We start from the raw sequence: 71,477 nt of genomic DNA on the forward strand, positions 1-71,477 counted from the left end.
GATCTGGATTGACCACCATAGCCTCCGCCACCATAGCCTCCGCCTCCACCACCGTAACTGCCACCACCATAGCCTCCACCTCCGTACCCACCACCTCCACCTCGGGGAGGACCTGGTGTCCTCTCATTTGCAACACTCACACGAATGTTACGCCCATTCAGATCCTGTATATACATCAGTGCACAATGTTAAAAATAATGGTCTCAATGTGAATATTGAATATCCAAAAGAACTTTGTAAGTATGTTGTGTTCACCTGGCCATCCATAGCAGACAATGCACTGTTTGCAGCTTCAGCATCTGCAAAGTTAACAAACCCAAATCCCCTAGACCTTCCGGTGTTTCTATCAGTGATGACCCTAGCTGTAAAATACAAAAAAAATGAATAAATTAAAGACTGCAGACTTTAGGACAGTTATTAAAACTTGCAAACACGGAGTAGTTGTTTCTGAAAAACAGCTTCAACAAGAAATAGCTAATACTCACCATCTACTACTTCACCAAAACTGGAAAATGCATCCTTCAAATTGCCGTCATCAGTTGCAAATGAAAGACCTGAAGTGGACATAGTAGTTTAAGTTAAAAAGTTCCATACTAAAATAGCATAATTTATTACATGCATAAATCAATCAAGTACCTCCAACAAAAAGCTTTGAAGAAGACATGTATCGAATAGCAGTCATCATAGACGAGTTGGAACTTTGTGAGATGCTTTGACCAAGAATGCTGCCAATTCTGTTTAGGAACGCCATTTTCGACAATAATCTACACAGAACAGGGAAAATCAGGAAGGTACTATAACTTAAAATCTCAAAGGAAAAAAACTGCATTTCACAATATCTTATATTCAAATTTCAAAATAAGAACAGGCCAGTTTGTTGAATTTCTAATTTTCATACACTATACTCATATACTTCACGCTAAATCATCACAGGGAAAAGGTATTCTGCAATTTATACGTTAAAGTGTATAACCTCATAGGAAAAGCCCTGAATAAGCTTACAATTCACAAGCTCAAAAACAAATATCAATCTTGCTGTTATAGTAGCTAAGTAGTTGCATCAAGTGCCCACTCCCTATTCCAATATTCAGCAAACGAAAAGCAGTCGAATCAAAAACCTCAAGAACTGTTTGATAGGTGGTAATATAGGGTGGGAATGGGAAAGAACTAAGTATAACTTTGTGAGGTAAGCATAGCATTACCATGAGCATGAGCTCGGGACGTTCTTTACAAATCATTCTAATTACCATTATTTATAACCGACTACAATACGATTCACCAATAGCTCAACTCCGACAGACACAATACATGTCACGGTGTCACCAATAGCTCAACTATGAACAGACCCAATTTAGACTACTATCAGTAAGATTAACCCATGAAACATGTAAAATCAAGGCTTTTTCTATATATTTACAGTAATAAAGCATGCCATTTCTCAAGATGTACAAGAAATAATGAACCTTTTCAGAATATAGAAAATAAAACCTTATTAGTTATTATTTCATACAGAACATCATTATATTATATGATTATCTATAAAATACACAATACATGCAGCTAAGAAATCATAAAACCACCTACTATCATGAATCATTCTTCAATCAAACTAATTCATAAGAGTACAGATTTATTAACCTCAAACTCCAAAATTAATAGAAAAGACCTTATAAATCATATCCCAATTGCACAAAAATTACATCTTGCACACCAAGAATGAACATTTCAAAAACAAAATCAACATTAAAACATATTTAACCTAAAATAACTTCTCATGAATCAATCAACATAAAACTTTCAGCAATAATTAAGCAAAACAGCAAGAAATTGACATGAAACAGAGCAGCATAAACAACGAATAATCAAATGAATTACAAAATACAAGAACAACTGAAAAATAATTGTAGATCGTAAAACGACAAATGGAAAAATGCAAGACAAAAACCCTAAAAAATGAAAAGAGGAATACCTGAAGAGAGAGAAAGAGGAGAGAGAGTGAGGTTTATGAGCGGCTAGGGTTTAAGCTTTTGAGAAGCTTAAAATTAGGTTTGGTATCTGAAATATCTTACGGACCTCTTTTTATAGGGTTACAAAAATATCATCAAGGTTTTGGGGTTTTAGGTTATTTGGAAAAAAAAAAAAAAAAGGAGGATTTTTATACAGTACTCTATTTAATGTAGTATATGCTTGAATGAATACTTGATTAGTGCAAACATATGGTATGAGGGTTGGCTTATACGGGTTTGGTTTTTTAGGTTGCTTTGTTTAATTTCTAATTACCCGATTGAGGGCTTGTTCTGATTCACTGGACTATACTGAACGGATTAAAGCTAAACTAAACTGAAATGAATTATTTATGAGAGAAGGAAATTGGGAATTCAACTGAACAGATTAGAGCTGCACAAAACTAAAATTAAGCTGAAAAGAACAGGTCCTAAATTGGATTGGATTGGATTTGGATCGGATTTTGACGGAAGCCTCTTTTTGGCTGACTGGTGGTTCGGGTCATGAACATTTTTAAGATTGGGCGTCTATTCATTGTTCGGTTGAGATGTGATTCGACCATTTTTCGCTCATAGTCTTTAAAGGGATATAAACAAGATGATAATTCCATCTTTGAAATTTGTAACAATCTTTTAATTGTTATGTGAAATGTAATGCATTAATTAATTTACGTGATACAAAAACAATCTTAAAAATGGGTCAATAATTATATTTTAAAGATATGTATAACCAGAAGTGTGATTGGGTTAATAACAACTACCCGGCGTGTAAATCTTGGTCTAACCAAGTTTAATTTGGGCCGCCAAACCTGACTCAAATGGCTGGGTACACTTTATTACTTGACAATTTTATACTACAAAATGAGATCGTGGTGCGTATCATAATTCCAAATGATCAAATAGTTATAAATATAACCATTTTTGTAGGTACTGAGAAGGTGCCCCAACAAACTAAAGCATATCAAGATCATCTTGGTTTGCATAGACGGGCAAGTCCCATTGGGAATGGGGGGAAGGATAAGAGAATTCCTAACCCCAAGTTGGCCTCTAGTACAGTGAAGCTTGATCTTATAACTTTTCGGTTAAAATACCCTACCCTAACCAAATACTACATAGTTGTTCAACATATTTCATACGGAGTATAATTTAGTGAACACAGCTTATAAATGCAAAGTACTAACTTCTTGGATAGAGGTTGTAGATCCAACCATACTTAAGCATTATGAAATATTCGTATTCTAAATTAGATAAGTTAGAGGTGATTATGGATCGAGTCAGATTTGAGCATAAAAATATATTGACCAAGCCACACTACGGAGTGCAAAAAATAGGCCTACCAAAGAAGTTGATCACTAGGCCCATTACTCGATAAGTCGATAAGCTTAACTAAACATCACTCGAGGGAGTGTGGCCAGCTAACCGATTCCACATTCCCACATGCATTGCACTCCCCATCCCACTTCAAAGCTCTTGTGTATAGGAGATTTGACTTGAAAAATACAGCAACTATTACAAGACTAATGTAAAAATTACATTTTCCTACTAAACTACTTAAGCGTTTACGAGAGGCCTTCCTTCCATCTCTGTGAGAGGGGTTCGATTCTCACCCCAAGCAAATTGGATCCCTTGTTTCCCCCCAACTTGCAAGGGAAATTGTATTCTTTTTGATTTGTTTTTGTTTTTCTTCTTCTTCTTCTCTCTCTTTATTTTTTATTTTTTATTTTTTTATATATAATATATTTCAAATGAAAATAACAAAAAGAATAGATAAAAAAAACAAAACACCACATAAAACAATACCAAGCAACGATTAAGGATAACTGGATAAGTCTATCACACTTTCTAAAATATAATTTAACGTAATAAAATTTGTTTGGGCATTGTACGTACATCAAGCTTGACAATTCTTTCTCAATGCATACTTATATGTTTGTGGGCATGAAGCCGATCAAATTAAACAAATACGGATTGGCAGGAGCGGTCATTCTCGTAGCCATATAGTTGTAAGAGTTCGAAAGAAAATTCAATATTGACAAAGTATACATAAAATTGATTGATAGGGTAAAGTCGCATTTCAACTTATATCACTACCATGATTCGATCAACTATATTATATTGTAATTTTCCCTTTTTACAACACACCTTATCGACTTTGCTCTCAAAGGGAGCCAAAATTAGCCTCTTATCCTCTAACATTTGAACAAAAAACAGTAGAGATGCCATTATTTTACTCATTAAGGTAAAACTTATGTTGGTTTCAGATGATTTAGAGAAGGAATGAAACGGGATATTCTTGAACTACCCACATATTATCTTTCCCACATCATCTGTATTACAATTTTTACAGTTAGTTGTTTAGTACTACGTATTATAAAAACCATGCATTATTAGATAGTAGTGTATACCCTAGCAAATTTATTAAACAAAATTTAAATACAAAACTTAGATGGAATAAATGTATAGCATAGTCAACAATGTATATGAAATAAATTGATCACATTGCATGCAACAACTCTTGAATGTTAATCATTCCAATTTTGTAGATTAGAAGTTCATTTAAAAAAAATGAGAAAAAAGGATAAGAGAATCCCCCTCCTAATCTAAAGTGTCTTTAACGCTACGATATTAAAACTACGAGACGAAGATCTGTTTTAGTATCTTTATTTACCATAATCCGTATTTCAGAATCTTATTACATTACCCGTACTTTTTAAGCTTTTTCCACTTATGATATCTATAAGTGCATATAAAATACGAAGTACACAACTTTGACCATAAATACAGGCGATAACGGCCCTAGAGGTGTTATAGCCCAACCCATAACGAACAAAAGCAAGGCTTCCTCCCCTTCCCAACACAGACAGCACACACAAAAATAATAAGAGAGAGAGAAACACGAAACTCTCTACACACCCCAGAAGAACAACATTCATACCATAAGAAGAGAGAGAAAAACTCGAAGATTTTTTGAAAATATTATTGCGGCTGCTTCAATTTCTACTCTCCAAGATCAATCAATCAATCAATCAACCTTTTATTAATGCTATCAAATGAATTTGCTGCTTAATCATAATTTTCATTTATTTCTAAACTCCTTTTGATTCGATCTTTTTTGAAAAAAATTTAAAGAGAATTGAAAAAATTTCTTTGGGATTGTGCTTTTTTCTCAAAGTGTTGAATAATTCCCACTTTATTCCTCTTTTTTTTTTGATTTTGGAAGAGATTCTTGATTTTCAATTTGGTGTTTTTACTCCTATTTTTGGGAGAATTTTAGAATTAGGGTTTCGTTTTTTTTTTTAAAATTTTAATTTTTTGTTTATTTTGGTGGAAGTAGTAGTACTGCTGCTGTTGGTTTTTAGTTTGTTAAGAAATTTCGGAAGAATCTTAGGTTTCTGTCGGATCGGCAGCTGAAATTACGGAGGTGTGAGAAAATTTGGACTTTGATTTAGGGTTTTGTATTGATCCTAGGAATCACTAGTTGTTGATAACTGAAGATTACCGAGCTTCCAATTGTTGAGCTGCTCAATTTTATTGTCGAATTCGAGTTTCGAGTTTCAGTGGATTTAGTGCTGATTCTGTTGATGAGCATTGTTTAATCTGGGCATGGAAGAGTATTGTAGTTATAAAATCAGGCAATAGAGAGGATCAGTGAGTTTTTTCGATACTTTGATTCAATTGAAGCTTGTTGCAGTAGCTAAAGAGTTGATTGTTAGAAGATCAGTTGGATAAATTTTCAAATTCCATTTGATTTTGGTAGCTTTGACCCTGTTATACCACCCCTTTTGATAGGGGATGATATTGTGTTCTGGGATTTGAGAATAAGGTGGAAGATAGAGAGAATCATAGTATTGCTCTTTAGTTGCCATCGTTTTTTCTGAAGTATCCAATTGGGGCTGTTAACAATCTAACATCAGTTACCTAGTTCCGGGGATAAAATTCATCGGCGATCCTTTGAAAACTCGGTTGCTGAGCTCATTTAGCATTGGCTTTGAGTTTTTTGTGGCAAGTGATTTGTGTGAATTTGAATTTTGAGTTGGTGGGCTGAGAGTCTGAGTTTATGGAAGTATATTGATGCTGGAAATGTATGTGGGGACATGGTGCATGGACAAGAGCTTAGTTGTTGGTTTGGTCCCTGTTTGGAACATTGCTCAAGCAATAGCATACTAGTCAGAGTGTTTGCGCTTGCAAGGGGTGACAGATTGCTGAGGCCCTTGGAAGTTTTGCAATGTCTCGCTGCTATCCTTTCCCTCCTCCAGGATACGAAAGGAAGCCTAAAGCAGACGGCACTAACGTGCACGTGCACACTGATGTGATTAAAAAGGTTAATACCAATGCTCTTTCAATTGGCTGTGATCCATTTTGTTCATGTGAGTCTACACAATATGTTAGACTATGTGCTAATATGTAACTTTTTACCGGCACTTTTTATACCACCCTGTGTGTGTTTGTGTGTGTGTGTGTGTTGTGGGGGGAGGGGGTGAGGAGGGGGTTGGGAGGGGAAGTACAATGCAGCACAAGTGCCACTCTAGGGATTTTTACTCTGTTCACTTTTTAGTGGGATGGAAAATACTGGCATACTGAATACCATGTCTGCGGTTCCCTGTAATGAATTGATATTGTTGATTAGTTGTCATGAAGACTTAGTTAAGAAATTGGAATCACTCTAACCCCGTCAGTTTTGCATATGCCATGTAGGAATTTCGACATATTTGCTAATAATTACTTAGTATATGGTATAGACAATCATGATTAGATATGCAAACTCAACACTCTTAGTTTCGTTGACTTTTGTATAGAGCCTATTTATGTGGAGTACATGTATTTTATCATTTTATTGATTTTCTTTTGCATGATACACGATTTGTTTCTTAAATTTTATTTAAGAAAATGACATCTGCTGCTTCTCATTTGATAGCTTGATTGATGTTGACCTTGACACTTGAGGTTGCTATATGAGATTGTGTCCATCTTCCTTCTGCTCTATCACTGTTTTTTGCCCCTGTGTATTTAATGTCTTGGAAGTAGTGGATGATTCTTGAATGCAGATTTTATATAATTAGACATTGGAAGTGGAGTGATGAATTCTGGTCACATATGTGTAACTAGATACTATGGCAGAGTAATGAAAACATGTCCTAATTGTATGTGTTTTCAAAAGGTTCCCAGCTTTTAGGGATGGAGTAGTCTGAAGTAATATATGACTTAAACTTGAAGACTGGATTCTGAAATCCTAAATTTGAGCTTTAGTGTTCAGCCAAAAGCTAGTTGTGCAGGCTCATGATAAGTAAGATTTTCAATATATTTCTGACATTTATTCCAAGTGTTTCACGGCTAGCAAGGTATTAATTAGTGGAATTCTCTGGACTAAAACCTCAATTTTCGTTTTCAAGTCAAAACCTCTGTACTTGTCAAACTTATTCAATTCTGCTCTACTTAGATAGTCTTAGCATTTACTGGTTAGCAAATTTACCTACCTTTACAAGCTACTATTTGCAACATTTCTGAAGGGAACTTATGAATCAGTGACCTATCCTTATTTGGTGAGCCAACTTGAGTCTACAGTGCTTAAAAGTTTTTTATACTGTGGGCTTCTCCACTTTGCAATCTCCATTTGATCTTGTTTAGTTTTAGTTTGTACTTGTATCTATTTGTAATCCAATTTTGATACATGTATTGCAGATTTATTATTGTTTATGTCAGATATAATTGAAAAGTAGACTTCAAGATCCACCTTACATTGAACACCTTAGAAAAATAAATAGATTATCTCACCCAATGAATTAACTCTAGATTTTTCATTGCAAGTTATCATAGGACTTAATTGATGACTGCATACTCCTTTTAAAGGTGTTCTCAATGATCTCTTACTCAAAGGTTATTGCTTGAACTCAGCCTTGACCAAACCTAAGCCTACTAGCTGCAGTTGCAAATTTTGTATTAAGGCATCATATGTGTTTTACTCTGTGTGTGTTCACAATTGTTGTTAGCTGCATTCAAAAACTTGTCATGAACTTTCTTAGCCGAGCTGGATGGAGATAGGCTTTTGCAAAGTAGTGCTTAGAGATTGTTGTTGCTTATTAAGTGTTTACTAGAAAATTTATTTGACTTTATTGAGGGGCAAACTTTGCTAATGCGTGTTTTTCTGTAGTGGATTTTAAATTTTGCGTTTACCTTGTGAGTAACATTGGTGTAAATTTTGCACATGAAGTATTCACTCTGTATCAACCATTGTTGTAAGAGTCATCGTCCAAATCATAGGATTATGATCCAATTTTAGCCAAAATATCCGAATTGGAAACAAAATCGACATCGCTGCAAGATCAGTTAGGATTGGAAGGTCCTCCCCCCCTCCCCCCCCCCCCCCCCCCCCACAACCCACCCAACCCCCCCACCCCCACCCACTTGGATCGTTGTTGGAGGACAATCCTGCTTGATCTTTCTGTTCTACTTATAAAAATGAGCCCAAAGCAACCAAATTTTTTCTCATTAGCCTAGAAAATGACTACCCAACTACTGTAACTATAGATATTTGCATATTAAATGCTTGAAAGATGTGTATATAGTCATCCAGTTATACTGATCCAAAATTCCCCTCACCAATCCAATGTGGGATCCTGATCCTGACAACCTTGGTATCAATGATGCGTAAATAGTTGTAGTTGAGGAGACCACACTGCTTAAAAGAACTCTATGCTGCATTGTATGCTTAAAAGGACTCTATGCTGCATTGTATGCTTAAAAGGACTCTATGCTGGACTGTGCTCTTTTATGACAGGTCAAGTGTTTAGACAAAATGAAATTCAGTTAAGTGCTTTTTTTCATAACTGCTACTATTCCTGATGATGATGTTGGGTGTTAGGTTTCGTGGCTACAAAAGTACAAATGTCATTTTTAAGTTTACTGTTGACTTGGAATTATTATTATATGATGTTAGTATGATTTCCAATGCAATTATTAGTATTTTGGTGGATATTTTTCATCATGGTGATAACTGATAATGCATTTGTGGATAATGATGATTAGAAATTTATTTGGGTTAATGGCTTTCAGTTTGTTTGTTTTAGAAAGAGGGTGTTTGGGGGGGGGGGGGGGGGAGTGGCTTCTGGTTTAGTTTTGCACTTAGTAGGTGTAAATTCGACCTCATATTCTTGCTTTTTCTGTAATTGCTAAAGCTCATGATTATCATGAAGCCAATTCTGCTTGATATTTAGACTGTTGCACCCTATTCATAGTTGCGGCCTAGATCCTCTTTGGACTCCAAAATATGGTTACGAATATTGTAAAATGATTGCTTAGTGCTGTCGTTTATTTTGATTAAGGCTTTGACTGATTTTATTGGTTACGAATATTATAGCCGACCCCACTTATGGGAATAAGGCTTTGATTGATTGATTGCCTAGTGCTGCTTTATTTTGTTAAGAAATATTTATATATTTAAAACAAAAAAGAAAAGAGAAGAGATTATAAAGTCTTTCACATCTCAATTTGGCGGATTTTTGACCAAGTTGCTGAATAGCTTGAGAGTTGTCGTGCCTCACTATTACCCTTAGGTGCAAGTACATGGCCTTTAGTGCTATTAATTAAGATTTTTATCTTATTTTTTTTTGTCTTATTTCAAAGTCTCATGCGTGGAAGAGAGGAAAAGTGGAATCATGGAGAGGTTAAATGAGGCAGAGAAAGAGTGAAAAGGACTTGGTTGGAAGGAGTTAGGAAGGACATGAAGTATATGGATTTGCATGAGAATGAGGTATTTGATCGTAAGGGATGGAGGAGGAGGATTTTTGTGGATGACTGTACGAAATAATCACTTTTGGTTCATGTAGCCGATGTAATGGACTGAAACTCTGACTTGTATTTCTGATATAATTAGTCTAATACATAAAGATAAAAGCTTGAGATTTTGATTAATAATGGCAGAAATTTGGGTATAAAGCTATAGATCAATAGCTTAAGGCTATTACTCTCTTGATAACTTTAGGCTATCACTCTCCTAGTAACTTGAGGTTACTACTCTCAACATTTTTCCTCACAATTCACATGATATCCTAGTGCTTATACTAATTCCTATTTATACTAAGACCAAGGAGTCAAGGACTACTACCCTAAAAGCATTAGACTTCCCAAAATGCCCTTCCTTATGTTGGTCTATTACAGCCGACCCCACTTATATGGTTAAGGCTTTGCTTGATTGATTGATCTCAAGTCTCATGCGTGGTTGAATGCTAACAATGCTTGGTTATATCATTGCTTGATCATTACGTATGGCCATTCATATATCTGTTTGGCTGATGGCCAATTTAGTTGTATCTTTGGGTTCATGGGGTGAGTAAGGTGACGTAGGTGATGATGGATATACTTAAAAGCTGGGTCCTGGTGAGTGCAATTTAGATGCTATGGGATATCTTCAAATCAATATATGATGCGAGCTCAAATTTTTTGGATGTTATTAGGGAAGGTAAGCTTGTGGTAGTTTTTGACTTTTTGATTAGGCGTATGTTACTTAACATTTATTCTGATAAAAATTGCTGAATGTTATACATCATGTGTAGATTTTTTGCTTCATGGTTTTGTGTGCTGGGTCATCTTAGTTGTTTGAGTTTTGTTGATGATCTCTCCATTGGAAAAAGATAACAATTTGAAGTACTCCTTCAAATTAATGAACTAAATTGTAATAATAGCCCGACAAAACTTTCCTAAAATGATTGGAAGATTTTGTAAAAAGAAAGTGTTGTCCAGTTTGAGAAATACAATGCTGATCCCTGATTGATTATACCTAGGGTTGCTCTTTTTTATTTGCTTAATTGAATACGTAAGGCACGCCATTAGGTGTTTACAGGATTAGTGAGGCTTTGGCTTTAGTCCCATGGCCTGACTATGAGTTTTGGATGGTAAGACTGCAATTAAGATCATTTAAAAAATATAAGCTCATTGCATAAATCAATTAGGCTGCGACATGAGACCTTGATCAATATCATTTAAGGATAGAGTCTGATACCTGAGCATGAATATTTTAATGGTTAGACCACGATCAAGATCAGTTGAAGGATCCGTGCTCTTGAAATAGAGATATCAGGTTTAATCCCTAAAAAAGTAAATAATCTGGTATGAAGAATTGAAGATGTTAAGATGGGCTTTTAGGGGATATTGGCATGAAGATGTGCTATTAACTTTCATCCGATGCTGCTTTAAAGAATTTATGATAGTCAACTTGTGCATTTTAGCCTCCCAGTTATAAATCTTATAATTGTTGAAATTTCAACTTTGCCTCCCAGTTTATTTCCCTTTTTAAGTGGCTGAATGCACAATTTTTTGGTGCATAGACTTTAGGCAAATGTTGCCTTTGGGACAGTGTGATGGTTGGAATTGGATGTTATTCAGGGGATCTACTGAGTGTAAGTGGCTTTTGTTACATTTGGATTCAGTATGTGAGTTGATAATTTTTGTTAAAACAATTGACATTTCTACATGTTAAAGTGCTATAAGTCCCAGCATGGTTTACTGATTGAAGACATTATGTAGTGTTTCTTGTGTTCATTGAGGTTAGTTCATTTTCATACTTGCCAGGAGCATTGGCGTGTTTGAGTAAACTTGGAGAAACGGGTATTTATGACTTCTTTGGTGAATCCATCATTTGTGAAAATAACATTTTTGCACTTTAAATTGCCTAACAATGCACATGTTTGTGTGAATTAGGGCTTGTTCTCATACGTTTATTTTCATTTCAGTTCAGCTCCTAATTTCCTTCTCTTATAAAATATTCATTTTAGTTCAGTTCAGCTAATTTCAGTCTATTAGAACAGGCTCTTAGTTGGTTGATGTTCTTTTATGCTTAATGGTCACTCTAGTGTCGAGCAGGTCTTTCTTTGAGAAATCTTCAAATTGTCAAAGTATATTGATGATATTGTAAATGAAATAGTTCCATCCTTCTTTAATATTTGCACCGTTTGGAATTTTACTTTTGTGATTTATATACAAGGAATAATATAATCCTATGGGATCTTGTTAGATTTGTCTTGATATATGTTTTTAAAATATCATTCCCCCCCCCCCCCCTTTATTTCCTAAAAGATAATTAAAATATTAAATATATTAAAGTGTAAAGCTTCAAATGTTCTAGTAAAAAATAACGAGGGAAGTATATATCTTTGGGAAGACAATTTGGTTTTTGTCATACAAAAAACTGTTTCTTCATTGTGTATACTTATATATGGAGAGCCAAATAGATAAATAGAAGATTGAGAAAGTGAAAGGATGTCTATCTTGTTCATGAAGCACAAAATAACTTTTTTTGGAAATGGATATGGCTTTATCTTCCATATTGTTTGTTTGGTTTCGGTTTTCTAAAAGGGTAACTTGGCAACATGATTTCTATCTCTTGTTGCTTAAGTCTGCTTACAATATATATATATATATATATATATATATATATATATATATATATTTGGACATTTTGGGAGAAACTACCTAATAAAGCCTAAATTTTGTGAGAAACTAGCTAATAAAAAAAATGTTGTAAGAAATTACCTAATAAAAGATAAAATGTTGTAATGTACTACCTTTGACCGAAATTCAACTATTGACTTAATTTTAGGATGTTGATCCACCTTAGATCACCCCCAAAACCACCGTTAGGGTTGGTTTTCAAGGTGGTAAGGTAATTTTCGGGATGGTTGGAGGATATTCCGAGTTGGTGAGGGTAGATTAGTGCTTCGGGATGGTGATTTTTAGGGTTAGAGCCTTAGAGGTGGTGGTTTTGTGGTTGAAAGGTGATTTAGATGTGGTGGAGACGATTTCAAGCAAGTTGTGTTAGTTTTGGGAATGAAAGCGGTGGTTTTGGGAGCGTTTTGAGGTCGATCAACGGTGAAAATTCAGTATAGGTAGTATTTTACATTTTACCTTTTCTCAGACAGTTTTTTACATTATTTTACCTTTATTAGGTAGTTTATTACAACATTTTTTTTATTAGGTAGTTTCTCGCAAAATTTGAGTTTTATTAGGTAGTTTTTACAAAAAGCCCTATTTTTTATATGTTCCGCATACATATACTGTCTTTGGTCTGCTCTTGATTGTAAATTATGAATGCTGTCGTATGTTCTGATTCTTATTCTGGGGTTCACAGTATCATTGGTTATAAATACATTACTTCGGTTGTTTTGCTAATCACGCATTTTCTGTTCTTTTTGGTTCATTGGTATATAAATACTTTACTCACCTCATGGTTTTGACTTCCAAGTTATGTAAATTCAAGTTACTGATGATTTTATGTATATGACCCTACTGGCTAAACACTAAATCAAGTGCAACAGATTAATATTTGTCTAAATGAACATGCAAACACGGTGCAATTTATGCAAGGTGAATCTAACACTGGTTTTGCATTTTATACCCTGATTGCAAAGATGAATTTTATTCCTTCCCTTTGTTTGGGGAAAATGGTAATTTATGTAATTCAATGAACCTAAGGTAGAGCAGTGTGCTGCCAATGGAGAATAAGCTGTTCACCTGAAACCTGAAGATATATTTTTCCAATGTGATCCCATCATTATGTGAACTGTAGTAGCAGGAAGTAGTGATTTTTACTTTTTAGTGTGTTCTGACCTTTAGCTGTTTTAAAATTATCACATTTTTCCTATTTTTCCTATTTTACTCCTGATTACTGAATTTTTTTACTCATGTCTTTTGTGTTCTTTCTCTATATTTCTCTTTTATTATAGTTAGGGGTGTTGTCGACTTGCGTTGGTCTTGTGAAGATCTCTTGATTGATTTGCTGCGAAATATGTTAAATCTATCTATATCATGCTGCAATGATCTTGATTGGAGTTGATTCATTGTTGACTTTTTCAGGAAAAGCACAAAGAAAAGAAGCACAAAAAGGATAAGAAAGACAAGGAGAAGAAAGATGGAAAAGAAAAACGTGACAAAGAAAGAAGTGATGAAAGACATAGAGAAAAGAAAGACAAAAGGGAGAAACGTAGAGACAAAAAGAAAGACAAGGAGAAGGACCGAGATAAAGATAAACATAAAAGCAATCTCCTTCCAGTTGAGAAGAAGATTGTGGGTTCAGCTGACAGCCATATTTATAATCCCTCCGAGAAGAACAAGGAGAGGGAAAGTGACAAAAATGCTATTTTGGCTGAGAAGAAAATTGGTGGGCTGTCTGCAGTTCACAATGGAATCCCAGTTACTAAGAACAATCACCAGGTCTATGAGGCTAAGAGTTTTAATCATGCCTCAGATCTGGGCAGGAAGAGCATGGATGAAGAAAGGAGAGCAATCAATCAATATCCTAATAAGAATATTGGTGCAGAGAGAAGGAAGGATGGAGTTGTCAAGTTGGATTCAAAGAGTGGTGGATCTCTCCTGGATTCAAAGGAAAGGACCAAAGAGAAACCCACTCTTGATGAAAGGATGGATGGACGAGGTGCCATTGGCGATGCCAAATCTGGTGGAAGTGCTTTGGTCCCAAATCCTGTTGGAGTGCTTCAAAACAGAGTGGGAGGAATTGTCAGGCCCGTGGATAAGAAGATTGAGCAGAAAGTGGATGGGAAAGAAAAAAACAGGGAGAAAGAAGGCGGTGATAGAAAAGGAGAAAAAAGAAAGGAAAAAGACAGAGAGAAATCAGTTCTCAAGGAGAAGGACAGGAAAAAGGAGAAGAAGAAAGACGAGATAGCTAAGGCAACAACTGAACAGAAGCAAATTCAAAGAATAAAAGATGGCAGTGATGATCACATGCTGAAGCCAAGCACAAAGGACGCAAACAAGAAGGATGTTTCAGGTGTCCAGAGTGTAGGGTCTCAGAACAATGCAAAGGATAGCAATCATCATGCTACTACTGTGAATAATAATCTCAAGAAACGAAAGGACACTGGTCTCAATGGAATTTATGATGGTGAGCTCTTTCTCAGCATTGTTTTTGACTGCTTGTGGAAATTGCTTCATTAGATAGATTAATTTTCTGTTAGATATAGGTGGTGGTTAAAAATGAAAAGAAAAATAAAGGGATCCAGCTCCTAGGACTATCACAGTCTAGTCCTATTCTTTGGACTGTGAAAGATTGGGAATGGTGCTCAAATGTGAATTGCTACAGTACTAGTTAGATTTATCATGCCAATGATGTATGTACGATCTTGAATTTTCCTGTAGCTTATGTGAATGCTACTTATGTTTGGGTTTATCTCAACAGAGTTTGTCACTCGGCCTGATAAGCTGGCAAGAACAACAGCTTCTCCCCATCCGTTGACGGAAAATGGAAGGAGCTTGGAGCCTTGCCAGAATTCTGCCGCATTTGCTCCTGTTACACAGCGCCCTCCCACAAATAGTATAGTGGAACATAATCTTTCTCATGATGATACACAGAGGCCAGCCATGAAAATTAAAGTGGATGGCAAGGAATGCAAGATAAATGGCACAGTTGCTGAACCCTCTACACAGTCTTCTCGAGAAACAACTGCAAAAGCAGAACGGAAATCTGTTGCTCCTACAAAGCCACCTCATCCAGATGCCAAGTATCTTGACCAGGTGCTTTCAGTACCTAAATTAGATGAATGGTCTGGTTTTGACGACCAAGATTGGCTGTTCGACAGCAATTGCTCCCCATCAAGGAAGCCAGAGGTCAAATCATCTGGGATCAATGAGATGCCGCAGGTATGGGCAAGAGCCTTGTGGTTAGAACCAGTAGATGTTTATGCTTTGCCATATGTTATTCCGCACTGATTGGCTCCATGAATTGTGGTTGTGGTTATTCTTTACCCCTGCTCTCTGAGGAGGAAATCCTAGCCATGCTCGGAAATATTTGCAGCAGAGGCTGTGAGATTGAAATTCCAAAATCTCTGCCTCAAAAGCATGCTCCTTGAAGCTACGAATTTCGTAGATTGGACTGAGCTCTTCCTGCATGTTCTGTACATTAGCATGTAGTGTGGTTATCAACTCTTTTCCAGAGCTTTCTGAAATTGAAGGAAGCTGTCGGTTGTGTCACACCTGCCTCAGCTATGATGCTGCTCGCTCCAAGAGCTAGGGTTTTGATGGCAATTTTAGGGCCTCCTGGCACGAGATATATTGATTCTTTCGTAAGGGGAGTATAATCAGCTTCCCTAAAAGGCTATAGTCGCTACGGTTGGGAAAATTGTTTAGATGGGAGATGTATTAGCTTGTGAAAATATTTTTGTTAGAGCAATGGGAGCCTTTGCTAATCTTTTCAGTGTAAGAGAAACATAGCTGTGGTGCATGCACCCACCGATTTTGATTTGTAACATAATACTCTTAATTTACAGAGAAATGTAACATAGAAGGAAATGGGAAGAGGTAGCTTGATATATACTTCGTATACTTATATACTACGTATATTTTTTCCCCGTATGCTTAGGATTATTTAGATTGATTTGAACTTTTGAAGTGAACCTGATCTCTAGCAAAATATCAATGGTAAAATAGCAAACAGAGTAACGGTATACTCCCTCTGTTTTTGTAAGTGTTCGCTGGGATTTTTTTGCATTATTCACTTGACCCACTTTTACTAAAGCTTGTGAAATATACAATTGTTATAGTAGTATTTTTTTTTTTTTTTTTTAAAAATATTTTTTGGTGTTTAGAGAGACATAAAGGATTGAGGTGAGAATTAATTATAATATATCTTGAAATCGGGAGGGAAGCTCTAAACACTTGGGCTTTCTCTCACTTTCATTTGTTATAATTTTTTTTTTTTTTGAAGGGGGGGGGGGGAGATTTAAATTCATTAATAATAAGTCATACGGCACTTACATAAGAAACCGTAATCGAACAATACAAAGACAAAAGAACCAATTACAAGTTCGAAAAAAAGGAAACTACAATTGCACGCGCAAAATGACTTTCTAAAATACCCTTGGCTCATATAACGCTGTCCTATGCAGCCTCTTGCAAGGGGATCTGACAATATGTTGTAGTTTCTGACGAGAACCTTCATTGGCTCAGAATCCTGTACTCCTCGACCTGAAATCAAAATTGGTGTCGTACACTTCACCATTGATAAGACAATCTCCGATTTAAACACGGATATCGGCATGGAAGCATAACCCCTTAGCCCAAACCAACAGAAGATCAAACCAAAGCCCCATAACAAAAAAACCTGGCTCAAATCCTGTACCAGAAGATCGGTACACCGATCTGCACACCCCATAGCACACCAACACACCACACAAAAGGAAAAAATAACAAACCCAAATAACACACAAAGACGGAAACAGGAAACCCAAACACTACACACACCACTAATAGAAAAAACAGGAAAAAACTTAAAAACAAGAACTACGAACGGAACCCTAACAACCCACCCCGCCGCCACTCCGAGCACAACCACCAAAGCTCTGAGGTTCACCAACCCAACCCACATACCGCCTGACAATAAAACCCGAACCACCAAGACCCGCTCGAGAAGCCCAAACCCCCCACACCCCAGAACCGCGGCAGCGACGGCCCTACGCGAGGGACTGAGAACGGCCCTACGCGAGGGACTCAGAGGGATCTCCCTCCCCGTTCTCGAAAACAGCGACGCAACGACGGACAAAACGGAGGGGCATAGACACGGCGGGGAAGCGGAAACGAAAACCGGCGGCAAGCTGGCAGCAAGGCCGGTGAGGAACTGAAGCGGTCGAAAAGGGGAAGCGGTGCACGATGCAAGGCCGGAAATATAAAACACCAAAACGAAAACGAAAAACGCAAAAGAGAAAGGAAAAAACAACCTAAAGGAGTAGATCGGAGGCTCGCCGACGCTATGGCATGGGCGGTGGGCCGCACGCCGGCCAATGAGCCTCATGGCCGGAGCAGATAAAGGGAAGGAGATAGGGTTTGGGAGAGAGAGAGGGGGCGCTAAATTTGTCGTGCAGCCTACGTATATGTATATTATGTACAACAATATTCATTTGTTATAATTTATATGATTGATAATTAAAGATATTATTGTTTTAATTAAAGTCTGTTTTGTTTACCTTATTTTCACTTACTACCTCCGCTACAGGTTATGTGCAACGATTTGACATAAAGTAGAGAGGAAAAATGTCTAATCGTTGCACATAACCTATAACGGAGGTAGTATTTTAGGTGTAATAAGTTTAGATAAGTTTAATTCAGGTTTAATAAGTTTACCGTAATAAAGGTTACCTACAATTAAAATAAGTTTTAATAAGGTCAAATAAGTTCAGATTAGATCAGGTAAGTTCATATAAGTTCAGCCAAGTTTTAACGGAGCACTTTTTGTTTATTTCTTGAGGAAACGTTAGGTTATGTTCAAGTCAATAATTTGTAGGTTACAATCAGGTCGGGTCATTTCTAAGTCAGGTCATATTCGAGTTCAACTAACTATAAATAATTTTATCAAGCTAATTATATCCTTTGACTATAATATATATGACAATATACTAGGGAACTATAGTATATAATTTAGGAAGATAATTATCTCCTTTGACAACACAACAAATATATACTATATTTAACTCTTAAATTTGAGGATGATGCTCCTTTTTTTTGCTGGCACGGACCGACTTAGTCTCCCTAGAAAAAATGCTTTGATCAACAATAATAAGGTGATCTAAATTGCATTTAAGGTGATTTGAAATTGGGTCAGGAACAATTTGGGTTGAGTTTAGGTCGGGTCACTAACAAGTTGTGTTAATTTCGAGTCGGGTTACTAACAGATTGGGTTGAATTTTTGGGTCGGGTAAGTAATAGGTCTAGTAAAATTTGGGTCGGGTCAATAACAAGTCGGGTTGAATTTCGGTCAAGTAAATAACAAGTCGGGTTGATCTCGAGTCGGGTTTGTAATAACAGGTTGGGTTAAATTCGGGTCGGGTTGAATTCAGGTCAGGTTAGTAACAAGTTGGGTTAAATTCGGGTTTTGACAGGTTAAAATGGGTTAGGGTCAATTTTGGTTTAAGTCGGGTTCGGTGCAAGTTAATTAAATTGACCATTGTAAACCGATAAATCGGTGCAAGTTGTAAACCGGTAAATTGACTGTTTAAAAGCAAATTGAATGGTTCCACACATCCAATTGTACTCCCGGAGGGTATTAGGGACCATGGTAAACATATCGGCAATTTTTTATTTTCGGACAAAAAAAGTCAAAAAATTCTAAAATTGAAGGCTAATATCCACGTGTTTTGAGAAATTTTGGAGGTTTCAAGGTCCGGTGTCGAAAAGGCTTGATATTTTAGGGAATACATCTCGGGGTCATATAATGAAGTTTGGTACCATATATGATCATTATATGTTGTCATAAATGTTTGTGGTATGCTTGAGTTAGTGAAATCGGTGCAAGTTGTAAATCGGTAAATTGGCCGTTTAAAGGCAAATTGGATGGTTCCACCCTCCCAACTGGACTCCCGAAAGGTATTAGTGACCATGATAAACATTTTGGCAATTTTTATTTCTGAGCAAACAAAATCGAAAAATTCCAAAATTGAAGGCTAATATCCTCGCTTTTTGAGAAATTTTGGAGATTTCGAGGTCCGGTGTCGAAAAGTCTCGAAAATTTAAGGGATACATCTCAGGGTCATATAATGCCATTTGGAATCATTTATAATCATTATATGTTGTCATAAATGTTCATGGTAGGCTTGAGTTAATGAAATCAGTGTAAGTTGTATACTGGTAAATTGGTCGTTTAAAGGCAAATTGTATGGTTCCATCCACCCAACTGGACTCCCGAGGGTATTAGGGAAATAGGGACCATGGTAAACAATTCGGCAATTTTTATTTTCGGGCAAAATAAAGTCAAAAAATTCCAAAATTGAAGGCTTAATATCAACATTTTTTGAGAAATTTTGGAGGTTTCGTGGCCCGGTGTCCGAGTCTTGAAATTCTTGGGGATATATCTCGGGGGCCATATAATGCCATTTGGAACAATATATGATCATTATTTGTTGTCATAAATGTTCGTGGTAGGCACTAGTGAATGAAATCGGTGCTAGTTGTTAACCGGTAAATTGGTCGTTTAAAGGCAAATTGGATGATTCCACCCACCCTAACTTGCGGAGGGTATTAGGAACCATGGTAAACATTTCGGCAATTTTTATTTCCGAGCGAATAAAAGTCAAAAAATACCAAAATTAAAGGCTAATATCCTCGCTTTTTGACAATTTTTTAAAGTTTCGGGACCCGATGTTGAAAATGCTTAAGATTTTAGGGGATACATCTCGGGGTCATATAATGCCGTTTAGAACCATATATGATCATTTTATGTATTCATAAATGTTCGTAGTAGGCTTGAGTTAATTAAATCGGTGCAAGTTGTAAACCAGTAAATTGGCCGTTTAAAAGCAAATAGGAAGGTTCCACCCACCCAATTGGAATCCCGGAGGGTATTAGGGACCATGATAAACATTTCGGCAATTTTTATTTCCGGGCGAAAAAAAGTAAAAAAAATTCCAAAATTGAACGCTAATATCCACGTTTTTTGAGAAATTTTGGAAGTTTCCGGGCCCGGTGTCGAAAAGCCTTAAGATTATAGGGGATATATCTCGGAGTCATATAATGTCGTTTGGAACCTTATATGATCATTATATGTTGTCATAAATGTTCGTGGTGGTAGACTTGAGTTAATGAAATCGGGCGCAAGTTGTAAACTTATAAATTGGTCGTTTAAAGGCAAATTGGATGGTTCCACCCACCCCATTGGACTCCCGGAGGGTATTAGGGATCATGGTAAAAATATCGCCAATTTTTATTTCCGAGCGAAAAAAAAGTCAAAAAATTCCAAAATTGAAGGCTAATATCCACGCTTTTTGAGAAAATTTTGAGGTTTTAGGGCCCGGTGTCCAAAAATCTTAAAATTCTTGGGAATACATCTCGGGGTCATATAATGTCATTTGGAACCATATATGATCATTATTTGTTGTAATAAATGTTTTTGGTAGGCTTGAATTAAAGAAATCGATGCAAGTTGTAAACCGGCAAATTGGTCGTTTAAAGGCAAATTGGATGGTTCCACCCACCCAATTGGAATCCCTAAAGGTATAAGGGACCATGGTAAACATTTCGACAATTTTATATCCGGACGAAAAAAAGTAAAAAAATTCCAAAATTGAAGGCTAATATCCACGCTTTTTGAGAAATTTCGAATGTTTCGGGGACCGGTGTCGAAAAGCATTGAGATTTTAGGGGATAAATTTCGGGCTCATATAATGCCGTTTGGAACCATATATGATCATTATATATTGTTAGAAATGTTTGTGGTAGGCTTGAGTTAATAAAATCGTTGCAAGTTGTAAACCGGTAAATTGGTCATTTAAAGGCAAATTGGATGGTTCCACCCAGCCAATTGGACTCCCATGGAGTATTAGGGACCATGGTAAAACTTCGACCATTTTTATTTCCGGTTGAAAAAAAGTCAAAAAATTCCAAAATTGAAGACTAATATCCACGCTTTTTGAGAAATTTTGGAGGTTTCGGGTAGAGTTGTCAATTCGGGTAAACATGTCGGGTTTGGTTCAGTAAGAATGGATTGGGTCAACTCGGATTAATTCCATAACATATGCGGGTCGGGTTTTGGTTGGGTCATGCTTTAGTCGGGTCATTTCGAGTCATACTTCTTATCGGGTTTAGGTCAGGTTAATAACAGGTCGGGTTACATTTGGGTCGGGTGAACAATAAATCGAGTTTAATTCGGGTTTTCACGAGTTAAAACGGGTTAGGGTAATTCTCGAGTTCGGTTCAAGTCAATAATTTGCGGGTTATTATCAGGTCGGGTCATTCTTGGGTTTGAGTCGGGTTCGGTTCAAGTCAATAATTTGCGGGTTATAATTCGGTTGGGTCATTTTCAAGTCGGGTCATTCTCGGGTTCAAGTCGGGTTTGGTTCAAGTCAATAATTTGCGGGTTATAAAATTGTTGAGTCATTTTCAAGTCGGGTCGTTCTCGGATTCAAGTCGGGTTATGTTCAAGTCAATAATTTGCAGGTTGTTATCAGGTTGGGTCATTTCCAAGTGAGGTCATATTCGGGTTCAACTAACTATAAATAGATAATTATCATTTTTATCAAGCTAATTATTTCCTTTGATTATAATATATATGGCAATATACTAGGGAATTATAGACTATAATTTAGGAAGATAATTGTCTCCATTGACCATACAACAAATATATTTTATATTTAACTCTTAAATTTGAGGATGATGCTACTTTCTTTAGCTGGTCTGGACTGACTTGGTCTCCCTAGACAAAATGTTTTGATAAAAAATAATAAGGTGGTCTAAATTGCATCTAAGGTGATTTGAAATCGGGTCAGGAACAATTTGAGTTGAATTTAGGTCGGGTCAATAACAAGTCGTGTTGATTTCGAGTCGGGTTAGTTAGTAACAGATCGGGTTGAATTTTTGGGTCGGGTTAGTAATACGTCTGGTAAAATTTGGGTCGGGTCAATAGCAAGTCGGGTTGAATTTGGTCAGGTCAATAACAAGTCAGGTTGATTTTGGGTCGGGTTTGTAACAGGTTGGGTTAAATTCGGGTCGGGTTAGGAACGGGTCGGGTTAAATTCAGGTCAGGTTAGTAACAAGTCGGGTTAAATTCGGGTTTTGACGGGTTAAAACTAGTTTGGGTCAATTTCGGTTCAAGTCGGGTTCGGTTCAGCTCAATAATTTACGGGTTACATTCGGGTCGGGTCATCTCCAGGTCAGTTCATGTTCGGGTTCGGATCTCACATACTCGGGTCAACTCGAGTCTTGGGTTGGTTTCAGGTCGGGTTTGGGTCACCATTTTTTCTGGTTCAGATGGGTCCGTTAATAATCGGGTTTGAGTCGGTATTTTGGGTCGGTCAACTTTTGACAGCTCTATATTTAAGGTTAAGGTTTGGTCAAATCTGACATTCAGATCAGACCAGATCAGATAAGAAAAAATACGGTGAACCAAACAATCCCTATATGTCTAGTGTAATAATTTTTTACATTACGAGCGTAGCAGTGTTTCCATTACTTGTACTTTTTTTTTTTGAGGCAATACTTTCTCCGTTCCTTTTTGTCCTATACACTAATTGTTAAGATCAATAAGATGTGTTTCCGTTACCTGTACTTTCTCTGTTCCTTTTTTTTCCTACTAGTACTCCTTTAAAATTAAATCTTATTCCTTAGTATTTAAAAGTGATACATACTAACGTTTGCTTAGACATTTATGGATTTTCATGTAAATAAATAAAAAAAAAATGGAAAATTGTAAATGGAAAAAAATGGATTTTCATATGCGGCCAGCCACATTTTTTAATTTTTTTTTATATTTTCTCTCTCCTCTCTTTCTCTCCTCTCTCTCCTCTACCTTCCTCCATTTCTCTTCCTAACTTTCTCCCTCTAACCTTCAATGGCCGAACTAGGTCTTTCGCTGCCGTCAGGTTCGTCGTCTCCGTCCAGATCTCCTCGAAGCTCCAAGCCAGATTGTCGTCACCGTCTTCGTTTCTTCGTTGTCGTGGAAGCTCCTTGAAATACAAACCAACCCAAACATTCGTCGTTGTCTTCATATTTGCCGGCGAAATCAGCCAAAGACCTCCACCTCCGTCGTCGTCCTGTTAATTGATTGCTGGTCGAGCAATTGCAAAATCTCAGTTAATTGCGTTTATCTACTGTAAATTGATTCATTCCACTGTATTTTGTTAATTGATTCATTTTACTGTATTTTGTTAATTGATTTTCACTCAAACCAACGATTGCTTCCTTTATCATCTGCAACATTTCTTATATAAATTTGTTTTATGCAAAATTGATTTAAATTGATACTTAAAAGTTTCGTTATTTTGGTTTGATTTGGATGAATTTGTGGTCCCTGTTTTGTTGTTGTGGATGTTTATTTCAGGGGTTACTAGGTCGGGGTTACTAGGTCGGTTAGGGGTTACTAGGTTAGGGCTTACTAGGTCGGTTAGGGGTTACTTGGGGTTACTAGGTTAGAGGTTACTAAGTCGGTTAGGGGTTACTAGGTTAGGGGTTACTAGGTCGGTTAGGGGTTACTTGGAGTTACTAGGTTAGGGGTTACTATGTTAGGGGTTACTAGGTCAGCCAGGGGTTACTAGGTCGGGGGTTACTAGGGGTTACCAGGTCAGTCGGAGGTTATTTGGTCATGGGTTACTAAGTCAGTCAGGGGTTACTTTGTCTGGGAGTTACTAGAGGGGTTACTTAAATGGGGTTACTTGAGGGGTTCTAGAAGGGTTACTAATATAGCACCTTGCCGCACCGTGCGGCCAGTCGCACCAGAAACGCGCTGAACGGATATATGAAACTTGAAAGAAAAGATTAAGAATTATTTAGCATTGATAATATTGTTAGAAGCGTCAATTTGTCATAAATTTCTATAGTTATACTATGATTAGTATAGGAAATTCATTTAGTGTTAGTATGTCATTAGGTTAAAATCCAATGCACCGTTGTTAAATATTTTTTACAATAATATTACAAAATATAAAGTATATAAAAGATATTCATAAATATTTCATTAGGGCATATATATATGATTGTTAATTTTTTTGAAAGAATATATGATTGTTAATTGAAAAAAAAGATATCATAAGTTATAAATAATTTACTTAAAAATTTTGCAAAAAGGAAAAAGAAAAAAAAGAAGCGAAAAAAAGTGAGAAATTTTTTTTACAAGGTAATGACAAGTGTCCTGAAAGAATTTGCTTATAGTATAGGCTAATAGATAGATATTCGAACCTTTTTTTTTTTTAATGGAAAAGGTTTAGCTTCTTGTTCAAAATTGCGTCCATAAACATGTACTCCGTATGGAATATCAGCATTTAATAATTCATTTATTGAAATATTGCAAAAATATGAAAAGTGTGTTTAGGTATAGGCATTTACTAATCCATTTATTGAAATATTCTACATTCATCTACAAAATATGTGGTAAGACTAATTATTACGAGTATTATTGTTTTGCTAAGTTTATTTCTTGAATATATAGGAAAAGATAAACATCAAAGTTTTAAAATCATCAAAAACCACAAGTAAATTAATTAATGTTATTGTAATATGTGATCAAAAGTCACTCGAATATGAATATTTTACTCACAAAATCGTTCACTTTAAAAAACACATGCATTTGCGATACAAAATTTTTAAAACTATATAAACACCTCATATTGTACTACAATTTTATTTGAAGATAATCAAAATTGATTCAAATTGCTCCATTTTACGGCTTTAAGTTGTAGAATGAAGTTCTCGTACTCCTACACACAAAATTGGAGTATCTTACATCATTACATCATTGAAACCCAATTGGAGTATCAACAGTAGTTGGAATTATTTTCCACCAATTCTTAAAATTAAAATAATAATAATAATAATAATAATAATAATAATAATAATAATAATAATAATAATAATAATAATAATAATAATAATAGCCAAACACTTGGAGAAGATTAGACCTAATGTCCTAATCACCTAAGCTAATTTACCTAAGAGAGATGGGGAATCCCTAATTAGGGATGACAATGGGTCTAGGACCCTCTCTAGACCTTGTCGGACCTTACCTTGAAATACAGGTATTGGTCAAATAATTATTTAGCCCTTGTGGATTCGGGTAGGGTAAGGGTTTGGGTACAATATATACAGACCCACATACCCAGACGCTGCTCATACCCTACCCGTGAACCCGTCAAACCAATATCATACCCAAAGCCGTACTTATAGAAAGTTAGACCTGCCCAATTTATTAATATTTAGGATCTTGATAATGAAATCGAGTATAGTACGAAAGAAGACTACTAACTTTGTAATTGTGCATTTATTTAATGAGAATGAGACTTTAATTGTAAAGCACTAATGGACAAAAGTTTTTTGAGCTTCGTATTAGTTTTTTTTTTTTTTTTTTTTTTTTTTTTTTTTTTTCGTATTTGTACGATTTGTGAAATTAATTATAATGTTCTCATACTTTATAATAATTATTATTTTTTGGCATGCATGATATGGTATATGTAAGTATATATGTAACTGTACATTAAAAAAAGACGATAAAAAATTAGGGGGGGGGGGAACGATAATGGACACTAGACCTTGCCCAGACCCTACTAGACCCATAGGGTACGGTCTAGGTAACCCTAAGGGTCTGGTTAGGGTTCGAATATGGTAAAAAAATTATGGGTACGGGTCTGAGTATTACTAGACCCTACCCTTTGCCATCCTTATCCCGAATCCTTTCATTTCCAAAGTTTATGAACATTAATAATTCAATTTAATTAGAAAGAAATGGAGGTTTTGACAAATAACTAACAGTCACCCTATGTTTCTAAAAGATTATCAAGAATAAATGCTCTATATAATTACATTCAACCACTCTATTATTTTTCCATGTGTACAATTAAGGACTTCTTAATTCAACTTATTTTTATTTATTTCAGAAAAATAAGTCCAGATCAAATCTGATTAAAAAAAATAAGTTTGGATTAGATAAAAAAAAAAAATTCAAATCAGATCATCGTTTTATGTGCAATTATTCATCGCTAAATATCTTTGGTTTTGTGATGAAAAAATTAAGAAATAATAAAATACACATAAATACGAATCTAAGAAGACCCCACTTGGTCAAATCAAACAATCAGATAAAATCAGACTAGTTTAGATAAGCAAATTAAAAAAAATAAAGTAACTAAACAAGCCTTACGTGTGTATATGCCATAAAATGTGAATCAAACCTATTGTTACAACTTATAAAATCTTTTTAAATTAAAAGGTGGATTTTTACCAAAACTTTGTTTTAAAAGGTGATTTCTCACTACATATATTATAATAAAAAAAAGTCCAACGTCCATATATTATGGGATAGAGGAAGTATTAGAATTGTGCGGCACGCAACAAAATAAGTTCAACATAGTGCACTAGTCTTTATAACTTGAGGTTCCATGGATCACCTTGCATGCATGATCCGATCACCTTGCATGCATGATCCACATTACAAAATTGCTTGGTGTAGTCATCATCATTATTCTTGCTTTGTCACAACTAACAAGTGTCTTTTTACTTCATTAATTTCCATGAATTTGACAAGGCACCAGAACATACTTACTTAAGCTTCCAAAATTATACTTATCCTTTCAGTCTTTAATAACTATGAGAGCACCTCACTTATCACGATTGGACTGAAAACGATCCTTTTGTTTTATGGTTCAAATCATCGTCATATACTTGACACCATCAATCTACTTTTGGAGAATATCTTCCCCAATCGTTGGGGGTTCGATCCTCATCCCCTCATTCATGTGATAGGGGGACCCCCCCGTGTCTGACCGATTACAAAAAAATATATCAAATTGATCTACTTTTGGATGGTTCAAAGGAATGTATATATTAGACTATATTGGACAGCATCTAAATTTTTAGCTCGATCTTGTTTTGAGTTTTGTTCTTGGTCTTATGTACTAGCTCTCATAACCTTGCTAGAATAGTGCCGTGTGGCTACAGCCTACAAGTATATATGTGTAAACCATGATGTCCTTTAATTTAATATATTTTCGATGTAACAAAGGAGCTAGTAAGGCTTGTAGTTTTTTTTTTTTTTTTTTTTTGAAGACAGTAAGGCTTGTAGTTTGTAATACTGTTATATTTATTTAAACCGTTGTCTAAAAAAATAAAGATTACCAGTATATCTATGAATGTACTCATGGACGAAGATTAATAAAAGCACTAGTCTTTTTCTTATTCTTCTTCTTCTTCAAAAAAAAAAAAAAGGAATAAATTAACTGTATATATTTAAGTAATAAATACGTATTTCATTAAGTTAGTTAAATTTGTAATGAAGGTTCACCTAGAACATAGTACGGAGTAGGTGACAATTTATCCGGGGTTAATTAGATGCATGATACCCGCATTCATTTGCTCAAACACTAGAGAGTAGAGATCGATCTACCTGCCTTTCATTTATTCATCTTGTCGACATGATCGAGAAAAAAACAATACTCATTCTATAAACCTTATATTATACGAGCTAGTTTATGAATTCATGTATAAAACGCATACATACATATATTAATTTTCATAAGAAAGAACTCCATTATTTATCAAGTATAACTATATAAAAATCCTAGCAAGGTCTAAAAAAAGCAATGCAATAAAGGAGGAAGCATATATATATATATATATATATATATATATATATATATATATATATATATAGCAAACAATAACAACAAATATCAAATTTAGTACAAACTCTAAAACAACAGTATGTGTATAAGACAAGACCTCGAATAAAGGCGCCAATACAAGTTAGAAATTTAGATCTTGATATAATGATATTTAATTTATGAAAAAATGCTATATACAACCCTTAGCATTACTCATAATTTATGTACAGCGCTGTTACATAATTTATGTACCAATTTTTTGTTGCTGTTATATTCCTCGAAAAATGGTATCCGAAGCCCATAGGCCATAACCTAACCATTAAGGCTAAGAAAAAGGACCATGACATGTTTTTTTTTGTTTGTTTATTTATTTATTTCATTTTTATCTTACTAAAAGTCTATTCAGTTCACCTTATTTTCACTTATTTACGGTGTAATAAGTTCAGTTCAGGTTTAGTAAGTTTTTATCAGGGTTACTCAAGTACAAATTACTACTAAAGTAAGTTTAATAAGGTCTAATAAGTTCAGATAAGTTAATTCGGTAAGTTAAAATAAATTCAAATCAATGAAAATCAGACGAATAGAACACACCCTAAATAAAATACTACCTCCGTTACAAGTTATGTGCAACGATTTGACATAAAACAGAGAGGGAAAATGTCTAATCGTTGCACATAACCTGTAACGGAGGTAGTATATTGCATTCATTACCCTAATATGAATTGAAGTACGTAAGTTTTCTCTCTAATAATACGAGAAGAGAGTATTTAAAGCAGTAATAATAATTTGTCATCAATTAAATTGGCACACCAAATACTTCGTAGAAGCATTTGCTGTCCATGCCACCACACGTATATGTACGAAATATTCAACTTATTACCATTAATTCCACCACTTACCCAAGCAAGCTATCAATATTTAATGCTATGTTTCATTGCTTACAACTACTCTTTGTATCATATGATTAATGAATTATGAACCCATTTTTATTATTTTTTAAATTCCCTATAAATACCATATACTACCCTAACTCACAATTATCAATATAACATACCAAAAATAAAAAAAAAAAAAAAAAAAAGGTTGAATAATAATATACATATTACATACCATAATAATGGTGGTTTGTAGTACTATGAAAAACTCTAATGATAATCATAATGATCAAGATAATCTTGTTTATGGGATAAGATTATCTTCCGTAGGATCGGCGACGGTAACGGGAAATTTAGCTTATGAGCCTAATAACATGGATTTAGCAATGAAAGTACATTATTTAAGGGTAGTGTACTTTCTTGATAGTCAAGCAATTGAGGGATTAATCCCTTTTAAATTGAAGGAGGCTATTTTTGCATGGCTTTGTTACTATTATGAATCTTGTGGAAGGTTTAGGAGATCTGAAGAAGATGGTAGACCTTTTATCAAGTGTAACGATTGTGGTGTTAGATTTGTTGAAGCCAAAAGCTCCAAAACCCTAGATGAATGGATTCAAATGGAGGATACTTCTTCTCAAAGGCTTCTTGTTGCTGATAATGTTCTTGGCCCTGAGCTCACCTTCTCTCCTCTTGTTTTTCTACAGGTTTGCCTCCGTCTTCTTTTGATTTAAACTGTATTTATTGTTCAGAATTAATAGTCGCATATACTATTTTATGTGAATCAAATCATATATTATTGAATATGTATATATAGATATTGTTGTCATCATCTACTCATCTATATATGTTTGAAATTGTTTTGGTCTGTGATTGAATTTAGACCTAAGTATAAAGGGTATGTAGTTTTATAAAATTATTTCATTAAATAATCATAAAATAATATCAAGTCTAATGACAACGAACAAACTCGAGACATAGATAGATGTTACTTTCTCCACTTTAGGATTTGTTTGCAAGGTCCACAAATCTAGGCTTAATTGGTAACACTCTATTTAATTTATATTTTGTTTTTTTTAGATACTTATTCCATTAATTTGCATAACCACCACCTAAAACACTCATTTGTTTCTTTGTTGTAATTAATTTTTAATCATCAAAATACGGCTGCATGGCTGCATATAATTTGTTTCTGTGTGTAAATCTATCATCATAAATAATATATTTCTATTTTTAGTGATTACTCAACCACTTAATTTGATTTTGAAAGCATAAACAAGTATGTTTACTACATACTCGTAGGGCCAACAAATTCATTTTTACATGTAGGTGTAATAAATAAGGTTGCCTTTGTTTTCCTGTAGCCAAAAAAAAAAAAAAAAAAAAAAAAAATCTCGCCAGTTGTTTAAATCCAAGCACGTACATACGAGTATTATTTTCAATATCGTCATGTTTTACCAGGCCAATAGCATACAATAGATGTCAACATAATTAATTGACTAAAGTTTCAAAGTATAGAGTACTAAAAAATTAAGAGTTGAATCTCATCTACATCGATTATTGACTTGTACTTGTGACTCGATATCTATACACATGAAAACAATCATGCATACACGGATCGGAAACACCCATAAACCATATTATGTAAAAAACAATTATCCTTAGTAATTTTGTTTCAAGCAATTTAAAAAATCATATGGATGCTTTGGAGAAAAACATCTTTATATACATATCCTTTTCAATCTTGCTTATCATAATTTTGTTTCATGAATTTAGAGGTTATTATTTTATAAATTTTTTGATTCACTTAGGAAAAAAGTATCTTTATCAATCTTTATCATAATTCATACCATACTAAAATCTAAACTAGCATCGATTGCATACCTTAAATGCAATAGATGATATAGATCAATGAGGTGGATGATGGTCCAGGGCAAAGAGGGGAACTGCCAAAAATTAATTTGTGGGACGACATAATTACTAATTTGACTCCTCAGTTTTTGAAATAATGAATACTTGCTCTATTTATATATGTTTTTTTTTGGGTGAAATCTATTTATATATGTTTCATATACGCATTCGATCGCTTTAATTTATTCCTATATTGAGGTGTTTTTTATCTAACGTATTCACTTTTATTTTGTTTCCTGGAAAAAAAAAAATATGATTTTACCATGTTACAATATATAATTTTAACTATTTTATTTTATTTTATTTCCATATCTAGCATAATTATTGAAAAATAAGGGCATATACCTAAGTAAAACTTAAAAACACAATGAAAAAATGATTCGAATATTCAATACCAAACCTTGATATATCAACTTAAAAATAAATAATCATTTCCATATAAAATAATCAAAATCCAAACTCATATCATACTGATCTTGAATTTGATGATTATTTCAAATCAATATCAACTTATGAGCCAAACACCTTAGATATTAAATTGAAGAAACCATATATTATATCAACCTAACCACAATAAATTAATTGTCCAATCAAAGTGAAACAAGGTGTTAGAGATAGTATCCTTTAGTGGACCTCAATTTGTTACTTTAGTGACATAATCCGTGTTTTATTATTTATCAAGAAAAAGTTTGTTTCCAAGTTCCAAATTTGGAAATTGGATGATTTTACATTAAATATATATGGACAACTTTATGGCATGACAATTGACAACCACAACATACTGGACGTTAATTCACTATCCTCCAACCAAATTGTGTACGACAATATTTTTCATAATGCATGTATATCCTAATATTATCGTTAATATAATATCTATGATTGAGGAATTAATTTAAACTTATAGTTTAAAGAGTATCTACAAAAATTATACCTATGATAATAAATATTTAACTAATAAATTTTATGATGAAGGAATTTAACAAATAATTTGTTCTTAAAAAACTAAGAAAAATTTAAATTTGGTTTTTAGGACATGTTCCGATTTATTGAAAATAATTGAATTTAACTGAACTGAACTCAAATAAATTGTTTATGAGAGATAGAAATTAGGAACTGAACTGATTGAAGCTGGACTGAACTGAAATAAAGCTGAACATAACAAGCCCTTAATCAAGTGTGTATATAATACGTAAAGCACATGCACTCTATCACATAATATATATATATATATATATATATATATATATATATATATAGAACATAAAACTACACAAAAAGTTGCTAAATAGCATGTACCAATTAAATAGAACACTAATGTATTATGTTATTATAATGCATTATGTCTTTATATATTTAAACTATAAATCATATTTCATAAAGGATCAAGAGATCCCTGCCTTCATTCGAATATATTAATATATACTATATGGAAAGTATTAATGTTTGAAATCTAAGGAGTAAAATATTTTTGTTTCTTTTTATTTTAATGTTTTTTTTTTTTTTTTTATTATTTTCATTATTTGCATAGTTTATTTAATAACTTATATAAATTATAGTTATGAAAAGCAAATATTTATGGTTGACATCTAAGGAGTATTCTTTTTAAAATAAACTTATGTATAATTGTATAAAATATATTCAATTATCAACAAATATTTAATCATTTATAATTAAAGCAATATTCCGAAATTAAAATGGATTCCACCTCTTTGATCGATTTGCATCATCAGCCTAAATTGTACTATAGTAGGTTGTTGACTTGTTGTCAGTTTACCAATTAATGAGACTTAATTGCTCAACAGTTGGTAGCTACTCGTAGGAGATTTCGTACGCAAGTCACACAAAATCTAGGAACTCCCCCCATCTATTCCTCCATCACCTTATAAACTTGAAATGAAATGTTTATCTAATGGCATACTTGTAATTAAACGGGCATACTTGTAATTAAACGCACAACACATTAGAATATATGGATAAAACCGCCAATTCAATTAGTGAGTTACCCTACAATCGCTAATTAAATTAGCGGCTTTACCCTAAAACCATTATTTGAGTTAGCAGTGGTTTAATAATTGACGGTTTTACCTGAATATGCAAAAGATATAGATATTTTGTTTATTATGGTGATAAGCTAGGGCCGCCTCATAAATTTTTATACCCCACATGTCATAGTTTTATATGAAAGTTTGTGGTCTTTAGATGTTATCCTTGAAATGATATTTTTTTAAAAAAAATTAAAAATAGAGATAAGAAATACAAAAAACATTAAGAAAGACCTCTAGAGTCTTAGTTTCATTGCGACTTTGTGACAACATGGAGTGTTTGTTTTTATGATTGTACAGATTACCTCTTTCAAATGTGGAGGATTATCTTTGGGCCTCAGCTGGGCCCATGTGCTAGGAGATGCATTTTCAGCAGCAAACTACATGAACACTTTAGCACTATTCTTGAATGGACTAAAGCCCAAATTTCCTCCCAGCCTAAACAAAAAACCTGCCAGAAATCTCAAGCCCAATAAACCCATAAACTCAGACCCATCAACTCTAAAGATAGTGGGCCCACTTGGAGACCATTGGATCATGCCCTTTCCCTGTGAAATGGGCACAATCTCCCTTCATTTGAAGCCCACTCAATTGACCCAATTGCAAGCTAAATTTTATGAGAATGATTCCACTCTAAGCCCAATCCAATCTTTTGAGATGCTAAGTGCCGTAATCTGGCGGGCCATAGCAAGAATCAAAGATGGGCCTGAGCCCAACACAGTGACAGTCATCAAGAAAGACGCCGCAAGCCCAATAGAGGATGCCATGGCCCTAAGGAACAACCAATTTGTGGGCTCAGTCAAGGCGGAGTTTTCCGTAGGGAAGGCCCATCCCAAAGAGCTCGCGGCCCTGATCCAAGACAGGGCCGAGAGCGAAAGGGATCAAATTGAAGAGGTTGTGGGCCGAGACCCTGGAGGATGTGATTGTATTATATACGGGTCGAATTTGACATTTGTTAACTTGGAAGAAGTGGACTTCTATGGGTTCGAGCTGAAAGGGTTAAGCCCAAGATTTGTGAATTGTTTTGTGGATGGTGTTGGAGAAGAAGGGGTAGTTTTGGTACTTCCGAGTCCAAAAGATATTAATGATAAAAGTAATGCAAAAACTTTGAGCGGAGGAAGAACCGTGACAATTATTTTGCCAAAGAATTATATGGTGGACCTCAAGAAGGAGTTGAAGGAATGGGGTCTTAGTGCTTAAGCAAGGGGAGTTTTATGCATTATAGTTATGTTTTTGGTACTTTTATTTGAAGAATTGGTTTGGTGTGAGTTGAAATTAAGTATTTTGTCATATTATTAAAAACACTTTATAATTTGCTGGATAATTCAACTATAATACAGTTAGCTATGTTTCCATCATCTATGTTGTACACTATATGGAATAAATATATAATTATGTGTATGTCATCAAGAAATTAGATCATACAATCTCTCTGTAATAAGAGTCAAACTTTGTATCTTTACTTTTTTCTATTATAATGTATGAAGCACATAATAATATATATCAAATTTAATATGAATGAAATAGATTTTGAAGTAAAAGCTTGTTTCTCATAAGTCTTTTTTTGTCTTAGCTTGGAGATTATCCACTTGGCAATAATCTAGCATACAATAACATCTATGGATATGTATCTATTGTATTCTTGTACATGCTTCCAAAAAACATAAAAAATAAAAATAAATAAAAATAAAAATTTTAGTGGCTAATTAAATATGATCAACACAATATTTAAAATGTAAAAATCTCATAAAACTAGTTATGGCACAAAGGAATTAAAACGTCATGGTCTAAAGATAGACATTTATATTATGTCCAAACACTTGTAAGTGTAACAAATACAAATGTTTTGGTGCAAATAACTTTAACTTTAGTTAGTTTGTTCAACACTTGAATGTTGTATCTTATTCCAGATGTGGTGCATAAGATTGGAGTAATAGGACCAATAACCCTAAAACATTTGGAGTAAATTGTCATCAATAACCCTAAAAAATGTCACTATATATTTCGTAAAGAAAAAGGCAATATCTAGTATGAGATGAAAAATATCACCTTTTTTTATAATTTAATCATATAAATCACTTGCGACCTATATATTTATAGATGTAATACAAAAAATATTGGAATGAGGTTTAATTTATAGCAATCATGTATGAAATAATGGAAAAAATTCCAATTAAGCTAATATAAAGAACTAATGGGTAGAAGTAAAATATTATCATTGTTATTATGAATATAAAGATGACACTAGTCGGGATGGCTTCGTGAGGCCATGACACAATACATTACTCTACAAATCAAATTGTAGCTAATTGACTTTTGTCAAATCATTGCACATAATCTGAAACGAAAATAGTAGAAAAACTTTGAACAAAAGTTCCTAGTTCCTACTGCAAATGTTTTCTGAAAAAGAAAAAATGATGAAGTTTTGTTGAGCTTCAAAATTGCTGATAAAATTTGGTAGGGTATGGCTCAGTGTGACAGTGTTACATTCAGAGAAGTTCGTCTTCAACTGCCTGATTTGTTGTTTATAATGTTCGGTGTAAAGGATAAGACTCATAAACCTCTGGTCCTCTAAAGGGGACAACTCTATTATTTCCATTTTTTGTTTTTGGTAATTTCATCTCTAAATTTACCAAGGAGCCCATAATTTAATAACATTCATCATGATGAAATTAATTAGATCACGAAAACATTTATTATTATTATTTTTTAAAAGGCAAAATCTTGAATGAGATAGTTGTAAAATAACTACGAAAGTTTGAAATTATGGTACATACTTATGCTAGTGAACATTTTGTCTTACAATAATTAAGTGTGAGAATGTCTCATTCAAGATTTGCTAAATTCAATTTTTATTTATTTATTTACTATTATTATTATCATTATCATCGAACACCAATTTCCATTTTATGGCAAACAGTTAACACCTCCCATCCACCTCCACATAAAAAAATCAAAACATTATCCTTAAGTTGGGACCAAAATAACATCCATCTATGATATATCCAAGCTGAAAACAACAAATGATGTAATTTTTTTTTTTTTTTAAAAATGCTCTTAAAAAAAATAAAAAATATATATGAACCTCAGAAGTTCACCACTCCATTTTCCTTCCCTTTCAATTCAAATGAAATTGACCTCAATAATCTTCTCCAGTGTTCCTTTGGCGCAACGCTAGAGCTATCACTCATCTTAAAGCTTTAATTCGTATGAAAATAGGTTGTACACTTGTGTCCTGCACAAGATTCAATTCAACTGGATGTACAATGATGATTTTCGGAGCCATAAGCTTCGATGCATTATTTTCCCTCTGCTCTTTTGTACTTGCATTGTATATGTCCATAAAGAAGCTCAAAATGGTGTAAGAAAGTATAATAAAATCAAAATTCGCGAGCAAATTCGAGCAAGAAGCATAGATGTATATATGCAATATGTTTCTTGATTACACAGTTAACACCTATGGATGATATAATCAGAAAGACAAGCCCACATAATTGCTTGAACTTATAAGCACAATCCAAGCAATCAGCAAAGGGCTAATTCTTCCTATTCCTAGTAAATCCACAAAAAGTGGTTAAAAAAACTACTGAACAAAAACACAGATATATACATAGCGAGGCTTATCAGTAAATTTGTGATTATGAAGGTGATTCACTCCTTTGACGGCGCATTCTAGCACCCCATGAGTTTTTCTTAGCATCTTTGTACATGCTTCTTCTCTTCAATTCTGATAGTTGGCTCTGCCAACGACCTCTCCAATCACTTGTGTCCTTCATTTCCTGATTGCAAACAAAAGTCAGATATTAGGAGAAAATTTGATCCAATAATACATTTTAGCTTCCAAAAACAGAAGTAATCAATGCTTCATAAAATCAATAAATGTAAAAACAAACAGGACAAGCAACAATTAGGCTGGTGGTGGGGTTTTATTCAAAGATCTGGATAGAGGAAACATGAGTGAGTAATCATGTTTATCCTTCTCTTCAAGAGGATAGCTCATAATTAAACAACTACAACACATTAACAACAAAGGGACCAGCTAGCTTATGTTAAGGGAAAACTACATCTGATTGGTTTTTTCGAGATTCAGATGAATAATATTCAACCTTGGCTGGCTGATAATATACTCAATTCAATATTATAGGTCTAATTGAACTTTTGTGGTCAAAACCTTGTTTACTTTTCACTAATATAATTGACGGGGTATCAGAATATTACAGTAAAACTTAACAACAGTCTTATGATAATACAGAGTACCATTTAAATTTATCTAAAAATGATTTTTTTTTCTACCATATTTCAACAAAGTGAAAATCTAAAGGTAGCAAGTGGCTTGTTAGTTTATAAATGAGGGACTATTAGGTTTAACAAACCTATGAAATTCAGTCCATCAAATGGGACGGCATCTTAAATAATCATTAATACAGTCATCAAAGATTCTAACAAAAACTCATAACCTAAGAAAGTCAATTATGGCCTTCCCTAGTCGATAAGTGTCTAAAATTGTCAACCCAAAGTAGCATTAAGAAGGGGGCGGGGCAGACTTCAGACTTGTGAAGATACTACACTTTATGAGCTCACTTATTCGTCCTGCAATATACCTAAGGAAAAGAGTACCCTACATGATAAAGCATAAGCTTGTACTACCTTCGTTTCATACAAAGTATTATTTACAACGATTAGACATTTTACACTCACACTTTATGTCAAATCATTGCAAATAATATGAAACGGAGGTAGTATTACATGTGATTAATATGCTGCAAACTAACTGTGAATGTGAAGCAACATCATCTTCTAGGGAAGTTTATGGATGAAGAGGGGAGGGAAAACAACATTAATCTCTCAATGTAAACCGAAGGCTTTATGATGAACAAAAAGTAGGAGTCTTAACCAAAACCGAGATATACTGTTTAGCTATAGAACAAGAACAACATAAAATGCAAAAACAAAATCATCGACTTGAATTGATCATCCCCACTACAAAGTCGGCAGAGAAATCCAGGCAGTTAGCTTATATTGATTCAGATTGAACAAATTTAGAGGTGATTTCAACCAAATTTACCACAACACGACGGCATTAGTGTCAAGTAATTGACAGCAATTTCTATACATCCAAATTGAGTTAAAGTTGGGCAACATGAGAAGGATAGCTCTTTTTGATTGCTAAATCTATAATAACCTCATCAATCAACATGACACGTTACGTATAAGTACAATCAACCTATAAACTATAGTTAAATATATTAATAAACTTGTTTCAAAAAATATACTTCAATTATCAATGAACGCCAATATTAGCAATAAGGTGATACAGGAAACATCAATAATTCATACCAAGTGGCGCAATAATAAGTACAGAATATAAATTTAGCTTCAATTAACAAAAGCTAGTCATAAAATTAGCTCAATAACAAGAACAAAACTAAATGAACCCTAATTTTCAACCAAAAAATTGGTAAATTAAGGATCAAACTTTGCCCAAAATTCAAGCACCCAGATCAAAAACAAAGATACCCAACTCAAATTTTCACAAACCCAAATACCAAAATCAAAATTCAACAACACCCAGATCAAATTTAATGGCATAAATTCCAAAAATATGCTATAAATATACCTCATCATCAAACTGGTTCATCTTCTTCCGAGCAGAAAACGCAAGATGAAGTCCGCGCGCCATATCTCGATCATACATAGCTCTCATTCGAGCATCAGACAAAGTTTCATACGCTTCTTGAACACGAATAAATCGGTCGGTATACTCCTGCACTAAATCTGGGGGTGATACATCAGGGTGATATTTGCGCGCAAGTTGCTTGTAAGCCTGCTTAATTTCAGACAAATCGACAGTTGTTGGGATGTCGAGAAGCTCATAGAAGGTCATTTCTGAGATGGGTTTTGTGATTCCGCCATTGTTGAGGGTAGCTCGAGCTTTGAGAGTTGAAAATGGCAGTGTTGTTTGAAAGGAAATGCGATTTGAAGGGAGGTAAGAGGAAGAAGATGGGATTGAAGAAGTGGGGTTTGATGGAAATGGGAAAGTTGAGTTTTTTGAGATCAAATTATCGTAGTTTATTTGCATTTTTTCTGGTTTTTGGATTTTTATTTTAACAAAATGTTGGGCAAATTTGGAGGTTTGAGAAGGTGGAGAAGAAATATAAATTGAGGTGCTGGGAAAGTTAGAAAAAGCCCAAGATTTTGCGTGCAACTTGGAAAATGACCATGGTGAATTTGTAATTTTTAATTTTTTTTTTCCGGTTTCCAGAACTTTTACGAATTATAAGGATACGCGTTAGCGTGTTGGTAAACTTTTTTAGGAATTAAAATTTAATTTAAGTATGAGTGTATAAAAAGGAAGTGACTTGTAGAATGATGGAGATTACAAAATGCACAATATTTTCTTTAATTACCCTCCTTATTGAACCTCTTGCAAAAAGATGATTAGTGAAGTTAAATCAATATAGTCTTAATTACGGTTTATTTTTATGGACACTTAACTACTTAAACAGTTAAGGAATATTTCTTAAAAACTAGTGGCCAAATGTTTTTTTCCACCTTAATTAACGTTTTAATCTGTTTATAGGTTTGATTCGAGTAACACATAAGTTCAAGGTCAAATTATTAACATATTGTCCAACTAACATTATTAGCATATTGTCCAACTAACATAAGTTCAAGGGCAAATTATTATCATATTGGACATTAGGATTATCTAATTATTTTCAAAGTACCTTAGTTGTGGGTTTATGCTATATAACATGATTTCTATAAATGATATTGTAACAAACTTCATTTATTGTCCAATTCCCTTTAATCTAATAGATGTAGTGTAAAATAGTAAATCACTAAATCTATGTGCAAGTATCACATCTGCAAGTTGACGTAGTCTAGAGGAGCAAATCACTAAATCTATGTGCAAAGTAACATTTTAAGTATCACATCTTACACGTTAGTATGTGAGGTATACACGTTAGTTATAAAGTTTACAAAAGTTAACACGACAACACAACATTAAATCATAGAAGTTATATCCTTTTTGTAACAAATTTCATTAATAAGCCAATCCCCTTTATCCGAATTAAAGTAGAATAGAAGAACAATCTATGAGCAATCCAACGTTTTAAGTATCACATCTGAGGTTTACACGCTATTTATAAAGTTTACAAAAGTAAATTTCCATGACAACATTACATTAAATCCTAGAAGTGAAATTGTCTGTAACAAACTTCAAGAATAGTCCCTTTATCTTAATGAAAGTTGAAGAGAAATGTAATCTATGTGCAATCCAACATTTTAAGTATCACTTCTTACACGCTAATATGTGAGATGTACACGCCAGCTATAAAGTTTACAAAAGTTAATTTCACACAACAATAGTACATTAAATCCTAGAAGTGAAACCGCTTGTAACAAACTTCATTAATAGTCCAATCCCTTTTTATCTCAATGAATGTAGAAAGGAAGAGTAAATTTATGTGCAATCCAACGTTTTGAGTATCACATCTTACACACCAACATGTGAGATGTGCACGCTAGTCATAAAGTCTACAAAAATTATTTTCATACGTCAACGCAACATAAATTTCTACACAACTTTTTTTTTTTTTTTTTTTGGCGAACTACACAACTTAATTCATGTATACATGACATTGTGGTTAAAAGTTAATTCAACACGACAACACAACATTAACCTAACACAATTCAAGTCAAGGAAAGCTGATAGGGGAAAGTGTATGAGGTAGAATAATTTTGCACATTGGACCGTTGAGGACTGAATAAGTATAGACCACTACCAGGTATGGATAGTTGGAGTCCATACCACAATAAAAAAAAATACGTAAAAAAATTGTAAAATTTAAAAAGCTAAAACAAAATGGAAAAGGAAGAAGGATTAGAGGGTGAAAATAACAGGAACTCAAAAAACTACCACTCACGAGAAAAAGCACCGGTGGTCGGAAAATCAGTCCCACAAAAACCCCATCAAAATTGCAGTAATCTTCCCTTCAAGGAGCGATGCTCGATGTACTGAAGGTGAGAATATTGTGGCTGATTCAAATTAAAGGAGTTATTCGAAGTTTGGTTGATGAAAGATGATAGTCGAAGGTTGACGAAGAATGTTCAAGGTCTATACTTACAATTGCAGCCATGAAAAACGGTGGGTTCAATTCCCATAGATCGAAAGATTTTGGATATGAGGGGGTAGAGGTTGGTTGTCGGTGCTCCGTTATTATTAACTTGTATACTGTTATTATTGAATTGTATACTGTTATGGTTAATTTTAATACAGTTATCATAGAGTTGAATACTGTTATTGTAGAATTGTAAGATGAGAGAGAATATTTTTTTTACACCATAGTACAATCTGATGACTTACTATGGAAATATTGCGCAAAATTACATATTTGCCCCTGATCACGTGATAGGCAGCTGACATATGGATAAAGCGATAACACCCAAATTCGAACACCAAAAACCCTTTCTTGCAAAACCCCATTGAAATTGTGAATGTTTTAGTACCAAAAACATCATAATAATAATCTGGATAATCTTCTTCCTCCAAATTCAATCTAATTTGTGAATTGGGTATTTGAAATTATCATTAAAAACCCAGAAAAAAATGGCAACAATTTCTTCAATTCTTCCATGTCATGGCCTACTTCAACACTCTTCATCTTCATCTTCTTCAAAACCCAAGTTTTTATCACAAAATTTGGTTCAATTTCCCTCTTTTAATAATGGGTTTGGTCTAAAATTCAAGTCCAGAATCGCTACAAATCCGCCATTGTTGAAGGTTCGAGCTGTTGTAGCTGAAGAAACTTCTTCTTCATCTTCTGCACCATCTTCTTCAGATGGGGAAGAAGCTCGTAGATTATACATTGGTAACATTCCAAGAAATCTCAATAATGATGAACTTCGTAACATTGTTGAAGAGCATGGTGCCGTTGAGATAGCCGAGGTTTCTAATTTCTTCAAAGCTTTCTATTTTACTTGAATTTATTTTTCAGGGATTTATTTACATTTTAGCTATTTATGTTTGATGTGAGTAACATTTACAAATTATTTATTTGCAATTTTGGTCTTTTGCTTTGATGGGTGTCTGTTTAGTTGAAATTTTGTTCAATAATTTGTGCTGTGTCAAACTGTCAAAAGTTTATGATTCTTGTAGAGTAAGAATTGGTGTATTATACCTTGAATACTGAACATATGTTTATTTCACAAAATGGATTTCGCCGGCCTCACTGGTGCTACTAGTGTATGTATGCCTTGTAGTAAGCAATGTAGATCACTTGAAGAGGTGGAGCAATTGCAGTGCCTCTTATTTTGGTGGTTAAGGATTGTAATTATCGTTGTTTCGAGTTATGGAGTATAATTTGACAATGTTGTTATATGGAGATCATACTAGATATTTGTGGTTATTAAAGGCTTGGTTTTTAATTAAAACTATGATGTAAATATGTGGGGTGGGGGGCAATGAGTAGGCTGCCAGTTAACTGTATTAAGGTGTTGATTGTGCTTGGATTTAAGGTGATAACTTTACAATGGATGATTGAGGATACTGAGATTAGTGAGGCTTTGTTGCTGTGTGATTTGTTCCTTTTTCTATATATGTTTGTCAGTGTTTGAGAAGTCATCATGTCATCCCCTGAAATTGTATTTCTACCAAAAAAAGTTCAAATTGTATGATTTAGAGGAGAGGCGAGGTGTTGATTGTGATGGGGGGAAAGCCTAATATCAACCTAAAACTAGATATATGCATTACAATTGTATCGATTAGTAATCAAAAGTTGGAGAGAGAGAGGAGGGGGTGGGGGGTGGGGGGGGGGGGGGGGGGGGGGGGACGGGGGGACGGCATACTTAGGCCCTTTAGAAGCCTCGCCCATTATATGATCTACTGATCTCTTCTTTATATTGAGACAATTAAGACAGGACAAGGGGTACAAAGAATATTTAATTTTGATCCTATTTTGAATTTTTTTTTTCAGACTTTTGATTCTCTTACAAGGATTCACATATCAATTCTTATAAGGGAAATCATGTAAAAGAAACAGACCCCATGGTGGTGGTGGCTACAATGCTTGGCTTCAGTCAGATGCAAAGCAGCGACTTGCAGCTGAATAAACCATGATTCACCAATGCCATATGCTAATCTAGAAACTTAAACAAAGATTAAATTTTCTTATATCTGTAAATACTGAAGTTCTATTTACAGATACTAAAGTAAATACTGAGCTAAATAGTGAAGAAGCAATTAGTTTTCACCAAGAATCTGACCCCTCTGACTTCTATACGACCACCGTCAGCTGTATGATGAGGAGATAACAGTAGATGGATTCAACTTTGATTAATTTGAATCCAATTTCTTGGAGGATAATGAGGTGGAGAAAATGAGTTTGCAAGAGCATAGAGCTCTAGATAAAAGCCAAAGGAGGGAGGGGGGGGGTCTTTGCAGAAGACCACAATAGATAGATGTTTTATGTGGCCGACCCCATCCCTTTGGGAATAATGCTTTGGTTTTGTTATTGTGAAGGATAGTGAATAGTGGACAGGGTTCGGTTATGCCTTTTCGTGAAATAGGTTTCGATCAACCGTGAAATTTGGTTTATATATGCTGGTGTTTTTACTGCTTGACAGCCGTAACAAAACTTGTTGTAGTACATTACTATATTTTATCATCTATAGATGAATTCTTAAAGAGGTTAATCTACACTCCTCTTCAATATTTTGTGTGGGTTGGAGGCATCTTCTTTTTTTCTATATGAAATTATGTGATGTCTAAGTGATAAACACCGCAAATGCTTCTTGTTTCGTGCAGGTGATGTATGATAAATATTCTGGAAGAAGCAGAAGGTTTGCTTTTGTGACAATGAAGACTATTGAAGATGCAAATGCAGTGATCGAGAAGTTAAATGACACAGTATGCACTCTTGTTGCCCCTAAAATTTTATCACTCATTAATGCCATGGGTCTGTGTACGATTATAGCATCGGATTTTGACCAATATTTCTCCATCTTTTGCCCTTTCTGATTCAGGAAATTGGTGGGCGTAAAATAAAAGTTAATATTACCGAGAAACCTTTGCAAGGTATGGACAGGGCAGTGACCCAGGCAGAGGATTCACAATTTGTTGAGAGTCCCTATAAAGTTTATGTCGGTAATCTTGCAAAGACAGTAACTAATGAGTTGCTGAAGGATTTCTTCTCAGAGAAAGGGAATGTTCTCGGTGCAAAGGTTCAACGGACCCCAGGGACCTCCAAGTCTAGTGGTTTTGGGTTTGTTAGTTTCTCATCAGAAGAGGAAGTAGAAGCTGCAATTGAAGCTCTCAACAATGCTGTAAGCTGATTTAGCATATGACTTGATATCTGCCATTTAGCGTTCTCAATGCACCATAATTAGATGATCTGGACATTAGCTGTTATTTTCTTTTCAACATTTTAGTCATTTTATTTTCAAGTCTCCTGATGCAGAATTTTTCATTGCAGGTTTTGGAAGGGCAAAAGATACGAGTGAACAAAGCTTAGGTCAGGAGAGGGGCTTAAGCTAGGATGGGAAGTTCTAAGTTTTGTATGTGCCATTAAGCTCTTTTACTTGATTTAACTTCATAACAAAGTTAATCAGAAGATTTGAAGAGTTTGTTCTTGACTGCTCGAGTCTGTAAGCTGAGGCTTTGTTGGTGCACTGGCTAAGTGGCCAGTTGGTCACCCCAAATAGCTTAGTAGGCATAGTTAGTTTTCAGATGTGACTATTTTTGCTCACAACTTTTATTGTTGTCATCATCTTCATCCGCAGCATAATATATTTGTTGTTTATATTTTCTTAATTGGGATTCCCTACTTCCATTATGCATGCATAATCATGCCATACAATTTAGCGTATCATGTCAACCAATTGCTGGAATTGTTATAGAATGATTCTTTGTTCTTCAGACATGCCGCCATTGTTGATTGTAATTCAACCATGGTATGCTGATGCTTACTAAGCACAAGGCCTAGGCCTTGGTATGCTGATGTTGCCGTTGTCCATGCGGTCATGTCCATGCCCAATTAAGGCATGCCAAGGCCTATGCATGGGCAGTGCTGCCCAGGACAAGGTACGCCTCAACCTAGCTTAGGGCATGGGCACAAGGACGAGACACTTAGACACGTTAGGCTTTTAAAAAACCTATTTAGGCAATTGAGGATAGACTCTTGGCTTGCTTTAAGGCCAAGACAACGGAAGACCCAATTAAGGCAAGGCAACACAATGTTTAGACAACACAAGGCCCTAGACAAAGTATCTTAAGACTTGATGGTGAGGGGTGGGTTAAGGCATTACCGCATTAATGAGATGGTTTCAAGCACCGAGTAGGCATACTAGTTCTCTTTGGGAACCCTAGGAAGCACCTCAATGTGTAACCATGGCGTGTTCAGAAATGTTCTATAGAGACTAAATTTGAAGGCTAGAATACATTAAATCGGACATTTTTGGAGATTATGAGATCCGTTGTTGAAAATTGATGGTAGGGGGTGCACCCTTGGGGGATATTATATGTCTTGAAGCATTCACATAATCACATCTACTAGTTGATCATATGAAGGCCCATTGTGGCAAAGTTAATGTAAGGGGGGGCATGTACATAAACGACTTAGTTGATAGTTAAAATGCAAATTGGATGACAACCAAATAGCTTTTTAGGTCTCCTAGGGTCCCTGAAAAATACCTCATCCTCTTCCCATTACGAGCTCGAAAAAGTCAAAGTTTTCCAAAATTGAAGGCTATAATCCACATTTTCCAAAGTAGTTTTTTAAAATTGAAATGAAAGTGAAAAAAGTCAAAACCATTGGTTAGAGCCGTTAGACTCTGTTACTTAGAACTAAACTCTACCTTGTGAAATCATATTGACCGAATACATACTATAAGAAGATGCATTATGTACTTTGCTAAAAAAAATACCCAACAACTAACTTAAAAACACTGTTAATTAAATTGCTCATTCTAATTCCTAACCATTACAGAGTTACTGTAATATGTCCCAAAATCACTCAACTTTCATTAAACAACTCACTGAGCCTCATGGCCTAGATTTGGTATTAATTGGGTTGTGGGAGTAGCCAAGTGACCCAAATGATATGCACTCCCACAAGCACCTAATGGCCTAGATTTGGCATTAATCCTTCATCCAAGCAAGTTGAGGTGTGTAGGGGAGAAGAAAGGCAGGTTAAGCAATGTCCACAATTTCGCATTGCCTATACCAGAGACTACCAAAGACCTGACAATTCGATCATAAAATTCATAACAAGAGGGTCGAAAAGAGGCTCCCTGTCCATGCTCATGATCATATAGAGTAATTGTCACAAAGCCTAGTTCATGTCGCGATCATTATCTTGAAAATACTACGCAAGTACATAGAACGACACAAGGAAATGACTAGTCAATGACCCAAACAACATTATTCCATTGACATGATACTTTGAAAAAAAAAAGGACAGCCAGAACAAGTCTCCTGCCTCTACTGAGATTACAAATCTGTCTTAGCCAGGGGGCCAGTTCATTTGACGTCCTAGTGGATGTGATAAACAGATTGATCTGCTGAACAAAGAATTACAGCTTGTTAGAGCACTGAAATTAAGTTGATATGTAGAGTTTGTGTGATTAGCTTAACTTACATCCTTTTGGACCATCATTAATCACAATCCTGAAGCCATCGTCAAGGCCTTCCTGCTTTGCAACGAGCTTTGCTGTTTACAGTCTCTACTTTGACTTGCTTTTGGACCATCATTAGTTGATAGATTTTGACGTTTGACAATATTTACAGTCTCTACTTTGACTTGCTTTCATGATTTAGCTAAGAATATACATAGTCATTTGGGATATTTTTTAGTTTCTTCTCAATATATATTTTCAAAATATTTGCTTTTTAATTGAAGATATTAGCAATTGAACTTTTGCATTAGAAATTGGATAAAAGTAATGTCTCAACTTAATAAGAACAGAGGAAGCATATAAACTATTTTCTAACTGATAGTACTAAATAGAATGGAGATGTGATTATATGGAAATGCCTCATTTAATTCCTTTAAAGAAGCCTAATTAGACGACGTGGATCTCAATATATTCTTATTGGTAGTAAATATTTCTTTGACTCGTGAAGTAGCAGTTGTACGTGTACTAGCTGAGTAGGTGACTTTCTGAAGGTTGTTATACTACAATAATATATGTGTTCAATTGCTCAAAGAGGTTAACCTTACAGGTCTTGTGTTGTTACCTGCAACTCTTATTATATTTTTAAGAATAAAATTTTTTTTAACCCATAACGAAGAAATATATTACTAGCCTATAAGGCTATAAAGGTTCATTACAACAAAAGAGCAAAGAATTCTAAAATTACCAAAACTAATGAAAATATTGGTAATAATAGAAACCTGCTGAAACATAATAATATATCCGATCAAACATAAGCTAAAATAAAGGATATTATACAACCTAGAGATAGAGCAGAAACTAAGAAAGCAGTAAAGATTCAAAGTTTTGACAGGACATCCAAACCAGCGAGTACAAAGGATAAACACTTTATCATCCTGAGGATGAAGAAGCACCAAGATCAGCATCATAGATGGGTTTGGCAAAAGGAGGAACAACGAAATGATCCTTGTGCCCAATACTCACCTCCATTCCGTATGCAGCCAAACTATGAGCCAGTACACTGTTTTCTCTAGGAACATGCCTAATCAGAATGTTGCCATTGAGAAGAAGGTCATTCACATCATTGATAACATCATAAAGTTCATGGTGAGGAACATGATCAACAGAATTGAGAAGCTTCTTCAAGTATTCAGTATCAGTTTCAATCTCAATCTTCTTGATTTGGAATTCTGCTACAACATATAACCCTTCACGCATTGCAAGAAGTTTAGCAGCAAGAGGAGCCAATACATTATATTTACTTGAAAAGCCGAAGAACCAAGTACCATTAGGGCGCCTGATAACACCACCCCCATCAGCATCTTCAAAATGTTTCCAAGCCCCATTTGTATTCAGTTTCAAATAACCATCCCTTGGGGGAATCTAGTGAGAAGAAGTCGAATCTTCTGCCTTAGACTTGCCTTTCCCTTGCAGCAAATGAGTGTTCATTTGATAGTCCACAAAGAACTTAGAGAAAGTATGCACAGAGTGGAACATTTTCTGCTCGAAAATCACAGTATTTCTATCCTTCCAGAAATGCCATAGACATGAGCAAAAGATCAATTTCTAGTTTTCAGACTGAGAAAGATTAAACTCAATCCACTTATTCCAATTCGAATTTTTAAAGGTGTGAAAATCAAAATTCTTTGGAATTGTCAACCTCTGAAAAATAAAGTTTCATAAGATCGAAGAAAAGAAGCAATCCGTAAAGAGGTGTAGGTGAGATTCATCAAATAAGCACTAGTAGAAAAATAGCATTAGGCACCCCCCATATGGCACCGGTTCAGGCCAAACCGGTGCCAAAAATCGGCCCAAAATTGGGCGGGTTTTTAAACTAAGGGAAAAGGCACCGGTTCAAAGCAAACCGGTGCCAAAGACATAAAGGCCACCGGTTTGAACCGGTGCCTTTTGAACCGGATCCATTAAAAATTAAAAAAAAAAAAAAAAAAAAAAACCGGCCCTTTAAAACCCCCCCAACCCTAACATATTCACTCCACTCAGCCGTTTCTCTTTCTCTCTCCTCCTCTCATCCTCTTCTCTCTCCTCCTCCTCCTCTTTCTCGATCTCCTTCTCCTCCTTCTATTTATCTTCCCTCATCTCCTTCTCCTTGGTTTCCTCCTCCCTCATCTCCTTATTCGAATTTAAAAGGTTTTTTTTTTCGATTTTGATATATTATATTTTTGTTCGAATTCTTGGTATTTGTTTTTTGATTTCATTTCTGGGTATGATTAATGTTTTTCGATTTTGATTCATTTTTCGATTATTATTTGTTTTTCGATTTCTGGGTATTTTTTCGTTTTTTTTTTTTTTATAATTTTTTGGGTTTTTTACTAATTTTCGATTTCATTTTTTTTTAATTTTCTGGGTTTTAATCTTTTTCGATTTTCTGGGCTTTGATTTAATTTTTTCTTCATTTTCTGGATTTTCAACTCATTTTCGATTTTCATTTTTTCGATTTTCTGGGTTTTAAGTTTTCGATTTTAATTTTTTCGGTTTTTTTTTTAAATTTTCTGGGTTTTAAACTAATTTTCAATTTTTTTTTTTTTTTTTAATTTTCTGGGTTTTAATTTTTTTCAATTTTAATTTTTTTCGATTTTCTGGGTTTTAATTTAATTTTTTCTTCATTTTCTGGATTTTCAACTGATTTTCGATTTTCATTTTTTCGATTTTCTGGGTTTTAAATTTTCGATTTTCTGGGTTTTAAATTTTCAATTATAATTTTTTCGTTTTTTTTTTTAATTTTCGATTTTTATTTTTTCGATTTTCTGGGTTTTAAATTTTCGATTTTCTGGGTTTTAAATTTTCAATTATAATTTTTTCGGTTTTTTTCGCAGGTATACTATTTGCTTTGCAAGCCCGTGCAATAATCGAAGAATCAAGATTCAAGAATTGTGATGTTTGGGGATTTTTTTTATTGTGATGTTGTAATATTTTTTTTTTTTGGTTATATTGTAGCTCTTTTTTATTTATTAATATGTGGTAATTGTTTAATTTTATAATTCGTATATTGTAATTTTTTTCTTAATTATATACTGTAAATTTTCGGTTATATTCAATGATATTTGATTAATATGTTGTTGTTCTCATTTATTTTAGTAACTTTTATTTTTAAGTGAAAAATGACAAACAAAAAAAAAAAAAAAATATTTTTTGGGGCTTTTTGGCACCGGTTAACCGGTGCCAAAGACTTTCAAATAATTTTCAGTGGGCTATTTTGGCACCGGTTAACCGGTGCCTATTAAACCCTATGGCACCGGTTAACCGGTGCCTATTAAACCCTATGGCACCGGTTTTGAACCGGTGCCAAAAAGTAGGTTTTTGGCACCCCTCAAATAGGCAGCGGTTCAAACCGGTGCCTTAGACCGGGTTTGAACCGCTGCCTAATGCGTTTTTTCTACTAGTGAAGCCACATCTACTGCAAGTAGGAGAAAATAAGGGGATAAGTGAAGAAAGTTTGCTAGCAACTGGAAGAATTTTATGAGCACAATGCCAAATAAAGTAGCATGTTATATTTATGTGGTGTTCGAATCTTCCAAATTTTCTTCCAAATATTACTTGAAAAGGGATGAAGATCATTATTGAAGTTGGAAGAAATGGAACATTGTAAATGACAGGCTGATTTGATCGAGAAATTGCCATCTTTGGAGGGGGTCCATCTTATAAAATCCTCTAAATTCAGATTGAAAGACAAAGGAATTTGTAAGATTAACTTTAAAATCCAATCAAGGAGAAGGTGTTTAATGCTATCCAAAGACCAAGAGTTATTTCTAATGATATCACAAACGAACCAGTGGGCTTTAGATGGGGGAACATCTTGATCAAGAAGAAGATATAAGGGTTTCGGACCAACCCAATGATGAAACCAAAGAGAAGTAGACTTTCCATTCCCTATTCCAATAATTAATCTTGTTGCTAAAAGAAGTCTACCCCTAAGGATATCTCTCCAAATGGGGGAATGATAGGATTTAGGATCACAATAAAAAAAAGTGCAGATCTATGAAGATATTTATCATTAAAAATCCTAACCCGTAGCTTGGAATTATCAGTGAGTAAAGTCCAACCCAATTTTGCCATAAAAGCCATATTCCACTCTCCTAATCTTCTAATGCCTAAACCTCCAATGGCCATAGGTTTAGTAACAATGCTCCAACTTGTACGGAGCATATATCTAAATCTATCCACTTTATTCCACAAGAACTTCCTACAATTTTTCTCTAAGGATTTCAGGATAGCAACCGGAAGAAAAGTAGTTTGCATAGCATACACTGGATAAGAGTTCAAAACAGATTTTATGAGAGTGTTTCTTCCAGCTATATTAATGAGTTTGGCTTGCCATCCTTGAATTCTATTAAAAGATTTTTGAAGGAGGTCATAATAATGGGAGACTTTGAGTTTATTAGGACTGATTTCTACCCCAAGATATCTACCAAAATTAGAAGAAATTTTGACAGTGAATGAAGAAGAGATATCCTGCCTAACTTGAAAAGCCATAGAAGAAGGAAAGATTAAGGATGATTTAGCAAGGTTAACATGTAAACCTGATAATTTCCCAAAATCATTCATGACACTCATGATGGACTGCAAATTAGTGGAAGAAGCATGACCAAAAAGAAAAACATCATCAGCATAAAAGAGATGAGAGATAGATATGTTTTTTGTAACTTTTAAAAGCTTCCAAACTCGATGATTAACACCCTCTTCTATCATGATAGATAGCCTTTCTAGACACAAGACAAAGATGTATGAAGAAAGAGGATCCCCTTGCCTAATTCCCCGAGAGGGAGAAAAAGGAGAAGTAATTTGACCATTCCAAAGAACTGAGATGCTAGGAGTTGTAATACAGGACATAATGAGCTTGATAATGTTGTCAGGGAAGTCAAAACCACGAAGGGTGCTCTCAATAAAAATCCACTCAAGGCTACCATATGCTTTGGCAAGATCTAATTTCAAGGACATGATATTTTTACCTTTCTTAGCTTTTTTGAAAAGATGAGCAATTTCTTTTATAACAATGACATTGTCCTCGATACCACGACCTTTGTTGAAACTAGATTGCAAAGAGTTAATGATTAAAGGAAGGATTGGCCTAATTCTAGTAGATATGATCTTTGTGACTAATTTGTAGATTGAGTTACAAAGACCAATAGGTCTAAAATTAGAGATGAAATCAGGTTGGGTTTTTTTTTTGGGATGAGGGAGATATAAGAATGGTTAATTTGAGAGGGGATGCTACACGACTCAAAACATTGAACACAAAATTGATGTAAAATAACACCAATATCATCCCAATAAAATTGATAAAATCGTAATACCATCAGGGACGGGACAATTCATAGGCTGCATACTAACAAGGCAATTTCTAACTTCATCCAAAATAGGAATAAAAGATAAAAGAAATGCGTGCGTAGAGGATATTTTTTGAGATGAAATAAAGGAAGGTTGAATAAACGATAACGATAAGTCAAGTGTGGACTTAAAAAGATTTTTAAAATGATTTGTTGCTAAATCTTTTAAAATCGATTCTTCCATGATCCAATTACCTTCTTTATCTTTTAAACAAATTATTTTTCCTCTAGATTTTTTCACAGCAGCAATAATATGAAAATATTTGGTATTTAAATTCCTAAATTTCCTCCAATTTATCCCCTTTTTTGAGACCAAATAATCCTTTATTTTTTTTTAAAAATATCTTTTAGCTCTCTAAGCAAATCTTTTTCAAGATTAACAAGGAAGGCAGAATATTTAGAAGCCAAATAAATTTGTATTCCATCAATTCTAACCAAATAATATTTTTAAAAATAAAATACATATTTTATCAACTAACTAGGCTTGTAATGTATATTTTTACAAACATGTATTTTTATAATACAATTATTTAAATTTTGAATATTAGCATTATATTTATAAAAAAAATGAATATTCAATGGTTATACAAATGAGAATATTCTAAAAAATATCTCTAAAAGTTATTTAAATGTAAATTAATTATCTATTTGCAACGGAATAAAAACTTATTTTCACCATATTATCTACATAGGATTGGTGGAATTTCATTATTATTATTTTTTAATTTTGATTTAGCAAAGAACCACTAACGGTAATAGCGATTCTATACATAATTTTTGTAGTTATACGTAATTTGTTAATTTATAAATAATTTATGTATAAATACTATATTTATGTAGTTACGTAATTTTTTAATTTATAAATAATTTTTGTTTGTACATAAATAATTTAAATATTAGAAAAAATTGGTTTTAATAATCTCAAATTTGGCCAATTTTTTTTTAAATAACCTCGACTTGTGATTATTTTGTAATGATTCCAATTATATACGATATGACTATTATGTATATAATCTAACATTGTTAAATTAATGATACTCATCAAATTGTTTATTCATTAACCATATTCATTCAATGAATCTAACAAAACTCGAGATTTTAAGATAAGCTAAAGATTTATAATAATAAGTCAGAGATTTATAAAAACTTGAATTTGACTTATTGATCCCTGCTAATTGGCGGCTTCCCTTTGAAATTGTGGATGGTGAATAATGAGTGTCTCTCATGACTGAATTTTTGTAGGAATATCAAAATGAGTCAAAGGTTTCTTCCAACAATCAAAATCTACAACTAAACTCTCTAAACTAGAAAAGTCTCTGAAATGCCAAATGTAGTACAGTTTTTTTCATTTGGGGGTATCTTGTTGAGCTCAGCATCAACGTTGATTTCAACCTCAAGTAAATATGAAATTCCTTCTTGTTTCTTCATACTAAGGCGAAAAGACGACCCTAGTGCCTGACGAAGCTCGTACTCGAAATGTCGAGTATCAACTCTCTCCCAATCAACTCCAAACTTGCTGCATCTTTCGATCGATGTGGCACTCGCTGCATAAAAAACCATGTCAAACTACAATTTTAGAGATATAAAATATTCCAAATCATAATTAAAAGATAAATGAGACTTGATTAAATTACAAACAAAAGGTACCATTAAAAAACAAAAGAGAAGCTATGATTATAACAGCACCGGTGTTCTAAAATTGACTATTTTTCTAATTAAAATTTCATCCTTTTTTCGTTAAAAATGCAGGAAAGAAATGCAAGAGTAACAATCAACGCAATACATCCAGGGATAGTGGAATTATAAGGGCTCATAAAGGCTTTATCGCAGGCATGCTTTGCCACCCCTTTTAATTTATTTATTATCATATAATATATGATTCATTATTGTTATTAATCACATTCATAATCCCATTACCCGTCCAATAATATTCATGTATTTTATAATGTACTATGTATAATACATGATTATATTATTAATCACTTTCATTATCCTTCCTAATATTATTAATTGTATTTAGATAGATGGGAAACTTCACAACCGCAAAATGTTAATCATCATGGTTTATATTGCTTTCTTGCAGATTCTTTGTATTTCCTAGCAGCCAAGCTGCTCAAGTCCACATCACATGTCTGTCTCATTTACCTTAATTTTTTTGCTTATTAAAATGTCAATTTTCATGTAGTTAGTGCATTTTCGACAAAATTAACCTACCATTAACATAAATATATGTATTACTCCGTACTATATAGGTAGACAACACATGAAAGTAAGTGTTATTACACGTGTTACCGTATGACAAATTGACTAGTATATTGGGGTTTAAGGATATGAAAATCCTCAATTGTAATGATTTTCATTGTTCAATATCCTAAATCTAATATGAAAATATTCTACGTATATTCTCTATCAGTGACATGTTTTAATGTGAAAATGAAACCGTGTTTCCTGCGCTACGAACATGAGAAATATGAAGAACATGAAAAGACTTAGCAAGACTATCTATATCATCATAGACTAGGCAAATAGGGGATAATCAATTAGTCATCAACTCAGAGGATATTTGGGCAATATCTTGGTATATCGAACATATTATTAAAGACATTCATACTCTTCTCACTCGATTGGATCGGAGTATCCAGCACATCTACTAAAAGGCAAATCGTGCAACAGATAGGATTGTAATGTAGGTTATTAGTATAAATTTGTAGTTTGAGTATTGATGTTTATAACAACTCTAGCCAGTGTGTTTACTATTTCTTCTGCTGATACATTATGAATTCTCTTCGTGAGGAGGGTTTTCTAATGATTATCTTTCTTACTTTTTCCCAAAAAAGAGGGCATTACTTGGCATTTTAGCATATGCCAATATGCTATGTGTAATGAGTACCAAAAGTTGAGTGTTTTTATTTATTTTTCGCCACCGGGTCCTGTAACATCCAAAATTTCTCAAAAAGCGTGGATAATAGCCTTCAATTTTGGAATTTTTGACCTTTTTTCGCCCGGAAATAAAATTGCCCAAATGCTTACCATGGTCCCTAACACCATTCGGGGGCCCAATTGGGTGAGTGAAACCATCCAATTCGCCTTAAAACGGTCAACTTACCCGTTCACAACTTGCCCCGATTTCGTGAACTCGAGCGTACCACGGACAATTATGACAACATATAATGGTCATATATGGCTCCAAACGGCATTATGTGGCCCTGAAATGTATCCCCTAGGGTCTTAGCACTTTTCGCCACCGGGTCCTGTAACCTCCAAAATTCCTCAAAAAGCGTGGATAATAACCTTCAATTTTTTAATTTTTTTGACCTTTTTTGCCCGGAAATAAAAATTGCCCAGATTCTTACCATGGTCCTTAACACCCTCTGGGAGTCCAATTGGGTGGGTGGAACCATCAAATTCGCCTTAAAACGACCAATTAAACCGTTCACAACTTGCACCGATTTCGTGAACTCAAACATACCACGGACAGTTATGACAATATATAATGGTCATATATGGTTCTAAACGGCATTATATGACTTTGAGATGTATCTCCTAGTGTCTCTACACTTTTTCGCCACCGGGCCCATTAACCTCCAAAATTCCTCAAAAAACGTGGATAATAGCCTTTAATTTTGGAATCTTTTGACCTTTTTTGCCCAAAAATAAAAATTACCCAGATGCTTACCATGGTCCCTCACACCCTCCGGGAGTTTAATTGGGTGGGTGGAACCATCAAATACGCCTTAAATCGGTCAATTTACCCGTTCACAACTTGCACCGATTTCGTGAACTAGAGCCTACCACGGACAGTTATGACAGCATATAATGGTCATATATGGTTCAAAACAACATTATATGACCTTGAGATGTATCTGCTAGGGTCTCAATACTTTTCTCCACCGGGTCTCGTAACCTCTAAAATTCCTCAAAAAGCATGGATAATAGCCTTCAATTTTGGAAATTTTTAACCTTTTTTCGCCCGGAATTAAAAATTGCCTAGATGCTCACCTTGGTCCCTAACACCTTCCGGGGGCCCAATTGGGTGAGTGAAACCATCCAATTCGCCTTAAAACGATCAACTTACCCGTTCACAACTTGCTCCGATTTCGTGAACTCGAGCGTACCACGGACAATTATGACAACATATAATGGTCATATATGGCTCCAAACAGCATTATGAAACCCTGAAATGTATCCCCTAGGGTGTTAGCACTTTTCGCCACCGGGTCCTGTAACCTCCAAAACTCCTTAAAAAGCGTGGATTTTGGAATTTTTTGACCTTTTTTTCGCCCGGAAATAAAAATTGCCCATGCTTACCATGGTCCCTAACACCATCCGGGGGCCCAATTGGTTGAGTGAAACCATCCAATTCGCCTTAAAACGGTCAACTTACCCGTTCACAACTTGCACCGATTTCGTAAACTCAAGCCTACCACGGACAGTTATAACAACATATAATGGTCATATATGGCTCCAAACGGCATTATGTGACTCTGAAATGTATCCCCTAGGGTCTTAGCACTTTTCGCTACCGGGTCCTGTAATTTCTAAAATTCCTCAAAAAGAGTGGATAATAGCCTTCAATTTTTGAATTTTTTTGACCTTTTTTGCCCGGAAATAAAAATTGCCCAGATTCTTACCATGGTCCTTAACACCCTCTGGGAGTCCAATTGGGTGGGTGGAACCATCAAATTCGCCTTAAAACGACCAATTTACCTGTTCACAACTTGCACCGATTTCGTGAACTCAAACATACCACGGACAATTATGACAATATATAATGGTCATTTATGGTTCTAAACGGCATTATATGACTTTGAGATGTATCTCCTAGTGTCTCTACACTTTTTCGCCACCGGGCCCTTTAACCTCTAAAATTCCTCAAAAAACGTGGATAAATAGCCTTTAATTTTGGAATCTTTTGACCTTTTTTGCCCGGAAATAAAAATTACCCAGATGCTTACCATGGTCCCTAACACCCTCCGGGAGTTTAATTGGGTGGGTGGAACCATCAAATACGCCTTAAATCGGTCAATTTACCCGTTCACAACTTGCACCGATTTCGTGAACTAGAGCCTACCACGGACAGTTATGACAGCATATAATGGTCATATATGGTTCAAAACGACATTATATGACCTTGAGATGTATCTGCTAGGGTCTCAATACTTTTCGCCACCGGGTCCTGTAACCTCTAAAATTCCTCAAAAAGCGTGGATAATAGCCTTCAATTTTGGAATTTTTTGACCTTTTTTCGCTCGAAAATAAAAATTGCCTAGATGCTTACAATGGTTCTAACATCTTTCGGGAGTCCAATTGGGTGGGTGGAACCATGCAATTCGCCTCAAAACGGTCAATTTTCCTATTCACAACTTTCATCAATTTCGTGAACACGAGCCTACCACGTACTGTTATTGTAACACCCTAGAAATTCCTTTTTTTTAAAATACCTGTTTTGCCTTGTATAAAACTTTAAATAGGAATATCTAAGACATTACCGCCACCGTGAAAACGGTTAAGGCAAATATCAAAGATACACAGCGGAAGACTAATTTTAAAAACCTTTTCTAAACAAACCAACTTGAAAAGCTAACCAAACAAAAGTAAAGTTAAACACAAAAATGAGTGAACTAAAATGAAAATCAACCTACAACTTGGAACCATTAAAGGCCCTTATTAAAAACCAAACCAAATCCAAACTTGATATTAGTTCCACATATAATATTAGCATAAATAATTAAAGCAGAAACACATTGTAAGTAATATAAACTAGCATGATTCGCTCTTCACTCGTGCCCCATCATGAATATACCTCAATACCTGAAAAGCTTATCTCTACTTGTCTCCACTACTCTCCATTAAAAATGGGTCATCATAGGGCCAAGATAAAGACATGGCCAAAACACACAAACACACACAATCAGCAAAGCTGAGTACATAAGCGTAATTAAACACACTAACATGCATTCTCCTATCATCACACACACTTACCTCATTGCACCTGTTTACAAGCACACACAACAATCAACAAGACACAATGACTAGACACTAATTAATTCATTTTGCATTGATTACGCATCGAACGGGTTTCCACCTACTAACCTCCCCCAAATAAATTTGAGGTTAACTGGCACTAACCGTGCCAGCGACAAACCACACAAAGGTGGCGGAATTCCTGCGCATAATAAATAATAAAAAGGACCTGTACTCCATTGGAAGTTATGGTTAAATCTAAAACCCCATAACCCCCCCATTGTTCATACTCAAGGTATATACGTTCCAAGAGTTTTGGTGCGTAATCTCTTTCACTTTACGTTATTTACATATTATTAGACTTGGTGATGACTCTCAAAGCATAATAAGTCAATCAACAATAATTATACAATCAAACAAACATACATATTTAATTCTTGAATAATTAATGACCACATATTATTTATTGTTGAACCCTTTTTAATTCTACCTCAGTGTCAAAGACACCTTAAACGCATAATGCGCCAAAAATCCTATCCCTCGGTGTTAAAAACACCTTACGTGCACAAAGGCACCGACATACAATTTATTCCTTGTGTACATAGACACTTATATAGCTCCTTCCTTATGCTTAAAGCATCAATAAAAATTATATGAACCATAATAAAATTTCTTTCAATATTCTAGACATAATTAAACAATTAGTTTAATTAAACATGCTCTCTATCATGCCATAAATAAATATGTAGTCTATATAATCATGCCAAAATATAATTTTCCAATCCATAAACCATCACAACTAATTCATGCTTCACAATTCAATCACCAACACCAATAATTCATGATTCAATACATAAACCTTAGCATGATACTACTTGTAACTGATTGAAATTAAACCTAGCATGATTCTACATCATCAAAATATGCTAAGTACGTGAACGTACCTCAAATAAGCTCTTAAAATAATCGAGTACTCTACAACAATTTTCGAACCAAGTCTTCAACATAAAGGGACAATAATACTATATTAATTACCCTTGTATACACAATTTCCAGCAACTTAAACTCACTTTAAATAACTTATAATAATCTGAAAATTATTTTAAAACCCCTAATTAAACTCCTTTTTAATGGATAATCACAACCTTTTATTAAAAATCACAATTATACTACTTAAAATAAAATTCCAACATTTTAAACTAATCAAAAATCCTTTAAAACTTCATCAAAATACATCTTTATACTTAAATTATCCATAGAAACATTAAATTATCTCTTACCCCTTTTAAACTCAAAGATAAAATTTAAAGCATAAAAAAAAAAACTTCGTTAAAAATCAAAAACTGCTCGAAAATCGTATTTAGAGGCTGAATTTGGCCACGAGAGGGTTCTCTCTTAAAACGTTGTTTCCACTCGAAAAACACTACTTTTTTTTTATCAATATCGGAGGAGTTTAGAACCTGATCGGGATTAAAACGAGATTAATATTAACGAACGGAAATCTAATTATTAAAACATGAATTTGCGTGTTCAAAATAAATCTGGAATTAAGTTAAACTAATAAGTAGTTATAATCACCAAAATTTCAAAACATCATTACTATAAAAGCCCTAAATCAATTATTCATAAAAACCTAAAATCATGATTTTCAATAATTAAAAACCCTAGGTTATAAAATTTACAAAATCTGAAAATTATAAAGTTCAATCATCAAAATACAATTTGATACTAGTTAAATTAATTTCAAACAATAAAATCAAAACCCATAAATCAATAATTATAATTACACAAATTAATAAAACAAAAGAGTGAGAAAATAAGACTAACCTTTTTGTGTGGGAAATTTTTGGGAATTCATGGGGTATTTATAGAGTAAAAAGTGTAGGGTTAAGTTTGGGCTTATAAAAATGTGGGCTTGAGTTATGGGATAGGGCTTAAGTTATGGGTTTTGGAATGGGTTATCCTAATAAGAGTATGTAGGAATAATTTACATTGCCCAATAATTTATAAACGTTTGACCCAAAACTTATTTTACTTTTATAAAACTTTATATTTAAAATACTTTAACCCTTTAAAATATTTAATTAAACCCTTGACAATACATTTTATTAATACTTAAATACTTTATAAAAATACATAAAAATACGGGGTATTACAGTTATGACAACATATAATGGTCATATATGATTTCAAACGGCATTATATAAACCTGAGAATACTTGGGCATCCAACTAGAAAAGCTAACACTTGACAGTTTTTGAATTGAAAGTAACACGAGTAATAGTCTTCTTGTCATCAAATATCCATTTTTCTGAACTTACCTCAATTTTATTTATTTTTTTTGTTTTTCTTTTTTGAAATAAGATCAATTCATTGATAAAAGATTCATATGACATTTACAAAAGATATCAAAGCCAACAAATACAAAGCAGATCAAATCAAATAAAATTCTAATTTGACAAAACTACAATTGTGAATGAGATTCGACATTGATGAATTCTCTTGTCTCTTACATGGATGTCCTTTGCACTCTTCTACAAGGGGGTCTTGCAATCTATTGTAATTTTTGAATTTCAGAACACGGCGCACAATCATCCACATACCATAAATACTCTAAATTCGGAACATCAAGTACAAGCTTGCTCCCTAAGATACTACTACAGAAAAACGTATTCAATTTCAATGTACGAAGAGAATGTGAAGAAATACTGATGGGAATCACAGGACTCAAGGAACCACATAGAGTCATGTACTCAAGAGACGGACAACTCGAAACGAGCCTAGTCAAAGAGTCATCAACCGGGAAGCAAACTACAGAGATATGCAACTCTTTCAAGTTAGGCAAACACAAAGTCGAGGGCACTTCAAGATCAAGATTCACGTCGAGCTTCAACACCTCTAGTGTTCGACAATTAAAGATAGCCGAGGGCAGCTTATCAGGCTCCCTTACACGAATATGAATATCGAGCTTCTTAACCCCTCGGCTTAAGGGATATGTTAACCACTCATTAACATGTCGAGGTTCCAATTCGGGGTAACAACAAGTATCATAACAATAGCCTACAGTCCCTACATTACAATCGAGATTAGTTTTCGCAAAGTGAAGCCTAAATGTGGTAGTAATTTTCGACTGACATGCTTGCAACATGTTATCAACAAACATCTTGAAAGTAGGGAAAAGCTCGGTCAAGTGTGGATGTTCCGCACAATGTGATATAGGGGAGTCGTCAAAGTCGAGACGTGTTACCCCGGTGAAAAGCCGCCTCCATCGCCTCGACAAAAGACTAGTTGCAACGACATCCTTTGTTGGAAGGTATGAAAGTATGTTGTCTAATAAAACATGATCAGGTAAATTACTGATCCTATCTTTAACTGCACTATTTTCATCCCTTTTAGGCCGTTTTCGACACCTGAAGCAAGAAATCATGACACTTTGAATAAAAATTAAACTAAAATTCTATCTATCTTGTTAAAGAACAAATTAAACAAAAGTCGAAGAATTACCTCAACATTGCTTTAAGATCAAACATAGGATTTGATTCAAAAGAAAATTTACAGCGATTATTGTGTATGATGAGAAAAATTATAGTTGAATTAATGTACGCTTTTTGGTTATAGAATATGGAAATTTGAAATTAATTAACAAAATACATATAAATAAACAAGAACTAATCCTTGTCTCATGGTGTCAGTGTGTCACACGCCTAATATTATTAGGAAACTCTTTAGATAGTAAACTTCTATCTTAACTTTGACTTCTAAACCAAGTTAATTTGCAACTAATAATATAGGAAAAATATCTTACACAACCGTTGCAACCAACTACCCATTAACCAATCAAATAATTGGGCTTGTTTGGCACCATTTTTAGTTTTCAATTTCCTTTTTTTTTAAAACTAAAAACCAAAAACAAGAAAAAAGTGTGTTCACTTTTTTTTTTTTATCAATTTTCAAAATTATTATGATTTTAATAAGCTTAATAATTTTTTATTCATTATGTGACATATATCATACACTTATAATAAACAAAAAACCAAAAAATAGAAAACCACAGCAATGTCAAACAACCCCGAATTCAATTTTTGTTTTTTGTTATTTAATTAAATTTCCAAATCCTCCTATCTTTTTAAGATTTTTTTTTTTTTTAAATTGGTTTTCCAGAGAGATGCATTACTATGTGGTGTAACCATTATATGAGTACTAGCATAGCGTTTTAAATCATGTTTTGTACCTTTTGATTAGTGGTTATATTTTTTTTTTTTTTTTTTTTGACAGCTGGAAAAATTAGAGAAGCTAATCTCTACGGTTTGTACACCTGACAGAAATACAATGAAAATTTGGAAGTAATTTCCCTATGTTCTGAGAAAGAACTCTTCCTTCCTGCAATCCTATGTTTTCTCCTAATGCTAATGCTAAGTACATTATATTCTTCTAATGCTAATGCTAAGTACATTATTATCGTATGACTTGATTCATATTTATTAAAATCATCCAATGGAATTACTCCGTATTTCGGATGCAATAGCCACTAATTCCACATATTAACAAGGCAGCAAAGATCAACATCAGATCCCCATAGATGGGCACAAAGCTCATATACCTCTAGAACGCCCTCACACTCATGTACCATAAGTATCGTACTATTGTGCACCTCGTGGTAGATTGATCATAAAGTACTTAAAAGTTGTCCTAAAATAAGTAGTGTCCGTGTTTAAGAAATTAAGAGTACTAAACTGTTATGTTCTGACAAGTGAACTTAGAATTGGAACCAACGAGTCTTGAGTTGTAAATTGTAATGATTGTACTCGCTCAATAGCAGCAATAAAGAACACTCTGTATCAGAAAGTAAATCCGCAATAATTTTTTTGTTCAATCACACTTATGTAGGAAATAATGCAAAAAAATTATGCTCTTTTTTTAAAAAAATAAAAACATGATTAATATATAAAAATAACTAGCAAAGATTCAGGTATGTAAACATCCCCCTCCCCCAAAACAAAAGAGAAAAAAAAGTCTCAAAAATATGATAATACGGGGCCACATGCTTCAGTGTCCAATCACACTGCTCAACCTAATATAAATGACAGAAAACACAAGAAACGGGAGAAGAGGGGGAAATTAGGGCAGGGGGATCTTGACAAATAAAGAGGTGGGAAAAAATACCAAGAAAATGAAGATGGTAACATAACAGATGCATAAAAGACTAAGAGAATGAAGCAGCAAAAATAACAGCACTTGAACATGCTTCAGACAGGATTACCAATTGAAGCGAATTTCCATGAACCTTAACAAAGATCAAAAGGCAGGTTAGGGCGGCAATTTCCTTCTAATTACCAGGAAATTTACAAGCTACTTGTGTTATAAGTTTATCAGATGTATCATCTTGCATACTCATATCTACTTTAACACCTTTAACAAACCAGGAAATAATCACATCAGTTATAATTGATTCCTGTACACCATTTCATACAAGAGAGCGTTTGACACCCTAATTGTCAATTGACAAAAAGAGAAACTTGAATAAGCCGCACTAAAGTTCCAATGAAAACTTCCACAAACATAAACATATTGGACATAAGACTAGCCAATATGAACAAAAAGACCGACTACACCTGCCAGATCAATTCAGAGGCTCGGCAGAAAATTACCTGAAGTTAACTAGTGTTAACAATGAAACATACAGTCTACCAGCCAGGCCAGTTTGCTTTGCTTGACAAATTCCTTTTTTCATGCTTTCACTCAGCACATCTACTTCTGCTTGAACTTAGTAGCTTAGCTAATGGAAGAGGTTTCTGGAAAATGGAGAGCAAGGAAGGGGGGAAAAAGAAAAGAAAGAAAGACCAAAGGGGAAATATTTTTTTTCATAGAAAAGAAAAAAAAAAAAAAGAAAAAGAAGTAAGGCAAAAGATATTGGCATAAGCCAAGCACTAGTGAACTCAAAAGCAAGATATACGGCTATAAACCTTCATATATAGAGCAAAAATCTATAGATAAACAATCTTCGAAAACACCTGTCAACCCCTTAATACAAAAAAACTCTCCTTTGATGGCATACCTCAGTTAAAATTCACAGAACATGTCCTTCCAATTTCACTTGGAAAAGTTCTAACAAAAGCTTCCATTGTGAAGTCAGCACCTGTGCATCAAAAGTAACAGACCCAGCACCCGGGAGAAAAGGGAAAAGAAAAATAAAAAAAAATAAAAAAGAAAACAGAGAGAAAAGACCTAAGATCAGTGACAACTACAAGGAGAGGTTCAATGACCACCCATCATTGACACATAAGTTAAAATTAAAAAAAATAAAAATAAAATAAAAAATCGAAAAATAAAAACAAACTAAACAAAACCCAAAACAGACTATTTAACATTTTGACCAGAAAATGCACAATGGAAAGAATTATAAAAGCTGCCATCCAGATAGCAGTCTATATCACACTTTCTCTCCCTCCCTTGACAGAATTAAATTGAAACATAATAGTCCACCAGAGAACCCCAGCATTTCTCTATCATGCAAAATCTTACCAAAGACATGAACAACAAAACATTTCAGATTATTTTAGGATAAACTCAGAAAAAAGGCATATTTGTCCTCAATTAATACTGCAAGAAATTCGTTTCTGCTTTAGCAAGAGAAAGTTAACATACATTTTATATCAAAGAACCTTGCTACTAACACTGGACGTTGACATTGCATAAAGGAAGATAAAAAGGCTTCACAAGTCACCAACAAAGAAACCATTGCCCTCTTTCACCTCCATCATACCTGCAAAAAAAGAGGCAGCAAGGCCAATTTGTGTAAAGAACAATATCATCAGAAACCTCTGAGCACTGAAACAAATTATAAGCAAGCCACTGCTCATCCGCAAGTTCAGAATTCAAACAAATTGATCCTTCACTAGCTTTTGCCTGAGGTCAAACTGTCACGGTCTTGTGAAGAAATTTGAAGAAAGATGTGATCCTCAAGCTTCAGAACCATTTTCCTAATATAGATACAGCTTGTAGCTTGTTGAGCAACCCCACATGAATATCTCTCCAAGGCGGTAAATCTGAAATTGTACTGTCCGTAATGCTTATCATCAACATTAACCTCAACTCGGCTATGAGTTAAAGAATCTGAATGAGCTGATTATTGACTAGCATCTCAATTATCACCACCTGTGAATACATAAATTTTAATATTTTTAGCAAAAAGCGCGAATTTATTAGAACTTCAGACATAGAGCATAAAAACAGAGATGTAGACATGCAGAGGAATGAAAAAAGGAAAAATATACAAACTAAATTTCACCTTCTCGCTCAAAAGAGTAATCAGGATCAACGCCAATGTTGTTATTTTCAGCAAAGGTTTCTAGATCACAATTAGACCGACTCTTAGAGTTTTCCGCAACATCAGAGCGATCAGATTCGCTTTCATAAATTGTAGCTTTAATTGACTTGCTTTTATCACATTCAGATCTTTCACTCTCAATGATAGAGGGGTTCTTTCCAGAACAGTTGCTTAAGGAAGTTCCATCCCTGGGGTCAGTTGAATTCCTGGAACTCTTTTCGTCTTCGTCTTTTACATACTTTTTGCTATTGCGGTCTAGTTTATCATTAATGCTTCCGCTATTTCTCCTTTTCTCTTTGCCTTCAGGAGACTTTGATCTTGACCGTCTTCTATGCTTATCCTTCAATTTGTCCTCTCTATGCCGAGAGGACTTGCTGCCTGTGTGGGATTCGTGTTCTGCAGATAATGATCTGGAACGCCTCCTATCACGATGCTTACGTTTTTCTTTCCTGCCTTCATCCTTTATTCCCTTATGCTCAACATCATCTCTAATAGATTTGGATGCTGAGTGCCTGGAAATCTTAGATTTATCCTCATCCACTAATTGAGAGGATGTCTTCTTGTAAACTTCTTTGACATTTGAAGTGGATCTAATTCCTTCCCCACATTTTGATTCTTCTTTTTCATCAACAGGCTCACCTTCTTTCACCTTCGAATGATCCTTAGTGTCCATTGATCTTGATCTTGATCTCGATCTTGATCTTGACTTTGAGCGCTTTCTTTGAGTTGTTAAGTTCTCATCTGAACTTTGGGGGGACAACTTGCCACTCTTATCATGCTTATTTTCAGATGATGCAGACCTAGAACGCCTCCTACCACGATACTTTGCCTTCTCCTTGCCTTCATCAATTCTCTTACTCGATTTGTGTCTATCCTCTACAGATTTAGACCTAGATCGCCGACGATGTTTCAACTTCTTGTCTGCATCATTCGCAGGGGAAGATCTACCTCCTTGGTGAAGTCCAGGTGATTTGGAGCGGTGACCAGAATTCCTACGATGTCGAGGTTTTGGTGAATCTGAACGGTCTCGATACGATCTCCTCCCTCGAGGACTAGAACTCCTACTCTTATTCCTTTTGAAATCAGACACATGATAATCACGTGATCCTTTCGAATCTCTCCTTCCAGATCTATCACTAACATCTCTATATGACCGCCTATCATATTCATAGCCTGTATAGTGGCGATACCTTACTGGAGACCTGGATCTATGATCTCGAGAATGTCTTTTCTGAGGAGAAAAAGAACGAGATCTATGACGAGACCTTCGAGGAGACTTTGATCTCCGACTACGAAAATGGCGTGCAGGTGAGAAAGATCGAGATCTACGTCTTTTACCATAACTTATAGGTGATCGCGACCTTGACTTGGACTTAGACCTTGCAATAGAAGGTGATGGAGATCTGCAATAGAAAAAATCATAATAAGCAACAAAAGAAAAACTGTAGTATCAAACAGGCCAATGTTAACTTCTGTCATGTTCACTAAGTATATGGCAAGAGAAATATCCTTTCATCTATCAATTAACTTTAAGACAGCCCAAAATATAGATGTTACGTGACGCACAGATAGAGCAAGAACAATCCCAACAGTATACAGATATGAGCACAAGATTCACGACAATAATAACACATGCAAACAATCAACCAAATCACAACTATTCCCACAAATTTCGGCACAAGTCAAAAAAGAAATATCCCTAAGAAACTGCACCGTCAACAATCCCCCAGGTTGTCAAATTCTACAGTTTTTTAGATGAAATCTAATCATATCAGATAAGACAACAAGCAGCAGGAAAAATAAACAAAACCGCACGACTAACTCCCAAGTCATACCTAGATTTTTTCTCTGGCTCTTTTTCATCAATTACAAAACCATCAGCCCTCAGTTTCTTTGATATTTCTGCAGCTCTAGCTGATGCTAAATCTGTAGCAGACTTCACTGTAGCAGCACGGTTGGCTGCTTGCTGTGCAGTCATTGTCTGCTGCATCAGCAATGCTTGCTGAAACTGCATCTGCTGCATGGCTACTGCTTGCTGCATCATAATTGGCAAGGATGAAGCTGAAGAACCAGCAGGTTTCTGAGGAAGTGATTTTGCCATCTCAACATTCAAGGGGCGGCCACAAACATCCATGTTATTGAGAGCAAGCGCAGCCGTTGCCTCTTCAGGTTTTGCATACTCTATGTAAGCAAAGTGCTTTGAGTCAGTGATCGTGCAATCCACCACAGTACCACAAAAGGCAAAAAGTTGTTTCAGGTGTTCTGCTGTGAGAAGAGGATTGAGGTTGCTAATTTGGACGGTTTTCTTCAACACGTCAGCTTTATTATCTGCCTCAGATGCACCTGCACATAGTTGCTAGTAACATCAGAAGGATCCCCATAGAAATATCTGATTGTATGTAAATTTTTACTTTTGGGGGGTCTGGATGGACTTAAGGAGAGGAGAAAAGATATTAAATGTGAGAATAGATGATAATATACTCATTAAGTATTAGCATTGACAGTTCATTTCTGACGTTGAAAATATAAACTACTTTATGTTGGCAAAAAATATTACTATTTAGCACACTTATTTTGAGCAAATCGCCAAGTTCTATTCACTAGCTTCTGAATGTTGTTTCAAAATAAATTCTTGGGATTAATATACTGTTAGTATACACTCAAGCCTAAAGAATATCATGAGATAGAAATATAAAGGTTTTCTGACCTACTAGGGCACAAAAGTAACATCTATATTTCTCAGATGTTCGCTCTAAACCATCATCCCTCAAAAAAGGAAACTTCTTTAAAAGAGGTTTTTTTTTTCTTTTTTGGGTGGGTGGGGGGGGGGGGGGGGTGGTGGAGATATTAGTAGCAATGATAGAAACACATAGTGAATATATTAACAGTCATGACAATGATGATAGCAACATTCAAAGAAACACAATAGGGAGGGGGGTTAGGGGAAAAGGGGTAGAGTGCAGTACTGGAAGAATCTTTAGACAGCTTAGATTGAGCCTGTAGCTGAGCAGTATGGGCTTGAAGAGCCTGAGCAGCCATGATTGCTTGTGCCGCAGCCATTGCAGCAGCAGAAGGTGCCATTGGAACTTGGCTCATGGTTCCCATGGTAGAGGTTGCAGCTATTGCACTCATGAGCAAGTTGTGTGTGGGGTGGGTAAACTTGCAATCTGTTTTGAAGCACCGACCATTAAGAAATTCCCTACATACTTCCCCCAAGGAAGCTCCAATACCAGGCAAAATCACCCCACCAGAAGGGCCAGGAACAAGTCCAGGAATCATCCCAACCAGACCAGGAAATGCCCCTGAAACAGAACCAGCATAGTTTGGCATGTTTGGCATATTAGCATTAACAAGGTTTGGATATGACACTGTTGGAGCCACACCAAGCAGTCCTCCATTCGAACTTCCTGTAAAATGTATGACACACAGCATTCAGCAAAGACATATATGGAGTACAGCAAACAGCAAATAGCTCATATCCAGTCCAAAAAAAGGAGTAAATATAGACGCCCAAGTGACCTAACCAGTGCATTTAAAAAAATCAGCTTGTAACACAATAACATTAATATCATAATAACACGAGCCCAATTATGAATAAAACAAAATAATATGCACATGCAACAGTTGACAAGCAACAAGTAATTCTACACAATTGGCAGATCAATTTCAGCTGTCCCCTAAGAGAAAGCTCACATTTAGCCAACAAAAAATCAGCAAAGTCAATGGCAAGAAAACAGTCATGCTAATGGGCTGTAATCAGACACCTCCCTTTGTCCCTCTTTGATCTTCCCACCCAACCGAAATTATAGATCTTCAGATATGCGCAATGATATCAACAAAGATTTTAGTTAATTAAGTATTTGATACAATGCACTAAGTTCATTAAATTTCAGTAAGACATCCCCCCCCCCCCCCCCCCCCACAACTCGAAATTAAAGTTTTCCAAGTGTACACAATTACAAGTCAATCAATCAATCAAAGCCTTAATCTCATAAGTGGGGTCAGCTAACAAAGAGTAAAGATCAACAAAGAGCGTAGTTGATTACTAAGCATACACATTTCAATGCACTATATTTATTACTTAAATTTCAGAGGGACATTGTTCCAGTTTCCTATTCTTTAACTGAAGAGATTGCACTCCATTTTGATCGCTGAATCTCACATTATCATCAACTAGAATCTCCGAGTTCAATAGAATAAAAGCAGAAAGGTGAAAAAGAAACTACCTGCACTGAAAAATACAGGAAACGGGCTGCCCATGATAGGCCTCCCATTGCATTCTACATGGACCATATAATTTCCTCTCTTAGGGACAGCATAGGTAACCGTATACGTCCCATCACCCAGATCCTTCACAATCCCATCAATGTCTGAACCTCCGACCCCTACTCCCGGGGTAACCTTAACCTTCACCTGAGCATCACCTTTAGGAATCTTTCTCCCATCTGAATCCTTGGTAATCAAATTAAACGTACACGGTGAGCCTGCCGACCCACCAGAAACTCCAGCCCCAGCTGCAGTACACTTGGAAGGATCAACTGGCCCAATTGGCTTGTTTACGAGATCTTCTGCCTCGTCTTCACTGTCCGAAGATAAATCAAGAGCCTTAGGTTTGCTCTTGTCCACATCCTTGAAAGTAGCCTCAAAAGCCGCCTTGGCAGCCGCAGTTTTCTCGGCTTCGCTCTTCAGCTTTGCTTCCTCAGCTTGTCTCGCCCAAATTGGCCGAATAGCCACCGCATTCCGGTCAGCCATCAAACCCTAATTACCTACAATTCCCAGAAAATTAAAAAAAAAAAAAAAAAATTCAATAGCCCCAATTATAGAATCAAAACCCTAGTTACCAAGAATTCCAAAAATTACATAAATTGAAATTGCAAGCAAGTAACTCAAATTGCCGAATACCAATTATAAAGAAAAAAATTCAACAAGTCAAATTAGCCTCAACTGAAGATAAAATGCAGAAAATCAAGCATAAAAAGGTATTCAATTAGCCCGATTTTTAGCTTAATGTGTAAAAAAAAAAAACAAAATTGGGAAATTGGTAAAGTTGAAAGATTGAGAGGAGAGAAAAAATTAAAAAGAAAAATACCAGAAATACAGTCGATTGGGAGAGATGATAGAGATCTGCGAGAGCCAAGAGGCTTTTGATATTTTGGGAGGGGTGTTCAATTCTTAATGCAATTTACCACAAATTATGATTAAAGGTTTTTTTTTTTTTTATCTAAGCTAATGTGCGATACTGCTTCTTGAAGTGGTTGAATTTTTAAGGTATGACCTTTTTCAAGATAACAAGTTGTGACTTTAATTTAAAGTATTAGACATTAGTATTTGTTAAAGGAAAAATTACAAAAGATAATACTCCTTCCGTCCTTTTATTACATCAACAATTTATCGTCGCACCTTAGCATCAATTTACAGCAGCAATTGCGCAACCAGGCCACCATTCATCTCCATTGGATCATCACGTGGGGGATTTCGGCTCATTGCCGGGGTTTGTGGGGGTTGGCTGCGGTGGTCGAGAAGGGATAAAATCAGGGCTGCAAAAGGGTGGGATGGAATAGGGACTGGTTGGTACCTTGGTGGGGTTGTGGGATGTGGGGTAGGGGGTGGTTCTGGTAGTGTGGATGGAATCGGAGTGGTGTAGTGGTGGCAGGGATTAGTGGAGCACCGTTGGTGTTTGGGGGAAGGAGAGAGAAAAGGGAAAAACAAAAATTAAGTCAATCATATAGCAACACATGGCATAGTTAACTTGTTAAACATGTTGCATCCGATTTTTGCCTGTTTAAAATTGATACCCTAAAAGGTTGTAATATTCATGTATAATCCACGGGTTATGTTATTTAAAAAGAACAGGCCAAATGTTGTATTATTTTTTGCAATTTTCCCTTTGTAAAAAGATGGGAAGTAATTTAATTTATAATTTAAAAATTACCACTACCATCTAGCAACTAACCCCTCCTTTTCCTCTCCACTAGCAACAACCCCCCTCACCCATGTGAGTCGCCACCTAGGTTCCCCCATCCCCAGCGACCCACCTTCCTTTTCCCTTTTTCCTCGTCCATCAGTTTCTCTCTCCTCCCTTCCCCTTCCACGGTTCCACCTCCACCAAACTCCTTAAACTCAACTTCCGCCATTACGATATGAACTCAATCGAAACTCAAGCATCTAATCAGGTTTTTCTTTAAGGGCAGAAATTAATTTAACTGTTTCTTCGAATAACCCTTTAGGGATTGTACATTCAAAGGTTTTTATTAACAGAAATTTTATGTCTTCTGACTGATCTGGGAT

At 34.8% G+C, this 71,477-nt stretch overlaps 7 protein-coding genes across 8 annotated transcripts in view; 3 read left to right on the forward strand and 4 right to left on the reverse strand.

Annotated features, from left to right (window-relative positions):
- LOC145631231 (glycine-rich RNA-binding protein 4, mitochondrial-like) overlaps positions 1 to 2,122 on the reverse strand; it is a 2,507-nt gene extending 385 nt beyond the window's left edge. The window contains exons 1-5 of the mRNA XM_081683322.1: positions 1,970 to 2,122; positions 637 to 764; positions 486 to 554; positions 256 to 362; positions 1 to 164 (exon numbers count right to left, since the gene is read on the reverse strand). The exon at positions 1 to 164 is cut by the window's left edge and continues 385 nt beyond it. Of these exons, the coding sequence (XP_081539448.1) occupies positions 1 to 164; positions 256 to 362; positions 486 to 554; positions 637 to 751 (455 nt within the window). The 5' untranslated portion in view covers positions 752 to 764; positions 1,970 to 2,122. The remainder of the gene's footprint in view (positions 165 to 255; positions 363 to 485; positions 555 to 636; positions 765 to 1,969) is intronic.
- Positions 2,123 to 4,847: 2,725 nt separating this feature from the next.
- On the forward strand, positions 4,848 to 16,394 carry LOC145632441 (uncharacterized). The gene is made up of 3 exons (XM_081684817.1): positions 4,848 to 6,324; positions 13,848 to 14,892; positions 15,187 to 16,394. Exons 1-3 carry the CDS (start codon positions 6,229 to 6,231, stop codon positions 15,714 to 15,716), a joined length of 1,671 nt encoding a protein of 556 aa, XP_081540943.1. The 5' UTR covers positions 4,848 to 6,228; the 3' UTR covers positions 15,717 to 16,394.
- A 12,742-nt stretch (positions 16,395 to 29,136) lies between these two features.
- LOC145632442 (protein ECERIFERUM 26-like) lies at positions 29,137 to 34,438 on the forward strand. Its single transcript, XM_081684818.1, has 2 exons — positions 29,137 to 29,651; positions 33,198 to 34,438. Exons 1-2 carry the CDS (start codon positions 29,190 to 29,192, stop codon positions 34,095 to 34,097), a joined length of 1,362 nt encoding a protein of 453 aa, XP_081540944.1. The 5' UTR covers positions 29,137 to 29,189; the 3' UTR covers positions 34,098 to 34,438.
- A 1,857-nt stretch (positions 34,439 to 36,295) lies between these two features.
- On the reverse strand, positions 36,296 to 39,093 carry LOC145632443 (chaperone protein dnaJ 20, chloroplastic-like). The gene is made up of 2 exons (XM_081684819.1): positions 38,515 to 39,093; positions 36,296 to 36,676 (listed from the first exon to the last, which is right to left on the reverse strand). The coding sequence occupies exons 1-2, from the start codon at positions 38,974 to 38,976 to the stop codon at positions 36,536 to 36,538; spliced, it is 603 nt and encodes a 200-aa protein (XP_081540945.1). The 5' UTR covers positions 38,977 to 39,093; the 3' UTR covers positions 36,296 to 36,535.
- A 2,263-nt stretch (positions 39,094 to 41,356) lies between these two features.
- LOC145632444 (small ribosomal subunit protein cS22-like) lies at positions 41,357 to 44,712 on the forward strand. Its single transcript, XM_081684820.1, has 4 exons — positions 41,357 to 41,850; positions 43,708 to 43,809; positions 43,926 to 44,225; positions 44,375 to 44,712. Exons 1-4 carry the CDS (start codon positions 41,512 to 41,514, stop codon positions 44,411 to 44,413), a joined length of 780 nt encoding a protein of 259 aa, XP_081540946.1. The 5' UTR covers positions 41,357 to 41,511; the 3' UTR covers positions 44,414 to 44,712.
- A 15,523-nt stretch (positions 44,713 to 60,235) lies between these two features.
- LOC145632446 (F-box/LRR-repeat protein At3g58900-like) lies at positions 60,236 to 64,646 on the reverse strand. Of its 2 annotated transcripts, XM_081684822.1 has the most exons (4): positions 64,508 to 64,646; positions 63,918 to 63,998; positions 63,511 to 63,654; positions 60,236 to 61,272 (listed from the first exon to the last, which is right to left on the reverse strand). In XM_081684822.1, exons 3-4 carry the CDS (start codon positions 63,591 to 63,593, stop codon positions 60,417 to 60,419), a joined length of 939 nt encoding a protein of 312 aa, XP_081540948.1. In that variant the 5' UTR covers positions 63,594 to 63,654; positions 63,918 to 63,998; positions 64,508 to 64,646; the 3' UTR covers positions 60,236 to 60,416. The 2 variants fall into 2 exon arrangements, with proteins under 2 accessions (XP_081540948.1, XP_081540949.1); XM_081684823.1 differs by lacking the exon at positions 63,918 to 63,998 and having other exon boundaries at positions 64,508 to 64,598.
- On the reverse strand, positions 64,393 to 70,434 carry LOC145632445 (uncharacterized). The gene is made up of 6 exons (XM_081684821.1): positions 70,279 to 70,434; positions 69,416 to 69,955; positions 68,156 to 68,596; positions 67,025 to 67,532; positions 65,151 to 66,592; positions 64,393 to 65,017 (listed from the first exon to the last, which is right to left on the reverse strand). The coding sequence occupies exons 2-6, from the start codon at positions 69,939 to 69,941 to the stop codon at positions 65,004 to 65,006; spliced, it is 2,931 nt and encodes a 976-aa protein (XP_081540947.1). The 5' UTR covers positions 69,942 to 69,955; positions 70,279 to 70,434; the 3' UTR covers positions 64,393 to 65,003.
- Positions 70,435 to 71,477: the final 1,043 nt, after the last annotated feature.

Source organism: Chenopodium album, chromosome 5 (genome assembly GCF_948465745.1).
Source record: "Chenopodium album chromosome 5, dcCheAlbu1.1, whole genome shotgun sequence".
Taxonomy (NCBI): domain Eukaryota; kingdom Viridiplantae; phylum Streptophyta; class Magnoliopsida; order Caryophyllales; family Amaranthaceae; genus Chenopodium; species Chenopodium album.

What these genes read in the sequence shown, in the direction of transcription:
- LOC145632441 (XM_081684817.1), top strand. Translation starts at nt 6,229, where the DNA reads ATGTCTCGCTGCTATCCTTTCCCTCCTCCAGGATACGAAAGGAAGCCT. An exon ending in ACACTGATGTGATTAAAAAG is followed by an intron (nt 6,325 to 13,847) that starts GTTAATACCAAT and finishes TGACTTTTTCAG; the next exon opens with GAAAAGCACAAAGAAAAGAA. An exon ending in TCTCAATGGAATTTATGATG is followed by an intron (nt 14,893 to 15,186) that starts GTGAGCTCTTTC and finishes TTATCTCAACAG; the next exon opens with AGTTTGTCACTCGGCCTGAT.
- LOC145632442 (XM_081684818.1), top strand. Translation starts at nt 29,190, where the DNA reads ATGGTGGTTTGTAGTACTATGAAAAACTCTAATGATAATCATAATGAT. An exon ending in CTCCTCTTGTTTTTCTACAG is followed by an intron (nt 29,652 to 33,197) that starts GTTTGCCTCCGT and finishes ATGATTGTACAG; the next exon opens with ATTACCTCTTTCAAATGTGG.
- LOC145632443 (XM_081684819.1), bottom strand. Translation starts at nt 38,976, where the DNA reads ATGCAAATAAACTACGATAATTTGATCTCAAAAAACTCAACTTTCCCA. An exon ending in TGAACCAGTTTGATGATGAG is followed by an intron (nt 36,677 to 38,514) that starts GTATATTTATAG and finishes GTTTGCAATCAG; the next exon opens with GAAATGAAGGACACAAGTGA.
- LOC145632444 (XM_081684820.1), top strand. Translation starts at nt 41,512, where the DNA reads ATGGCAACAATTTCTTCAATTCTTCCATGTCATGGCCTACTTCAACAC. An exon ending in TCGAGAAGTTAAATGACACA is followed by an intron (nt 43,810 to 43,925) that starts GTATGCACTCTT and finishes TTTCTGATTCAG; the next exon opens with GAAATTGGTGGGCGTAAAAT. An exon ending in TTGAAGCTCTCAACAATGCT is followed by an intron (nt 44,226 to 44,374) that starts GTAAGCTGATTT and finishes TTTTCATTGCAG; the next exon opens with GTTTTGGAAGGGCAAAAGAT.
- LOC145632446 (XM_081684822.1), bottom strand. Translation starts at nt 63,593, where the DNA reads ATGAAAAAAGGAATTTGTCAAGCAAAGCAAACTGGCCTGGCTGGTAGA. An exon ending in TTAACACTAGTTAACTTCAG is followed by an intron (nt 61,273 to 63,510) that starts GTAATTTTCTGC and finishes TTCTTGCTTCAG; the next exon opens with GTGTCGAAAACGGCCTAAAA.
- LOC145632445 (XM_081684821.1), bottom strand. Translation starts at nt 69,941, where the DNA reads ATGGCTGACCGGAATGCGGTGGCTATTCGGCCAATTTGGGCGAGACAA. An exon ending in GCTGTCTAAAGATTCTTCCA is followed by an intron (nt 67,533 to 68,155) that starts GTACTGCACTCT and finishes AACTATGTGCAG; the next exon opens with GTGCATCTGAGGCAGATAAT. An exon ending in GAGCCAGAGAAAAAATCTAG is followed by an intron (nt 66,593 to 67,024) that starts GTATGACTTGGG and finishes TTTCTATTGCAG; the next exon opens with ATCTCCATCACCTTCTATTG.